Below are 72,089 nucleotides of genomic sequence, written 5' to 3'. Positions count from 1 at the left end.
GAAATACAAGAGCAGTACAAGACAAACAGTTGTGAAAGTAGCGTAAAGGAGATAGTATGACTAACTTAGAGAACACATCTTCAATTATTACTTCCTGACCAGATCCATTAACCAAAAGGCAAGGCAGAGGAAGAGCTACTCAGCTTATCAACAATGAACATCACAGTATGTCGCCCCAGGAATTTTAGGGACCAGGCTCCATCTGTCACTCTTCAACTTTGTGGCATGTCAGAACCTGGACCCTGGTAGACGGAGGTTTAGGACAGCCTTACACAACTGAGAAATTACTTATGATTATTCCTTGAGGTACAGAACCCCCAGATAGCTGGCATTGTCTGTCCCCTAGCTTAGCCTGGTCTCAGCAGGGAGAGGCCATGACAAGTCACACCTCCGATGCACATGTCGTCCTTCTATGACTGGCTTGTGAGTACCCATTGCCACTTCTGGTATGGTCCGCAATTATGGTGCTATCCTAACACTTAGCACCTTGTACTTCCAGTTGGCACTCTGCCTTTACTGATGGACTGGTTCCTCCCACACCACCTGCTCATTAGAGCAAGAGTACCTTGGGAGGGAATTTATTTCTTCACGAGTTCAGGGTACCTTTCACTCAGGTGTGCTTGAAATATGCATGAAACAATTTAATCTAAACTGATCTGTTGGGACCAAAAAATGAGGCCAGACTGGGCCTCGCTCGCCTAATTTGCGCATAATTATGACACTGTTTGATTTCTTGACTGATTGGTCATTACTTCTGTAATTGGCTGCGCATAATACTACTATCTATTGTTCACAGGCTCTCTTTTGTCAACTTATCGAAGCAAGAGTATGTTGCCTCAACAACCTCATGTCACCTTCCTCACCCTTTCAGTCACAAATGTCAATAGCTCTTTGATTGCAGTTTAGCCTTGCTCTGCAGTTTCTCTTTCTTAGTAAAACTAAACCACATTGTTTAACATAAGCTCACAATCTGCTTATACTACTTTTCATGTTTCTTTTTCACATAGCCACCGTCCAACTGGTAATGAGGATCAGTCTGGCTCCTTTACTCTAATTTTCTTCTGTATACCCAATGCAAAACTCCCCCTTTTAACATAATTGTCCCCATATTTGTGGAACTGTTCACTTCTCTGCCCCCTTCCTGGCATTCTCCTTTGTTTATGTGACAACCACGGTTCCCTGTAGAAGAACCTATTACCTCACCCTTCATCTTTCTTATTCCTTCTTGGACATCCCTCTTATTCTTCCCATGATCACTTTGCAGTTTTCAATTCTGGAATCCTTTTAACTAGACGTTTGTAACCTTTTAAACAGTCTTACAAAACCAGAACTTTCAGGGGATTCCATGGAAGCATCCAATGCTCACTGCGAGAAGTAAGCAAAGTATTTTATTGGCAAGATAGATAATATTTATGTGAATTTTACCTCAAATGCTATTGCCTTGAGGCCTGATGACGTTACTAGCACTGTCCCGCCCTTCCTTAGTTCTCTGTCTACTTTGTGTCTGTCCAAGTTTTGTACTATTTGTAGCCAAGTTAAATCAGGCTCACCTGCTGACCCTTGCAAGCCAGATGTTTTCCTTAAACTACAGGACTCTCTCCTTCCACCCTGCCTAGAATTGATTAATCTTTACTTGTCATCGACATCTGTATCAGATTTCTGGAAGCATGCCAAGGTTATCTCCCTCTGAAGAAACCGTCTTTGGGTGCTGCCTCTCCTGCCTTTTCTAGCTAAGGTAACAGAGAGACATGTCAGAGTCATCTTAACTAAGTTTCTAGAAGTGAGCCAGCTGTTGGACACCGCACGGAACAGCTCTGGGCCAGGACATAGCATGGAGTCTGCACTCCTTGCGGTTACTCAGCAACTCGGCTGCACTTTAGATGAAGGCAGACCTGCAGCTCTGATCCTGCTCGACTTAAGTGCCGCCTTTAATACGGTTTCTCATAAAATCCTGCTCCAGCACTTCCAGGACATTGTCATAGGTGGATCGGCACTGCCCTGGTTTGGTTTTTATTTCTCGAAGCAAACTTTTCCGGTCATCTCCCTACCTTACAGTTCCCAATTGCATACTCTGCACTACTGTGTTCCTCAAGGCTTTTTTTGAGCAAAACCTTGTTTAGTATTTACATTCAAACTTTGGCCCAAGGGGGCGCCGGAGAGCCCGATGGCAAGATGTTCGCCACTATGTGAGGCTCTGCTGGCAAGGGAGCTTCATCCTTAATTTATGCCCATCGGACAGGGCCATCAATGCCCGACCTGGGTGGTTAACCCATCCTGCAGTGCCCCTGACTGCAACGTGGTGTCCGGACCCAGTGTGCTCATATGGGAAAAGCTTAATTCCCCAGGAGAATCGCAGGCTGCGTGAAGGCAGATGGAGCGGCCTGCATGACGCTGGAGATTGCAATGGGGGCTGGGCCTCAGCACCCCACAAGATGTTGGAAGAGCATGGATGGAGCTGCACGGCATCTGTACTAAGATCCCGCAGAGAGCCGGGAGGTGGACAGAGGTGGCACAGCTGAGAGGAGCGCCGCTGGAACCTGAGGTGCGTGGGAGCCCTCGGCTCTGGACTGAGGATCCCAGCGAAAGACTTGCAGCCATCCGCGACTAAAGTGTGAACAGCTCAGGAACCATGTTGACCCTGCTTGCCTTGCTGCCTGTCCGCGCAGAGGCCGGGGTCTCTGTGCTGGGCCCGCTGGGTGGTGTGAGGGCCCAGAGAATTCCTGGCATGCTGACGGCCAGGGAGGTCTCGGCAGCCGATGAGCCTTGTGGGGTGGACTTCTTGCTGCATGGCTGAGACATATCGCTGGGCCCACTCCAGGGATTCCTTTCCTTGCCCACACCCTGTTGACGGCCTAGGCCAAGTCAGAGGGGGACCAGAACCCGAATGAGTAGAGCTGCCGGGTAGGCATCTTGGTGGTCAGATCGCCTGCTGTCTGAGGGGCAAGACTTCCTCCTGCATCATAAACAAGTAAGCACAGTGACGAAAAGTACTACTAAATGGGGGGAGATAGTTACCCACCACAGTCCTCTTGGTCAGTGATGGTGTCAGGAAAACTATTGCCAGCGTTAAGTTCTTCCCTCAGCAAAAATGATTCCCCTTTTCCTTGTACCCACGTTGGTTGCAGCAGCGTCCTCACTCCCGGTCGCTCTTGTGAAGGCTGTTCTTAGAACTAGCTTATTGAGGTTTAACTGCCACTCAAGATGGTGGCCGCAAATCCTTGTAAGGTCAGCGCTCTGGCGTTTCTACCTTAGTCTCGTGCTGAAGCTTCCTTCCAGCTGTTTCTCTCTGGGAGTGCTGCACTTCAACTGTCAGCCTGAGGAAAATGAGCAGTGTTCCTGAGGCGCTTTGTTTCATAGACAATTCTTCCAGTTTTTAGTAATTAATTATTTTTCTTGTTATGGTGTGCACACCAGCTAATTTTTCCCTTTTGAAGAAGCCAAATTCTTTCCTTTTTCCAACAACTGGCTATCGGCTTTCTGAGGAGAATTCGTTTTGGCTTAATAGAACTTCAATCAACTGCAGTAAGGAATTCTTTTGTGTGATTTCCAGACTTGCCAATATATATATGTACATATATATTCAAGAACTCTTTGCTTTGCAGTCTTGTCATTCTTAAAGACAAACCTCAGTGCTCTTACTTATTCCTAGAGACTGGGATTGAGAAACAGAACCTTGAGAAGGAGTTTTCATTTCCTGTTAAAGACATTAGTAGTTTGTATATTTGTGAACTTTTGAACTGTTCTCCAGAGAACCTTGGAAACCTCTGACCATTGGATAAAAGAAGATATGAAGTTTACATTGTTCTCTTAGAGAGAGATAGGCTAGTCTCTCAAAAGATCCAGGTTAGGAGAATGATAGAATTGGGTGAATGTGAATGGCTGAACAGTTGAATGTGCAGTAGGAATGGTCTTCTCTATGCTCTTATCACCGACTGCAGGTCCTTCCTTTAAAGAAATCCCAATAAGAAAGAAAGTTGCAGGTTTTCAGAGACACACAATGAATATCCTTTCTTCAAGTGGGAAACACAGGCTGGAACTGGATCTGGAGGCAGTCTCTCTTTTTCTATTCCCATTCCCCATTCCCCCTAGCGGATGCAGGGTTCAGATAATCAGTTAAAGTCTGAGCACGCATCTGTTGGCGGGAGTTAGGTGAGAGGTATCTGCTCCTGTGGAAGTTTGATTTTATGGGTAATCTTCTGACAGTAAGGCTCTGAGGTACATTGTGCCATTATGGGCCTGCTTGTGCCCCCGATGGGTTCTACCGGGGTATGGCAGGGCCCAGGGGAGGAGCGGGTCAGTTAGTGGCAGGCACCCCCACCCAGTGCCTGATGTTGGCTGCTGAGTGCAACGGTGTGTTGGATAAATGAGGGGATGCTGGAGGATAGCGCTGATGGCTGTGGTGGCCTGCCAAAGCCTTTGTACTGATGCTGTCTCCTGGGGAGTGCAAGACCGATCCTTCGGTTCCTTATACCTGGCTTCAAAGAGTGTATTCTGCACTTGCGCTGGACTGGTTATTTGACCTCCATGGGGAAAGCTGCCCATAAAAAATTTAAACTATCCTTCGACACCCGCAAGAAGTCTGGAACTCCAGGCAGGCCTACTGAGGACAGCGTTTTGAACCCCGCTAGAGGACCCTGTACAGTCATATTCCATTAAAGCCATTTAAACAAAGGCTCACAACCATCCACAATTGACCAGCTTATGGACCGCATTAACCAAAAGGTGGATGGTCATAATACCAGGCTCGACCAGTTGGAACACCGTACCTCGGATTTGGATGACAAGCAACACACATCCAGAAAACGGCTGCTGCAGATGGAAAAAAGTGTCTGAGGTCATCTGCAACAAAAATGAGGATTTGGAGGCACACTCACAGAGGAACAATACACGCTTTATGGGGGTCCCAGAGTCTACCTCCTTGGGATGTATGGAGGATTATGTGGAGGGCATGCTGAAGTCATGGTTCAATAAGGCTCTGTATGCGCTGCCGGTAGTAGAGCACCCCACTGCTCGTTGGGCCCATGACCCCCACTGGGCACCCAAGCCTATTATTCTTTGATATATCCAGCGAAACTGAGAATCAAACACTGAGGCAAACTTCACTTTTTCACGGATCTGAAAGCAGCTGCCAAATTTGTGAAAACGCTCTCCAAAACTGGTGGCATGTCCCCTTCTTCAGACAGTGCGGGCCTGCCGCTGAGCAGGGTGACAACTATTGAGGCTGGGGTCACCCGAGCCCCTTGCGGGCTTGGCTAGCCATCCCGTTCCAAAGCCTTTACCTTTAGTTGCTGTACCTGGCCGGCTTACTGGCCACTGACTCTTAACTCCCTGGCCACTCGGCCCATTCTACAGGTTGAGGTTTTCAGTCCTCCGGTTCCACCCACTGGGATGAGTCTGCTGTTGTTTGTGTACTCCCAAAGCTTGGGGGAGGCTCTAGGGTGTTTCTGGGATGGGTTTATGCTGGCTGACCTGATTTGGAGGGATGGAGTGGGTGGTGGGGGAAATTATGTGTACTTGTCTACCGTTGGTTGTTCTTGCGGCCTTCGCCGTGATTAATCCCCTTCTTTCCCTGATGCACTCGAACATTTCTTTAATGCATGGCACTGCAGCTCTGAGAACACCATTCTCACAGTTATATTTACACTGCTCCATTCTACCATTAACACATTAAAGAGGCTAATGTGGAATGTTTGCTGACTCAAAGATGTACATAAAATGTGCCAGGTTTCTGCCTATTTGCTGTGTCATGAGGTAGATATATGTGTGTTACAGGAATGACATCTCTCCACGGCTGCCAAATCGCAGCTGTGGGCTAGTTGGTTTGGGGAATGTCAGTTAGCACATTACTCATGTTATGCTCAGGGGTTGCAATAGTTATCCTAAAGGGCCTTCTCTGGCACACTAGGAGGGTACTCTGTGACCTGTCTGGCTGATACATGCTCCTGTCTAGAGGATTGTTTGATCGCCCCTTCGGACTACTGTCTATATACGGCCCAAACTCGGACAGCCCACGCTCTTTGCAGAGGTCTGGCATCTGACTGAATTGCTGGGTCCAAGCACACATCTGTGGAGAGTAGACTTCAATATTGTATTAGAGCCCAGTGCAGACTGCAGCAGCAATATGAGGCCACTGCACCCTGCTGCGGCAGGTGCGATGCGCTCAGTCACAGCAGAACACAGCTTGATAGATTTATGGCACACCAGACACAAACTTGACATGGAGGGTACACGGATGAATACCACACATAACAGCTGATACTGTATTGACATGTGGATCACAACTAGAGATGTTCATTCATGGACAACAGAGTGGAACACTGCCCTTGCACACTTTCAGACACTCCCTGAGGCTCCTGGAGTTGCACATCTGGGGTCAGGTGCAATGGGCGTTCACCTGGCGACTTCCTAGGGGTGCTGTCCGGGAGCCAGTCTTCAGAGACGAGGTCCGTGAGGCCATCATAGACTACTTTGATTGTAATAAAGGCTCCGTGCAATCCCCCACAGTGCTCTGCAAGGCATTTAAGGAAGTCATCAGGGGGGTCTGCATCGCTAAACAAAATGGAATCCTACGTACGCTACGGTGTGAGCTTTATGCGTTGAAGGAGGAGCTGGGGGATCTTGAGAGGAGCTACTATGCTTTGGGAGATGCCTTGATACGTGCCAAAGCCTGAACCAAGCTTACTCAATATGAAGAAGCTGTGTGAAATGAGATGTGCTACCCGTGGCGCGCGGCACTGGCCCGATGATATGGGAAAACGCTTGTGAATCTCCTGCGTAGGCCCTGGGCTAGTGACTACATTGTCGAGTTGGAGGACTGTCAGGCAAGCTTGCAGGTGGGCAATGTGGCAGTCCAGCAGACAATTATAGCAATCTATACCTTGCTATATTCTTCCACTCACACCCCGCACGCTGACACTTATGCTAATTACTTTGATACACTTCAACTCCTGTGGCTGGAAGACAGGCACAGGCGCTTCTTAGACTCCCCATTCACCGTTAAGGATATAGTTCAGGTTATCCGAGGGCTCCCTGGTGATAGAGCGCTGGGCCTAGATGGCCTGACAGCGATATTTTATAAGGAGTATGCGGACCTGTTGGCGTCTCACCTCCTTGAGATGTACCCTGAATTTATAAAGAGTGGCTTCCTACCACCCTCCTTGCGTGAGACGATGATCGTTACAATTCTGAAGCCTGGTAAAGACCCCATCAAGTGTGACTCTTATTACCCACTATCACTGATTAATATTGACAATAAAATACTAGCAAAATTGATAGCATCCCAGTTGCTCCCTCTCCTGCCGCTTATTGCTCGCCTGGACCAATATGCCTTGCAGGTCCACTACGCATAACTTGCGGACATAATTTGCTGTTGCACAATCGATTGAACCAGAAAGTAGCAGCAGTGTTCCTCAACGCCACTAAAGTGTTCATTCCTTGGAATGGCCCTATATTTTTTGCACTATTAGCCCACATGGGCGTAAGTCACAAATGTATCTGTCTAATAGGACTCCTCCATACTAATCCCTCTGCTAGACTGCATATCAAAGGGTCCATCACCAAGCCTTTCCCTATGTCCAGGGGCACCCACCAGGGATGGCCCCTCTAATCATTGCTGTTTGCAGTGGCAATGGAGCCACTAGCCGCACGCCTGCTGCAACATCACACCCACAGGGGCCTCGCCTTCACGCCGCAGGTAATTTTAGTATCAATGTATGCGGATGATGTTACGCTATATGCCTGGGACCAGCAAAAAAACATAGATGTCCTTATAGGAGAGCTTCTAAGCTTTGGTGACCTAAGTGGCTTCATGATCAGTTGAAAAAAATCTATAATATTTCCCCTGACGGGGGTTACCACACAACACGATTCAGAATTTCTGCTCTGTTGGGTGTCAGAATCTATGCCTTACCGGGGGTTTGGCTTAGCAGAGATCTAGGCGAATTGTGGACAGCCAACTACAGACGGGTGACATCTTGGCTGGAGGATAAAATAGAATGCTGGTGTACTTTGCCACAGTCACTTACAGGGCGGACTGCAATATCTAAGATGGTGGCCATCAACAAATTCCTCTATTTATATTCTGCTGCCCCTAACCTGTAGCTTTCAGACGAGGCTGTGATTGCTTCTCATTTCTCTAGTTGGGTGGGAAAACAGCTTCAGGTATAGTGGGAATTGTTTACCCTGCACCTGTGGTGCCGGATATAGATCTCTACTAAAAATGCGCCCAAGTGCAATTTGCGCACTTTTGAGTTCACCCAATACAGTGTCAGCCCCATACTGCCCCAGAGCACGATCAAGTGCAGCCACACCAGTTGTCGAGTGCACTCTATTTGTCCCTGAGACGCCCACATGCCCGGCTGGCTACTGTGGCCTGCACAGTATGGGCATGGAATGAACTCTGCCACCGAGCATGTGCAAACCCACTCTTTGCTCCCTCTGTGCCTATACTAGCATTGCCTATACTAGCATCCCCTTTCACTGGTGAGGCAGGCACACGCTCACGATTGCAAACTCTGCAGTTGGCTACCATGGGGACCCTTTACCCCAGGGCCAATTTGTCGAACTAGAGCGAGCATTGAAAGAACCATCCAACACCCTCTTACAGAGGTTGACCTATTTCCAATTGCGCACTGTGATTTGCTCTAAGCATAGTACCTTTTCGGATGCCCGGCCCACGCTACAGGCTCTAGAACTATTGCTTACCACTCCATCCCTGTGCCCTTTGATTACTAAACTATACCTTACAATGGAGGCCACAGCTCTGGTACTGACTCCCTGCATGTGGGTGCGTGGGAACAAGACCTGGGTATGCCCATTCCTGATGAGCACGGGAAATACTGCTGCACACACATCCACACACTCTCCCCAAGTTACTGCTTAAAATTGATTCATGTCGAGTTTCTACACCAAATGTGTTACACTCCTGCAGGCTTCATGACATGGGCCTCCGGGCTGATGGGCACTGTCAACGCTGCTCCTCTTCAGAGGCAGACTTCATTCACTCTGCCTGGTACTGCCCTGGAGTTCAGAGTTTCTGGCGAGAGGTGTTCGATGAGGTGGATGCCGTGGGGGGCATCGCGATTCCTCGTACCCCACTTATTGCTCTCTTTGGCTATGTGAAAGATGTCCAAAATATTGTATTAAAACTGGTGTGCATGCTGCTATTGCTAGCTGAGCTCAGAATTGTGATGGGCTGGGGTCATCAGGGTGTACCCAGAAAGTCTGACTAGTTGCAAGATGCTGCATATTGCCAAGAGCAATTACAAATCTACTGGGACCTGATGCCAGCCGGTTCACACCATCTGGATATCTGGTTCCCCCTTGTGTTCTACCTGGAGGCATGTGCCGTCAACCTGCCATGACCAGTCTAACACCTACTCAGAACTCCCCGGCTGGTGCTGATGCCACCACTGGAGCTGATTCAATGTGTCATGTATTGTCAGTCATAATACCTGTGACCTAATATGATGAGTGCCTTTCTTCTACTCCCACTATCCCCTCTTCTTCCTATTCTGACTTCCTCCATTCTCTTCCTGTGCCCACCCCCGCCGTTCCCAAACCTTTTTGTCTATTACGTCAAAAAAAGTTATGCAATTGTTATACAATATGAGAACCCAACTTGTTATGCACACAAATGTCTATACACCTGATTCTGCCCGGGAACATCTTCTGTTTTATACCAATGTGTTGTTGTGACAGTTGTAAAATGCATGAATAAAAAGGTTAAAAAAAAATCTTTGGCCCAGTTTGTGAAATCCTGGGGCATGCGCTGATGTCCTATGCAGACGACACTGAGCTCATGCTCTCATTTTCGGATAAAACCATGTCAGACCTGGCCAATTTTTACAGGGGAATGCTTGCTGTTGCAGAGTGGATGGATGCCAACTGTCTATGATTGAACATGAGCAAAACAGAAATTCCTTTAGGAAAGGACCCCTACTTTTGGGGTGACCACTGACAGCCCTCCTCTCTTGGGCCTCTCCCTTGACTCAAGACCACTATAAAAAATCTTGGCATATGGGTAGTCAGCACCTTATCCTTTGAAACACAGACAAAATCAGTGGCAGGCTTGTGATTAGGGCTCTTGCGAAGCCTCAAATCCATTCTTGGATTTTTTGACCTCTGCACTTGGCAGACCATTATTCAGGCAGCAATCGTATCCCATCTAGACTATTGTAACATCTTATACTTAGGAGCCAGTGATCTATAGACTGCAGTGGGTTCAAATAGCGGCGGCTAAGGTTGTCGTTTTTTAACCAAACTTCTGCCCTGCTTCCAGCCTTCTTTCCAAACTGCATTGGCTCCCTGTGGAGAAGCATATGCACTTTGTGTACCACCCATAAAATCCTACTCTCCTAGGCGGCCCCCATTCTGTATAGTTTGCTATCTTTGCATCAACTTTCAAGGCTGCTGCATTCACCCATCTTTAAGCTGGACACTGCTCCTTGTATTAAGAGAGTATGAGAGGGAGGCCACTCATTTCATGCAAAACCTACAGTTCTCTGGAATGCACCTCCCCTTCCATCAGGAACACCCAGAACCATTTGTCTTTTAGTAACATTTTGAAGACCTGGCTCTTTTCTTCTAAGGACTTTGTTTTGGGGCATTTTGCCCCCCTGGCCGCTGTTGTTGTGGGTTTATATTTTGGGACTAACCCTGGGAAGCCACGTTGCTGGGAAAGTTATGTGCTTTATAAAATGTATAACATAACATCTCTCTTATACAATGCAGACTACGTGCATCTTATCTTGTATTTTATTGTTATGTATGGCTGTCATAGAGAACCTTTATTGTTTATTTAAATTTCTAAATGTTATTACCTATTGCTATGACATAGCAACAGTTGATAAAAACAATGGTTGCCCATTGTTGTGATTTCATAAATGGCCAAGCTGATAGAGCTCCTGGAGAGCCTGTCATTGCAGGTTTGCTTGACTGAAAGCTAAACTCACAGCTAGAGGAGAGAGAAGGAAGGTGGGGAGGTGGTGGTGGTTAGTCAACGATGGCAGGCAAGTTTTTATTTGCCCTTTGGGACAAGGATAATTAACAGAGACCATGTGATATGTGGGTCACCCATTACTTCTTTCCCACTGCAAAGTAGTTGACAGCAGGAGCAGATGATTTTGGCGGCCATACATAACATAAAAATATAGATGGGTGAAAAGGTAATTACGGGAATGTTTACACCTCAGGGTTCTAAGTGACATCATAGACAACTCAACCTTAGCTCTCGTTGTCTATTTGATGTCAAATGGAACCCCTCCATAAAAAACATTCCCATGATTCACTGTTACCCAACTGTTACCCAACAGCAGTGAACTTTACATAGGAATCGCTGTACACCTCCTACAGAGACCTCAGACCAAACAGAACGTCACAGCCAGACTCATCCTTGACCTTCCCTGACACACCCAAATCACAGCTTACCTCAGGCAACTTCACTGGCTCCCTGTACAGAAGAGATGCCAATTCAAGCTACCGACCCACCCACACAATACGAAACACAACCAAAGACTTGTCTACATTAACCAGCACCTGAACTTCCACCAACTGCTTAGAAGACTAAGCTCCACCTCTCTTTCACTTGCCCACACTACCCACATGTATTGAAGCAGAAGTGGAGGTCTCTCCTTCTACCACATCATAGCAAAGACCTGGGACAGCCTCCCCAAGCACTTTGGACCATCACCTCACTTCCGGAATCCAGAAAAGCCCTCAAGACTTGGCTGTTGGAATGAGCCCCAGGACCTGCTAGAGCCTGGATAACCTATTGGATGATAAGCTGCGCTTTATAAATCTTGAATGATTGATTGATTGACTGATAATTCTATACAACACAGTTTCCTTTCTGTATTGCTTTACAATTTAGGCTGATCATCAACATCTCTCCCTTTCCTAATCTTCTCTGCTTTATCAATTGCTTCCACCTTCTTAGGATAGGATTAAAATCTGACTAACCCCCCAGCTCTTGTCTCTTATATTTTCTCACTACCTAGCTCATCTGTTTCCTTTTCTTCTCTTCCATCTTATTCTGCTTTTGCTTATCTTTCAGCTGCAATTTCATGTATTCTGTGCTCTCTCTCGCCATGCACTTTTTTAACCACCTCCTGTAGAATTCCTCAATGTTATTTCACTCCTGCTCTCTCATTTGTTCACAATAATCTATATAAAGCTGAGCGTAATGAGGGAGTCTTAACACTTCTGTAATCTTGATCTTCACTCCTCTTTTGACGCTACACTCCCCCTTGCCAAAGAAAAATACCACTAACACCTGATTACTTCTTTCTGCTCGCTTTTTAGTGCCTTGATGTATGCAAACAAATTCTGTTCGCCTGGTTTCTTGAACTGAGTGTGGGTGGGAAAGTTGTCCTCACAATCGAACTCTTAGGGGCATAGCTTCAGCGAGGGTGTTTGGGGTGATACACTCTCCTAATAAATTTAATCTCTAGTAAATAGTTAGGTACAACTGCTTTAAGCCAGGTATTGTGAGGTGTTTGTTGGATTTCACTTGAAATGTTTACCCATACACACAGACAAAAACACATACACACACACATCTATCTAACTCAGAGCTGGCTCTTTACACTGATGGAGCTGGAAGTGTGGGATTTAAGATATTCTAGGCAACAAATAGTGTATGCACCATTGACCCAACAATGCATACCACACAGCAACCAACAAGTAGGTTAAAAATGTAAATATTCTCTGCATTGCATTCTGCAGATGTCATAGATACACACTATCAGACATATCTTGTGTCAGAATTCCTTTCAGAGGGCCACTGGCACACAGGGGCTACTGACTACAACCGTGGTGGTTGAGGCCTTTTACTCATGATGCCCCGGAGTCCAACCTACTATGGACCCTCCTCAACTGGGCCACGTACCCCTTCTGCACTTGACTTTCAGTGGTAGTTGTGGTCGACCAATCAAGGCTCCCTCAGGGCGATGTTAATACAGGTCAGTGAACACGACTTGTAAATCAAAGTGCAGACAGTATTAACAATAAATCAATGTCCAGCCAAATATTAACTTTTCTAAGAAAAAAGAGTATTTGATTTCTAATACTACACATGCAAATCGATGTGACATTGAAATCAAATACAGTAACACAATCCCCCTTAAGGTCAGGGATCTAGTAGTTGTTCTGCTAATCCCTTTCCCACCCTCCTTCCTTTAACTTGTTCACGATTATTCCCCATTCACTGGTAGCCGCATCAGGGAATGTAAACAACTAGGTCATACTAAAGATTTTTGTTTTGGGTCTTTGGATTTTCAGTTTAAATGGCTATGGTACCACAGCACCTCCAGGAGTGAATCCCCCGGGGCCTCAAAGGTCCGGTGTGAGTCTTACCCACTCCAGTGGTGTGACAGTGCTCCGCGGTGCAGTGAGTGCACTCTCCTCAAGAGCTCTTAAGTCTGAATCCTGAATGGTGAAATTGAGCTGCAGGCGATGGATGCAGCAGCACCTGGTGGTGCGGGTTCTTCCTGTCTAGCAGTGCTGCCAGTCAGTTTCCAGTATCAGAGCTGCTCCCACTCTGAAGATGAGAAAGTAAGTTGAGCTTCCCCTAGCAAAAATGGATGGAAGGGAGTTCTTTAGCTCTCAACTGCAGCTCCAGCAAGAGCATGATTAACTCAGTGGCATCCTGCAATCTGCGAGGAAACAGCAAGGGCAGTTGGCAGGATAGATCTGCAAGTCACATCAGTAATTCTTTTGTCTGGGTCATGGCCCGAACAGTTAGCCACAGTTATATCAGTGCCTCTTCTGGCATATGGGGTTGCAGCCTGGCTGCCTATCGGGTGCAGACTCACCAGGACAGCCGCACTAAAGAAAGTCCCACACTCCATCCCAATTGAGTTCACTGGTGGTCTCTTCTGGCATGCGGGTAACCTCAGTACAGTAGTGTGGGCTTGATGTGGGCCAGGAATGATCACAGCAGCCCTCTCCTGACATTCAGGGAGGTCATTGGACTGTTCCTGTACATGGACAATGACCTGATCTGTGCACAGCCTCACTCCGCACACCTCATTCAAGGATCCCTCTTAGCAGGGCTCCCCACTGGACCTCACTCTCTCCAACACTGTTGTCTTCCTCACAGGGCATACTGGTATTGGCAAGCAGGCAGGTGATGGTGTTCCAAGCTCCAGGGCAGATGGCCTTGGTGTTATCCACCAGGGATACTAGCATGCCTTGGTCCACAGTCCTAATCACAGGCAGGAGTCCTATAGAGTTTTCTTTCCTCACACAACCCATCTGGCTGCTTGGTAGGTGACAAATCTTTGGGGACTCAACCCCTCCCCATTTTCTATAATCCTTTTTCTAGACACCAAATGTAATTTAGGGTCTGGGTCTTTGACGTTTTATGTTGGAAACTTCTCCTTTTCATCTTCCTCCATGAAAGAAATCTGTCACATTAGGCACAACTCTGACGCTGATTGTCTACAACATAATTAATTGATGTGGCTAGAGTTTACACCTGAATGCCAGCCACAGTAATATGTACATCAAAGGGTTAATCCTAGACCCTCAGCCCTTCTCATTATGATTCGCTCATTAGTCCCATCTTCCTTCCTGAGATGTGTCCAGGCACCCTCCTGGTGATCTATCACTAAATTATAGAGCAGTCTTTTGAGATATAAAGGAAGTCTGTTCCCTTTCTCCAGTATGTCCAGTTCAAAGCTGGAATGCAGCAATACACAAATCTGTCTAGGGAGATTCCTCTTCTCCTCACGTCTTCACCAGGCAGGCGTAGGTTTCCCAAAATGGAATCCAGGGTCCTCCATATACTGCACCATTGCAGGCACACTTACTCAGTGTACAGTCATAGTACACTTTGGGGGTCATTCCAAGCATGGCGGGTGGCGGGAGCCGCCCGCCAAGCGGGAACCGCCAGAAGACCGTACCGCGGTCAAAAGACCGTGGCGGTCATTCTGGGTTTCGCACTGGGCTGGTGGGCGACCGCCAAAAGCCCGCCCGCCAGCCCAGTGGGAAACACCCCTCCACGAGGAAGCCGGCTCCGAATGGAGCCGGCGGAGTGGAAGGTGTGCGACGGGTGCAGTAGCACCCGTCGCGAATTTCAGTGTCTGCTAAGCAGACACTGAAATTCAAAGTGGGGCCCTCTTACGGGGGCCCCTGCAGTGCCCATGCCATTGGCATGGGCACTGCAGGGGCCCCCAGGGGCCCCACGACACCCCTCACCGCCATCCTGTTCCTGGCAGTCGAAACCGCCAGGAACAGGATGGCGGTGAGGGGGTCAGAATCCCCATGGCGGCGCAGCAAGCTGCGCCGCCATGGAGGATTCCCCTGGGCAGCAGAAAGTCGGCGGTACACCGCTGACTTTCCGTTTCTGGCCGCGGCTGTACCGCCGCGGTCAGAATGCCCAAAGGAGCACCGCCAGCCTGTTGGCGGTGCTCCCGCGGACCCCGGCCCTGGCGGTAACCCCCTTTATGTTCGGCACTAATACCTCTATGCATTGTGCCCGCACATGTACACATGCATTCAGCACACACACTCAGTCTGCATACACAGTTCGCACTTACGCTTCTCTATCTTTAAAAAGGGTTTGATATTTCAAAACACACACACTGCCAGCGCACACATACCCAATGTGCAAGCTGTACAACTCTTCACCCTTCATATATTGTACTTCACACAGTCACACATACACCCAGCACATATGCTGCACAGCACTACATTTCACATGTAAGGTATTCCCCCCAGGCATACATACACTTGGTACATGTATTATTCACACTTGCCCTATAACTTACTGCTCTGTCCCTGTAGTGTACCCTTCTCAGGCACATATATACATCCAGCACAAAGTCACTATCCCTGCGCTATGCAGTACCATCCATCTACCTGATATAGGTCAAGGGTGAGCTAAGCACGCAGGAGATGTGAGTGACCCTGTAAGCCTCTCCCAAGGTGCACAAGGTAAAAAGGTCCTGTTCACTACCACTAATCACTACACAGTGTGGTGCCACCATTGTGCTTGTGCTGTTTACTCCTGTCGGAGGCAGTACCCTTCCACCACTACAAGGACAGCACTTTGGGCACCCCTCCCTGACCAACAAGTCCACAATCTGTGAGACAGGCCTATGTCATGGTGCACACGCATGATCTGTGTTCACCTATGACAAACAAATCAGCATTAGGGATCCAGTTGGGCACTCAAGGCAAGGGTACACGTCTCATATCATGCAGAGGACTTTTCCATCCCAACTGTCTGCTTCAGCTACCAACATTGAATTGTTTGCCAAGGATTGCGTTTATGTTTTTCATAGAGGGCATGATCTTTTCATTCAAACACTCTGGGGGCTGTTGCTATAAAAGTGAATTATTTGAAAAGGTGCCAGTGACCTTCTCGACTTCTGGACGAAAAATGCCACAAAATCATAGTTTCTAGAGAGCCATTTACTGTGGTATCACAACCCCTCTCCTTGAGAAGTTCTTGTCGGTGCAGGGCTAGTTAGAGTGGGTTCTAATCAGCTGGTAGCACATGTCTACTAGCCCAAACTTAGGTGTTCATGATATTTCTTGGAGCATGAGCAAGTTGCCTTAGAGAGCCCCGGCAGGGACAATATGCTACTAAGCGGTTCCCTCATGTTTGCCTTGTAAACGCAAAATGAGTTAGTCATCATAATGTGCCTGTTGGAAATTGCCCATTCTGCAGGGTCATCCCCAGGTTTTTTGCCTTCCTCATCCCAAACCTGTTTTTGTTGGTTTTAGGACTCTGGGCACTTTACCACTGATATCCAGTGCTAAGGTGTATGTGCTCTTTCTCTAAAACATGGTAACATTGGTGCCTCCATGATAGGCATATTTGATTTATTGGAAAGTCCTTAGTAGAGTGCACTATACGTATCCAAGGCCTGTAGGTCAAATGCTACTAGTGGGCCTGCAGCACTAAATGTACTACCCACTACAGTAGCCTTTCAAACATGTCTCAGGCCTGCCATTGCGGAGCCTGTGTGTGCAGTTTAAACTGCCATTTCGACTTGGGAAGTGTACCCACTTGAAAGGCCCAAACCTTTCTTTATTACATGTAAGTCACCCCTAAGGTAGGCCCTGGTTATTGCCAAGGCCAAGGTGCAGTATATTTAAAAAGCTGGACATCTACTTTCAAGTTTAACATGTTCAGGCAGTAAAAACCCTAACACTGTTGAGGACTATCTCTCGCATATGTTAATGCTGGGGTAACCTTGGAACATCTTTTAAGTGTATTTTTCAATTGGGAAAAGAAAGAAAAATGGAGCTTGGTGTCTCTGGACTCGCAGTTTAAAAATACATATTTTGCTAAAGTTGTTTTTTAAATTTCAGGTCTGAAAATGCCACTTTTAGGAAGATGGCACTTTCTTACTTTAACCATTCTGTGCCTTTGCCTGTTTCTGAATACACGTCTGGGTTTAGGTGACAGCTATATTTGTGCATTCTCCCCACACAACCACAAACAGGAAGGGCTGGGTGTGACAGGAGATACATTTGCATACTGAAAGTCACCCTGGGCAGGGAGAGGGAGAGGCAGTTCACACTCATATCTCAATAGGCTGTGTCCTGCCCTCACACAAAGGGCTGGTTACCCTCTACTGGTAGCCTGGAGCCGGGACTGGGTCAAAAGGGAACCTTGTGCACATCAGAGCATTCTTTTGAAGTTACCCCTACATTAAAGGCCATTTTGGACATAAGTACTGGGCCTATGACACCACTTACTCAGAACACTTCTGGACTGAGAACATTCTACCAGGAAGAAGGACTGCTCTTCAGTCAGGCGGGACTGCCACTATACTGTTTGCTCTGCTGTGTTGGCCTGCTGCTTGCTATTTCTTGCCTGGGAGTGAGAGGATTGGATCTAACTCTCTACATCATGCAATCTAAAAGTTCTCCAAGGGCCTGACTGAGCTTGCCTCCTGTCTCCTGCCCATTCAACATAAATGTCCATTTACTCTGAAACAAAAACACATGCCTGCACTCACTCGCACCCACAAATAAAGTGTCAGTGCACGATTTAGGCCTGTATATACAAAGCTTCCCCACATGTAGTGCATCTAAAGCTAATTTCCCTTACATTTTAATCGCACTGTAACCATAATCATTCTTGTAAGTCCTGTTCTCTAAGCCTTTTTCTAACTTCTCCTTCAGCTCTTTTCTTCTGTCATCTGTATGATCTAAGAAGCTCTTCTCTAAAGGTATAGGCAAGCATGTTAAATTATTCTTATGCACATAGGCTGTGCCAAAAGTTAACGTAGGTTCAAAGAATCCTCTAACTAATACTATATCATTATCCTTAGCTATTTTACTCAAATATCCAATTATAGGAACAAACGAAAACACAAGATCATGATTAGAGCAGAAGTACTGAATATACTCCTGGTTATAAAACCTTGTTAGTAACAGACTACAGCTTATTCCATAAGTTAAGGGCAAACTATGATAGGTGACTCCTTCCTCAACTGATGAAGGGATCTGCGTACACACAAGACAATTCTTTGCATCCATCGTCTCAACATACTCACTCAATAAGCAATAGAAACCATTAGAGAAAAGTTCTCCCTGCACATTAGTTTAGTCATGCAAATATTTCTCATCTAACTTAAACTTCTCTAATGTCGTTAGTGCAGTAGTCGTCTCAGAAGCAGAAGTATGGTTGGCTCCTTTCACATCAAGAACAGACATACCCACAATCAATATCATAAACAATATCCCACACATAATTGCCAAACCAAAGCTCATTTATTTACAGCACCTAGAATCTCTACCCTGTTTATTAAAGTCAGCCATGATCTGTAAAGAATCAGAAAGAAGAAAGAAATACAAACTTACAGCAAAAAATCAAAAATAGAAATTCTTCTTTCAGCAGTTCAGTTTCACCTCCAGGAACCCTTCTTCCTTGTCAAAATCATTTAGCAGCTTTGTCAAATCAGGTTTAAAAAAGTCAAATCAGGTTATCAATGTCCTTTCCAGTTTTTTTCAATAGTCTCCTTCTCAAAAATACTTCTCTCAGATTGTTTCAACAGTTCAGTTCATCAATCTTCTCTCACATCACCTCAAAATATTGACTTGGAACTTCCCTATCAAAACAAAAAGACATAAACTCATGTTGCCATTCGTTTGTAGTTGCATACGTCCATTCAGGACCTGCGTATCTTCAACTTGCTATTCTCTTTCTCTTCAACTTTCGATCACCATTCAACTCTCCTTTGCTTAATTCTTCTTTTGTTGTAGTATCTACCTCTTCCTCTATTGTTGGTACGACAACCACCTCTTCCTTTTCTCCACTTGCGATTTCGGCCACTTATCTCCTTTCAGTGAGCCTTCTGTCAGTATTCTCTTTATGATGGAACTCGAACCTCTTTCTTTTTCTGTGGTGTTTTCTCTTGATGGACCTGCAACCGGTTCAGGAGGAGCCAGATCACTTTGACTTTGATCCACCTCAACTCCTTCCCCTCATCGGTCTGGCAATTGCTCTGTTTGTCTCTCTGAATCGTCTGCTTCTGGGAGAGCCCTCTCTTGACTAGGTTCTCCTGTTGCTTCAGTTGAGATAGGTTTTCCGATACTCTCCTGGAGGTCTCCACCCTCGTCTCTCACAGGAGTGACTGAACCGTCCTCAACGAGCTCAGATCCGGTCTCAGTTCCTATTCGTTCTCCTTTTGGCTCTGAGACTTGCTTCAGTGCTGTTGGTACTCTCAAGGCTTCTCCATGATCCAGTGGACATGCCACTTTCTTCGTGTGACTTGCATGAATCCAGTTCGGGATCCCAGCACACTTCACAGCTGTCATAGTTGTCAGGACCACTTGGTACGGTCCCTTCCAACGAGGCTCCAAGCACATCTTTCTCACATGCTTTCGGATAACAATCCAGTCTCCAGCTCTCAGGTTGTGCCCTGGGTCATGGATCGGTGGCAGTGTGGTGGCCTCCACCTGCTGAGAAAAAGAGTGGACTACATCAGCAAGACCCTTGCAGTAATCCAACACCATATAATTTGTAATGTTGACAAGTGCATTTGCTGGCACTGCTGGCAATCTCATTGCTCTACCCATGAGAATCTCGTGAGGTGACAGTCCTGTCTTCCTGTCAGGTGTGTTTCTCATTGACATCAACACCAAAGGCAATGCATCAGGTGACTTCAAATTCATAGCTGCACACATCTTTGCAATTCTTGACTTCAAAGTAGCATTCATCTGCTCCACTAGTCCTTAGGCTTCAGGGTGGTAACTACAATGCAACATCTGCTCAATGTTCAGTCCTGCACACAGTAATTTAATCACCTCGTTTTTTAAGTGACTTCCCCTATCTGATTCTAAAGCGATAGGAAACCCGAAACGGGGAATCAGTGTCCTTAGCAGCTGTTTCGCTACTATGGGACTATCATTTCTTTGTGTAGGGTATGCTTCAATCCAGTGACTAAAGATGCAAACAATCACCAGCACATATCTCAAACCTCCACACACAGGCATCTCAATAAAATCCATCTGCATTCTGCTCAATGGATCTCCTGCTCTTCCAGTGTGGCTCAAATTAACCACTGTCCCTTTCCCCGAATTTAACTGCTGACAAATGACACAACGATGGCAAACTGCTTCAGCAACTTGTCTAAACTTAGGGTTAAACCAATCAATTTTGAACAGACGAACCATGGGATCCCTCCCACGGTGTGCCTGTCCATGACAGTATCTTGCCATTTGAGACAACAGGCTATTTGGCAAAACCAATTGACCCTCCTCAGAAACCCATAATTCATCTTGCATTTGAACACATTTCATTTAACTCCATGAATGTTTCTCCCCTTTGTTGACATTACTCTGTAAAGATTTTAATTCTTCCAAAGTGTCAATTACTTTCAATGCATAACTTGTACATGTTGTATCTTCTTCGGGTAACAGTTTCCCCTTGTCCTTGAACGATATACAGTTCAATGCGCAAAACCTTGCAACTTGATCCACATATCTATTTCCCAGTGACACATAGTCCTGCAGCTTTAGATGTGCACTGCATTTCACCACGGCAATCTTTTCAGGCAATTGAATTGCATATAACAACTCCTTTATTCTCTCACCATTTCTCACTGGTGAACCAGAAGAGGTCAGGAAACGTCTCTGCGACCACAATTGACCAAAGTCATGAACTATTCCGAATCCATATTGGCTATCCTTATAGATAGTAACTCTTAGCTGAGCAGAAACATGGCACGCCCTAGTAAGAGCGACCAATTCCGCTACCTGGGCAGAATACACTCCTCGAAGCCAGGAGGCTTCCAAGGTACCTGTAATCGTGCACACAGCATATCCTGCTCTCAGTGTCCCTGTGTTGTCTCTCAGACAAGAACCATCGACAAAAATATTTTGGTCATTTTCTTCCAATCGGGTATCTCTAATGGCAGGTCTCGGTTTTATGTACAACTCAGTTACTTCAAGACAATCATGTTCAACATCCTCCTCCTTTTCAATTTCAGTATTTTCACTCGGAAGTAAAGTTGCCGGGTTCAGCACTGTACATCTTTTCAGTGTCACGTTTGGTGCACCCAAAATACTTGTTTCATACCTAGTCAACCTAGCACCAGTCAAGTATTGGGTTTTCGTGCTTGTCAGTAAACTCTCAATCGAATGAGGGACCATTACAGTCAGGGGATATCCCATCGCCATACCTTCACACTCTGGAAGACTCTGACCAACTGTGGCCACTGCACGCAAGCACCCTGGTAAGGCAGCTGCAACTGGGTCCAAAGTAGCTGAAAAATATACTACCTGGTGAGCGCCTCCATGGACCTGAGTCAAGACAGACAATAAACATGCATCACGCTCATGACAAAAAACAATGTGAAAGGCTTTGTGTGGTCAGGCATTCCCAACGCTGGAGCTCTGCACAAACTCTCTCTCAACTCTGTGAACGCTCTCATCTCATCCTGATCTAGTACTATGGGATCTGTGACTTCCTTATGGGTCAGCTTCTGCAATGGTCTTGAAGTTTATGAAAAATTTGGGATCCATTGGCGACAATAACCCACCATTCCTAGGAACATCCTGATATCTCTCTGTGTAGTCAGGGGACTTATTTGCAGTATCATTGTAATCCTCTCCCTGCATATTTTCCTCAATTCTTTTTCAGTCTGGTGACCCAAATACTTTACTACCTTCTGGCAGTACTGCAATTTCAGCAGTGACACTTTATGACCATATTTTCCCAAATGGTTCAACAGGGCAATCAAGTCATACTTTCACTTGTCCCTTGTCTTGGACACAATCAATAAGTCATCAATGTACTGCACCAAAGTTGATTGGAAAGGCAATTCTAATGACTCCAAATTCTTTTTCAAGATCTGGTTGAACAGAGAAGGTGACTTCGTATACCCTTGAGAAAGTCTACATCCACAATAGACTGGATCCAGGAATTTGAAACAAAAGAGAAATTGGCTATCTTCATGAAGAGGCATAGAAAAGAACGCTTGTGACAAGTCAATGACCGTAAACCACTCTGCATCACATGGAATTGGGAACATTATCACAACTGGATTTGGCACTACGGGACATCACTTGACCACAATCTCATTTATTTTTCTCAAATCCTGAACAATCCGAACCTTCCTACATGGCTTCTTCAAACCCATTATAATTATATGGACTGCTCAACACTTCTTTCAGAACTCTCTGCTTCACAAAATCTGTAATTATCCGAGCCACTTTCATCAGGAAATCTTTAGTCATGTTGTACTGTGGAAGTTGAGGAAAAACTGCATTCGGCTTTAAGGTAACCTTGACTGGCTCCACTCCTTTAGTCAAACCCACTTCTTTTCCTATCAAATTCAACACGTTCTCTTGTACTGTTCCCTGCAAATCAGAATGGAGCTCTTTCACTGTGAACCTCAGGAAAAACTCAATCAAGGAGTACTCCTCATTTGTAGTTTTACACTCAGTTTCTGGGACTTGGTCTTCCTCATCATCACTATTTGTCTGAATCTCAATTCCATCATTTGAGCAAGTAATCAAACACTTCAACTTATACAACAAGTCCCTTCCCAGTAGGGATACCGGACTCAAATCGCAGACTACAAATTTATGCAGTCCCTGGAAACTGCCAATATCAACTTGCACTGGATCTGTGATCAGGTTTGTCAGATATTGGTTCGCTACCCCCACTACCTGCACTGTTCTACCTGAAAGGGGCAAATTCAGGACTTCTGTGCTTCTTACTGTAGAGCGTGTAGCACCTGTGTCCACCATGAATGAAATTTGTGACCCATAACCTTTCCCCTCACATACGGTCCTCTCTGATCTACTTCTAAAGAAGTCGCAAGCACACAAGGCTCCTCATCTGAACTGTCACTCGTCCATTCACCATTTATTTCATTCTCACTGTGTAACGGGAATTGGTGCACTGTGTTATTACTACTGTCTAGTCTCTGACTTGTGACCTGTTGAGAAAGCATCATCTGTTGCTGCTCCATCGGTGCTTGAGGTATCTGCATTTGCTGTCTAGGTACCATAGGAACCTGCTGCTGCGTCGGCTGCAATTGCGACACTTGTGCACAAGGCATTTGCACCTGCTGCAAGGGTTGAAAATTCTGCATCTGATTTGCATTATTCAGAAAATTTGCATTAGGACCTCTTAGTCCCGGTCCTCTCACATTCTGAAATATATTTATGTCATTACCTTGCTGAACAACACCCTCCTGCACCATCATCGGACACTCCCCCTTCCAATGTCCCACGGCTCCGCAAATGTGACACAGCAATAGTTTCTTCAACCCCTGCACATCATTCTGAACCACTACAGTACTCAAATCTGGACCACGATTCATATTACCTCCACGACCTCTACCTCTCAATGCCGCTGAAAAATGACATTTCCCTGCTGCTGCAGCATCTTCTGTACAAAATTCCCTTGCACCCCTGTTTGAGCTGCGTTAATCTGCATCACCATTGCCTTCTCCTTTCAACTCAATCTCATCACTACAGTATTTCGCATACTGCAACACCCCATCAATCGGCTTTGCTTGCCAGCAAATCAAATGACTTAGGTGGTCATTACAACCCTGGCGGACGGTGTTAAAGCGGCGGTAAGACCGCAAACAGGCCGGCGGAAAAAAAATGAAATTACGACTGTGGCGGAAACCGCCAACAAAGACAGCCACTTTAACATTCCGACCGCCACGGCGGTACAAACAGCATGGCGGTCACTGCCAACAGACAGGCGGAGGACAATGTACCGCCCACAGTATCACAACCTACCAATCCGCCACCTTTTCCGGGGCGGATTCACCTCGAACAAAAACACGGCGGAAACAGGACTTCGAAGGGAAAACGCTCACCTCTACACAGCCCACGAGGAACCAGAACGCCATGGAACCAGAGCTGCACATTTTCCCTGCCCTTATCTTCTTCCTCCTCTACCAGGAGCACGAACGCCGGCGGCGAAGACCACGGTGAGTACTGCACCTACGACACAGGGGAGGGGGGAGGGAAAAAACAAGGACACACACGCAACATCCCCACCCCCATCCTCACCCACTACAACACACACACTAATACAGCTTGATACATTACAGTTACACCCCCCAAACCCCTCCGGAAGAATGCAAAGACAAAAGGAAATGAGTGTAACCATTGTAATATATTAAAATCCAGTACGCAAAAATATATATACACCATTAACAAATATATACACCAAGAATAGCAGTCCAGGTATTGCTCCATTGAAGTCCGTGGAACAATGGGCCCACACGGCATGGGCGAGGCCCACACTCAATACTCGAACATGATGGAGAGAACACTGCAGGGGCATCAGATAGCAAAAAAATAGGCACCTCAGGAGGAAGGTAAAGGGGGGCACCTCAGCCGGTTGAGTTCACGACGCCAAATCCACGAGGGGGCCCCATGCCCTGGGTGGTTTGCCCACTGTTCAATCCTGGGGAGTGCAAAGCCACAGTCTCTCAAGTCTCTACAGTGGGTGGTTTGCCCACTGTTCAATCCTGGGGACTGCAAAGCCACAGTCTCTCAAGTCTCTACAGTGGGTGGGTTGCCCACTGTTCAATCCTGGGGAGTGCAAAGCCACAGTCTCTTAAGTGGATAACAGTCTCCACTGGTTCTGGAGGGGGCTTTGTGCCCAGAGTGCTTCATCCTGCCAAGGACTGAGGTAGTGGATGTAAATCTCCACTGGTTCTGGAGGGGGCTTTGTGCCCAGAGTGCTTCATCCTGCCAAGGACAGAGGTAGTGGATGCCTTTCTCCACTGGTTCTGGTGGGGGCTTTGTGCCCAGAGTGCTTCATCCTGCCTGTGGCGGACACAGTAGCGTCAGTGCCCTGGGCGCTCATGGGCCAGCGGTGCTTGTGGCGGCGATGTCCTGTTCAGCGGTGCTTGTGGCGGCGGTGTCCTGTTCAGCAGTGCTTGTTGCGGCGCGGTCCTTGGCAGGGACTTAGCTGCTGGCGGTCCTGTCTGGCCCAGCAGGGCTGGTGCTGGCGGTCCTTTCTGGCCCAGCAGGGCCGATGGCGGTGGCCTCCTGGGCAGCAGGGCTGATGGAGGGGCCTCCTGGGCAGCGGGGCTGATGGTGGTGGCCTCCTGGGCAGCGGGGCTGATGGCGGTGGCCTCCTGGGCAGCGGGGATGATGGCGGTTGCCTCCTGGGCAGCGGGGCTGATGGCGGTCTTCTCCGCCGTGCTGCTCTTCTCAGACTTGCTGAGTTTCTTGTGCCCCTTCCCCACCTTGGAAGGTGTCGCAGCTCACTCCACACACCCACCTGTACCCCTGGGATCGGCTTTGGTGGCTGGAGTCTTTCCCCTCTCCCGCTGGGCACTGGCCAACTTTTGATGCTTGACAGGTGGGGGACTGTCCGTGCTGTGGCTCCTTGCCACACCGGCTGCCCTGCTGCCTGGTGCACTCCAGAATCCGGTGACTACTGGCACCACTGGTCCCGGAGATGTTGTGGCTGAGGGGCTAGGTTGGGACCTGGAGAGTCGGGCACTAGGAGACTGACGGGGTGGGGGAGGTGAGGGAAAGAGGTCAAGGTGGACAGGAATAGTTTCTTGGGAACACTGGGACGGGTAGCTGGAGGGGCTTTGGGAGTGGAGGAAGAGGTTGTGGTTGTAGGAGGTGTTCGTTTGGTGACATTGGGTGAAGGTGCATGCGCTGGAGGCTGTCGTGAGGTGGATGGCTGTTGGGTGGGTGTGTGCCTGCATTTGTGTATCTTGGGAGGTGGCGTCACAGACACACTGGGAGAGGACACGGGAGGTGTGAATGGTAGTGGGGGTGGTGACTGTACGTGAGAAGGGTGTGGTGGTGTGTGTGCTGGTGATGGAAGTAGTGGCTGTAGATGTAGTGCATGCAGGTGTGAGTGGAGACGAGACTGGGAGGGAGGAGGGAGACGAGGAGGAAGGGGACACAGTGGAGGCAGTGGATGTTGGTGTGTCTGCATGTGTGTGATGCTTGGGTGAGTGCCTGTGGGATGTGTGGTGCTTATGTTTGCCAGAGCTTCCCTTCTGTGCTGATGTGTGTGCATGCTGGTCTGATGGTGTGCTTGGGGTAGGCTGAGGTACAGGGGTGTGGGTCTGGGTGAAGGAAGTTGGAGGGGGGAGGCTAGAGACAGGGACAATAGCTGCCATCAGTGCTGAGGCCAGAGTCTGAAAAGCTTGCTGAAGGGCTGCCTGACCAGAATGAATGCCCTCCAGGAATGCATTTCTTTGTTGCAACTGCCTCTCTACACCCTGGATGGCATTCAAAATGGTAGACTGCCCAACAGTGAGGGACCTGAGGAGGTCAATGGCCTCCTCACTGAGGGCAGCAGGGGTGACTGGGGCAGGGCCTGAGGTGCCTGGGGCGAATGTGATGCCCACCCTCCCGGGTGAGTGGGCACGGGGCAAAGGCTGAAGGGCTGCTGGGAGGGCGGTGCTGGTAGGGGGGATGGCGGCTGTACCTGTAGATGCGGGGGGCACAGATGTGGCCGCCACCACAACGGAGCTCCCATCAGAGGACGAGTCTGTATCACTGGTCTCAGCTCCTGTCCCTGCCGTGGAGTTCCCCTCGCCCTCGGTCCCACTGGTGAATTCCGAGTCCGTAGTCTCGCCCTCCAGGGCCATGTGGGATGCAGCTCCCTCCTGCTCCGGTGCCACTGCTCCTCCGCCTGAAGATGCTAATGCACACAAGAACAGGGAGACCACAAAAAGGGGGAGGACGACAGAAGAAAGACATGTTGAGTGCATGCATTACCGCTACTGTTGGCGGACACGACAGACACAGAAGACCTCTGCACTACGCCGCGCACTTGGGGTCCACTGTTCAATCCCTGGGACATGGCCTACAAGGCTGTGGCCGACATCTGCACACATGGATGTCACAGGAGCCTGACTAGGGGTAGTTGGCACTGTACACAGGTGGGGTGGGGTGGCACAGGGTCTGCCAGAAGAAGGGGACCTAACTAGCACACGCGCCCTGGCCTAGGGAAACCCACAGCCCACCTCCCCCACCCAGACACCTCCACTGCGCATTGAATCAGCTGAATGAGAGTGTACTCACCCCCTTGTGGCTGCTGTGATGCCCTCAAGCGCCCATCCAACTCCGGGTAAGCCACCGCCAGGATCCTGAACATCAGGGGGGTCATGGTGCGACGGGCACACCTCCCACGTTGGGAGGCCATCCCCAGCTGGGCCTCCACCGTCTTCTTGCTCCAGCGGCGAATGTCCTCCCATCTCTTACGGCAGTGGGTGCTCCGTCTGTGATAGACCCCCAGGGTCCGGACGTCCTTGGCGATGGCACGCCAAACATCCTTCTTCTGGTGGGCGCTGACCTACAGGAATTGTACAGGGGAAAAAGAAAAGTTATTACCAACTGCACCGTCATAGGCCCCTATCCCTACCCTTGCCATGTGGCACATGCACTTACCGTCGTTTCATGCACGCCTCACTCTCCCCCCCCTCATCTTTTATCCACCCCACTCCACACAGGCATAGCCCATACAGCATGCTCCCCGTGTACATACCTGTTTGTCTGGAGGACAGTAGAGTAGCGTGTACTGGGGAGGACCCCATCCACGAGTTTCTCCAACTCCTCTGATGTGAAGGCAGGGGCCCTTTCCCCAGACGCACGAGCCATTGTCTCTTCCAGACTGAGGTCACAGCAGAACTTGCAGTGTAGGTCCTCTCCTGTCGAAGATCAGGTATCGAGTGATTGAACAGATAGAAAATGGCGGTCACGTCTGCGGCGGTGCGTACCATCACCGCCGGCGTACATCGTCATTGGCTCCTAGGACCCATAGGGTCCAATGTTAACCAATGCAGAATTGCGCCGCTGTCTTCGGCCTGTGTACAATGCCAGCGCAGTTACCTCACATCCCATTGTCCCACTTTACAGGTCAGGCAGCCGCCATTTCAGGGGCCCACATGGCTTAATTTTTAACTGCGTCACACATACCTAGGCCTTGCCTCAACACTCATACATGCAAATTTCGGATTATGAATCGTGTTCTGTGTAAGCTGTGGGTACGTACCTCTGAGTTGGTTGACTCTGTGCTCGCTGTTGTCCTTCATAGGCACCGTCCGCTGGGACATGTGAGGAGATGGCGGCATCCTCCGGTGTACAGACCGCTGGTGGACCTGTTGACAATGGAGGAAAGACATGTGATCATCACCTACAGGCTTGATCGTGCCACAATCCTGGAACTGTGTGCCCCATTGAAGCCAGACCTGATGTCAGTTATCCGCCATCCCACAGGAATCCCCCCTCTACTGCAGGTGCTGTCAGTACTCCATTTCCTTGCAAGTGGGTCATTTCAAACAACAGTGGCCATAGCATCAGGGATGTCCCAGCCTATGTTTTCCAACGTGATGTCCAGAGTGTTGTCTGCCCTGCTGAAACACATGCGGAGCTACATCGTTTCCCTCAGGTGGAGGATTTGCCTACAGTGAAAGGTGATTTCTATGCCCTGGGACATATCCCCAACATCATAGGTGCCATTGATGGGACACATGTGGCTTTGGTACCCCCCCGCAGGAGTGAACAGGTGTAGAGAAACCGGAAGAGTTATCATTCGATGAATGTGCAGATGGTGTGTTTGGCCGACCAGTACATCTCCCATGTTAATGCCAAATTCCCTGGCTCAGTGCATGACGCTTACATCCTGCGGAATAGCAGCATCCCTTATGTGATGGGGCAACTCCAGAGGCACCGTGTGTGGCTATTAGGTGAGGGCCTGGAAGCAAGTCAGTGGGAATGGTTGTCTGGGGATATCCCTACAGGTTAGTGTGTGTCTAACAGTTGTCCCTCGCCATTTGCAGGTGACTCTGGTTACCCCAACCTGTCATGGCTACTGACCCCAGTGAGGAATCCCAGGACAAGAGCAGAGGAACGCTACAATGAGGCCCATGGACGAACTCGGAGGATTATAGAGCTGAAGGCCAGGTTCAGGTGCCTCCCTATGACAGATGGATCCCTATTCTACTCACCAAAGAAGGTGTGCCAGACCATCGTGGCCTGCTGTATGCTTCACAACTTAGCTTTGCGATGACAGGTGCCTTTTCTGCAGGAGAATGGTCCAGATGGAGGTGTTGTGGCAGCAGTGGAGCCTGTGGACAGTGAAGACGAGGAAGCAGAGGAAGAGGACATCGACAACAGGAACTCAGTGATCCTGCAATACTTCCAGTGAGACACAGGTAAGAATACAAACCTGCCTACTACATGTACTTTAACACTACTACCTCTCTACTGTCTGTCGTTTTCACCCAATGTATGGCCACTGAGTTGTCACTTTCCCTTACGATTTCACAGATGTGGGTCCCACTGTGTGACATCTGCTTTGTTTCCTCATGGACTAGAGCTGTGTGACATAGGTATGTTGACATTACAATTGAAAGAGCATTTTGACATTGTAATTGCTAATACACTATTTTGAAATCACAGACAGACTACAGATTGTTTTGTGCTTTAAGGGTGTTTATTTAGGTGCTCAATATTGGAGGGTGCTGTAAAATGGTGAGGGGTGATGGTGGAGGAATGTCCATGGCAGAGTCCAGTCTATTAGTCTCACAGGTGCATTGCCCAAATGGGCATAGGAAGTGGAGCTGGGGCAGTTTGAGGATGGACAGGGTGACAAAGTGGGACAGAAGGATGACATTCAGGGTGGTCTCATTTCTTGGCGGGGGTCTTGGCATCGTTCTCTGTCTTTGTCCTGGATCTCAGGGACCGTTTGCGGGGTGGTTCTCCCTCTGCAGGGGGTGAGGTGCTGGTGTGGTGGTCCTGTGGCGGTGCCTCCTGTCCACTAGCGCTGGTGGATGTGGTGGGCAGTTCATCGTCCAGGCTAGTGTCAGGGGCCCCTTGTAGTGCCACAGTGTCCCTCCTGGTGTTGAGGACTTCCTTCAGCACCCCTACGATGGTGCCCAGGGTGGAATTGATGGATCTGAGTTCCTCCCTGAAGCCCAAATACTGTTCCTCCTGCAGCCGCTGGGTCTCCTAAAACTTGGCCAGTACTGTTGCCATCGTCTCCTGGGAATGGTGGTAGGCTCCGATGATGTTGGAGAGGGCCTCGTGGATAGTGGGTTCCCTGGGCCTGTCCTCCCCCTGTCGCACAGCAGCCCTCCCAGTTCCCCTGTTTCCCTGGGCCTCTGTCCCTTGGTCCGTGTGCCCACTGCCACTGCCCCCAGGTCCCTGTTGTTGTTGGGGTGGTGGATTAGCCTGGGTTCCCTGTAGTGGTGGACACACTGCTGATTGACGTGTCCTGGGGACAGAGGTATGGGCCTGCTGGGTGGGTGCTGTGCTGGTGTTTCCAGAGGGGGGAAGCTCTGTGGTGGCCTGTGCCAGTCTGAGGGGAACCGGCTGTCCCGAGGTCCCAGATGGACCGGGCTGGTCATCTAGATCCAGTTGGACAGAGCTGCTGTCATCACAGTGGGCCTCTTCTGTTGGTGGTGTGGACATGTGTGGACCCTACTGTCCGGGGCTATTGGGTAGGGGTCCTGCAGGGGTATAAAAGGATGTTTATTGTATCTGTGTGTGCCATGGTGTGCAATGGGTGGGTGACCGTGTACCCCAGTGCTTGCATTCCTGTGTGGGACCTTGTGTGATGTGGTTTAGGGGGATGTAGGTGTATGTGCAGCGGCCATGCTTTGGTGATGGGTGTCCATGCTTTGTTGTTGCATGCAGGGCTTGGTGTTGGGATGTGTGGTTTGTGATATTGGGACATTTGTGAGGAGTTGGAGTGATGGGGGTGAGGGCGAGGGTGGGGGTATGTGATGGCATGCAGGTAGGGTGGGAGATATAGTAGCCTTACCAGAGTCCATTCCTCCATCTACTCCTTCGAGGCCCTCAGGATGCAGAATCACCAAGACTTGCTCTTCCCATGTTGTTAGTTGTGGGGTAGGAGGTGGGGGTCCGCCGCCAGTCCGCTGAACCGCAAGGTGGTGTCTTGAGACCACGGAACTCACCTTCCCCCGTAGGTCGTTCCACCTCTTCCTGATGTCATCCCTATTTCTTGGGTGCTGTCCCACTTCGTTAACCCTGTCCACTATTCTTCGCCATAGCTCCATCTACCTAGCTATGGAGGTGTGCTGCACCTGTGATCCGAATAGCTGTGGCTCTATCCTGATGATTTCCTCCACCATGACCCTGAGCTCCTCCTCAGAGAACCTAGGGTGTCTTCGCCGTGCCATGGGGTGGTGTGGGTGATGTGTGAGGTGGTGTGTGTAGTGATAAGTGGGGTGATATTTAGTGGTGTGTTGTGTGAGGTGCGTGGAAGTTATGTGGGTGATGGTATTGTGTGCCTGTGGATGCTTGGGAGTAGTTTGTAGTGTCTCTCTCTGGCCTTCTTTCGGTATTTTGGACATAGGGGTTTGTGGGTGATGTGGGTGTGAGTTTTATATCGTAATGGGTGTGTGGGAGTGGTGTGTGTATGTGTATCAGGTGTGTGTATTTCGAATTGTCCAATGTGGCAGTGTTTTGTCAATGTGTGTGTATTTTGAGCGCGACGGTGTGTACCGCCAATGGAATACCGCGGTTGAAAGACATCTGTGTGGATTCGTGGGTCGTGATAGTGTGGGCGTATTTCTGTTGCCGTGATGGTGGAGGTTTTGTTTTCGCCAGTTTATCACTGACCTTTGGTGTGGCAGACTTGTGTGGGTGTCTCAATTTTGGCGGATTTCGAGCAGTGGGTCGTAATAGCTGTGGCGGAATTCCGCGACGGTGTGTTGGTGGTCTTCTGCACGGCGGTAAGCGGCTTTTACCGCCAATGTTGTAATGAGGGCCTTAATCATCTAGCCAGTCTCAGGTCTCAATCCTTCCACAAATCTGAACACAAAATGCAGTATGTCCTTCGGCTCAACTGCTTCTCTACCACTGAATTCCTTGAATTCCTTCAACAATCTCTCATAGCACGCATGTATCGACTCCTTCGCATCTTGCACTGTCCTGTCAATCCTCTACCAATCAATATTTTGGAGCGAAGTCCTCGTTTTCAGAAATTCAATCACCTTATAGTAATATTTCATTACCTCAGGAGACGGTGCACCTGTATTCTTACCTCTCTCCAGTTCACTCGTTGGCCAGTCTACAGTCCTCTTACACTCAACCCATAAGTCAGCTGGAACCACTATCTCCAGAAATGTGTTCAAGTCCTCCCATAAACACTTCGCAAGTTTCACAAACCTGTCTGTCTGCTGATACCGCTCTACTGGCTTCTCTCTCAATTTTGGATAATCATTCATAAATTATAGAATGTCACTCCTACTCCAAGGGGAATGAACAAAATTTCCCCCTGGAATTTTCCTCACTGGTAAATCTTCACTGAATCCTTATCCTGCTGTACAATCTCAGTCAGCTCCAAGGAATCTCTTTTCTTCTTGTCTCTTTTCTTTATCCATGTGCCTTCCTATTTCTCTAATGCTCCCCAAACCTGAGCACTCTGCAGCAATTCTTTAAGGTGTGCCTTCATTCCGGCTGACCTCATGTGTTCAAAATCTTTTGCCTCAAAATCTAACCTGTTCAAATGTTTCATTTTCTCAAGTTCTATGCCATGTTTCTCTGCTAAATCTGCTAATATCTGATGCACTTTGCTCACCTTTCTCGCAATCCTTGAGCACAAGTATCTCAACTCTGTCTCTGTGTAAGACTCTAATCTATTCACCCCCATTGTTCCCACAACTAGTTCACCTGCTTCCATGCTTAATCTGGCACAATTCAATTGCTTCTCGCCTTTAGAGGCATTCTGTGGGGTATTCAGCTTGTCTAACCTTTCAGTTAACTGCTGAGCTGTCAGTCCCTGTAACAAAATGTTACTTGCTTGGACCAGTGGTACATGGTGCACCACTGCACTCTGAGTCTGCGGTATCAATAATTTCATGCCCTGACCTGCATTTGGTCCAGTCACAGCATTTGAATATGCAACAAGTGGACTGAGATCTAACAATGATCTTGATCCGTCAAAAGTCTGACCCACTCACAATCGGGTTCTTTTGTGCAAATAACGGTGCCTCTGGACCAACAGTAATCAGCAGCGATATTGCATCCGGCGCAGCTCTGGCACCTACACTCAGTGGGAGAGTAACTCTCATTCTCTAATTCATTACTGGAGTTAAGTTTGACTGCGTTCCTGTCATTGATGTAAATCTTGCCATTACCTGCGGCTGCACTTGAGGAAACAAAATCGGAGTCGGATCAGTCCGGACCCAAAATTGGCCTCTGACCCACCTGCTCTGTGGGCACCACTAAGTTTGAAGTTGTCTCTAAGATAGGCATGTTAGGATAAATTATCTGTATCTGTGGTGGCTGCATCTGTGTCTGCGCTACAGGAGTAGTCTGTACATTAGAACTACTTTGCACCACATTCGGTGTCAGGCTAGCATTAACCTGTACTGGACTCACTGTCCCTGTTACCTGTGCCAGGGCTGCTGGGTCAGCACTAGTATTCGGACCACTCTCATGTACTGTATATGGTGGTGGTCGATCTCTCAATATCTGTGTGACAAGATCTTCAGCATCTGATTCCTCCTCTACTATGGAAGACCTTCTGGCTTCCTTACTCCCAGACGGACTTTTATTGGTCTTTCTAGTCGCTTTATTTCTTTCCGTCTCATCCTCCTGCGTAATAGTTGGAAACAACTTAACTCCCTGCAACGTCTCGCACAGCAGCCCTCCCAGTTCCCCTGTTTCCCTGGGCCTCTGTCCCTTGGTCCGTGTGCCCACTGCCACTGCCCCCAGGTCCCTGTTGTTGTTGGGGTGGTGGATTAGCCTGGGTTCCCTGTAGTGGTGGACTCACTGCTGATTGACGTGTCCTGGGGACAGAGGTATGGGCCTGCTGGGTGGGTGCTGTGCTGGTGTTTCCAGAGGGGGGAAGCTCTGTGGTGGCCTGTGCCAGTCTGAGGGGAACCGGCTGTCCCGAGGTCCCAGATGGACCGGGCTGGTCATCTAGATCCAGTTGGACAGAGCTGCTGTCATCACTGTGGGCCTCTTCTGTTGGTGGTGTGGACATGTGTGGACCCTACTGTCCGGGGACATTGGGTAGGGGTCCTGCAGGGGTATAAAAGGATGTTTATTGTATCTGTGTGTGCCATGGTGTGCAATGGGTGGGTGACCGTGAACCCCAGTGCTTGCATTCCTTTGTGGGACCTTGTGTGATGTGGTTTAGGGGGGTGTATGGGTATGTGCAGCGGCCATGCTTTGGTGATGGGTGTCCATGCTTTGTTGTTGCATGCAGGGCTTGGTGTTGGGATGTGTGGTTTGTGATATTGGGACATTTGTGAGGAGTTGGAGTGATGGGGGTGAGGGCAAGGGTGGGGGTATGTGATGGCATGCAGGTAGGGTGGGGGATATAGTAGCCTTACCAGAGTCCATTCCTCCATCTACTCCTGCGAGGCCCTCAGGATGCAGAATCACCAAGACTTGCTCCTCCCATGGTGTTAGTTGTGGGGTAGGAGGTGGGGGTCCGCCGCCAGTCCGCTGAACCGCAAGGTGGTGTCTTGAGACCACGGAACGCACCTTCCCCCGTAGGTCGTTCCACCTCTTCCTGATGTCATCCCTATTTCTTGGGTGCTGTCCCACTGCGTTAACCCTGTCCACTATTCTTCGCCATAGCTCCATCTACCTACCTATGGAGGTGTGCTGCACATGTGATCCGAATAGCTGTGGCTCTATCCTGATGATTTCCTCCACCATGACCCTGAGCTCCTCCTCAGAGAACCTAGGGTGTCTTTGCCGTGCCATGGGGTGGTGTGGGTGATGTGTGAGGTGGTGTGTGTAGTGATAAGTGGGGTGATATTTAGTGGTGTGTTGTGTGAGGTGCGTGGAAGTTATGTGGGTGATGGTATTGTGTGCCTGTGGATGCTTGGGAGTAGTTTGTAGTGTCTCTCTCTGGCCTTCTTTCGGTATTTTGGACATAGGGGTTTGTGGGTGATGTGGGTGTGAGTTTTATATCGTAATGGGTGTGTGGGAGTGGTGTGTGTATGTGTATCAGGTGTGTGTATTTCGAATTGTCCAATGTGGCAGAGTTTTGTCAATGTGTGTGTATTTTGAGCGCGGCGGTGTGTACGCCAATGGAATACTGCGGTTGAAAGACATCTGTGTGGATTCGTGGGTCGTGATAGTGTGGGCGTATTTCTGTTGCCGTGATGGTGGAGGTTTTGTTTTCGCCAGTTTATCACTGACCTTTGGTGTGGCAGACTTGTGTGGGTGTCTCAATTTTGGCAGATTTCGAGCAGTGGGTCGTAATAGCTGTGGTGGAATTCCGCGGCGGTGTGTTGGCGGTCTTCTGCACGGCGGTAAGAGGCTTTTACCGCCAATGTTGTAATGAGGGCCTTAATCATCTAGCCAGTCTCAGGTCTCAATCCTTCCACAAATCTGCACACAAAATGCAGTATGTCCTTCGGCTCAACTGCTTCTCTACCACTGAATTCCTTGAATTCCTTCAACAATCTCTCATAGCACGCATGTATCGACTCCTTCGCATCTTGCACTGTCCTGTCAATCCTCTGACAATCAATACTTTGGAGCGAAGTCCTCGTTTTCAGAAATTCAATCACCTTATAGTAATATTTCATTACCTCAGGAGACGGTGCACCTGTATTCTTACCTCTCTCCAGTTCACTTGTTGGCCAGTCTACAGTCCTCTTACACTCAACCCATAAGTCAGTTGGAACCACTATCTCCAGAAATGTGTTCAAGTCCTCCCATAAACACTTCGCAAGTTTCACAAACCTGTCTGTCTGCTGATACCGCTCTACTGGCTTCTCTCTCAATTTTGGATAATCATTCATAAATGATAGAACGTCACTCCTACTCCAAGGGGCATGAACAAAATTTCCCCCTGGAATTTCCCTCACTGGTAAATCTTCACTGGATCCTTATCCTGCTGTACAATCTCAGTCAGCTCCAAGGAATCTCTTTTCTTCTTGTCTCTTTTCTTTATCCATGTGCCTTCCTATTTCTCTAATGCTCCCCAAACCTGAGCACTCTGCAGCAATTCTTTAAGGTGTGCCTTCATTCCGACTGACCTCATGTGTTCAAAATCTTTTGCCTCAAAATCTAACCTGTTCAAATGTTTCATTTTCTCAAGTTCTATGCCATGTTTCTCTGCTAAATCTGCTAATCTCTGATGCACTTTGCTCACCTTTCTCGCAATCCTTGAGCACAAGTATCTCAACTCTGTCTCTGTGTAAGACTCTAATCTATTCACCCCCATTGTTCCCACAACTAGTTCACCTGCTTCCATGCTTAATCTGGCACAATTCAATTGCTTCTCGCCTTTAGAGGCATTCTGTGGGGTATTCAGCTTGTCTAACCTTTCAGTTAACTGCTGAGCTGTCAGTCCCTGTAACAAAATGTTACTTGCTTGGACCAGTGGTACATGGTGCACCACTGCACTCGGAGTCTGCGGTATCAATAATTTCATGCCCTGACCTGCATTTGGTCCAGTCACAGCATTTGAATGTGCAACAAGTGGACTGAGATCTAACAATGATCTTGATCCGTCAAAAGTCTGACCCACTCACAATCGGGTTCTTTTGTGCAAATAACGGTGCCACTCGACCAACAGTAATCGGCAGCGATATTGCATCCGGCGCAGCTCTGGCACCTACACTCAGTGGGAGAGTAACTCTCATTCTCTAATTCATTACTGGAGTTAAGTTTGACTGCGTTCCTGTCATTGATGTAAATCTTGCCATTACCTGCGGCTGCACTTGAGGAAACAAAATCGGAGTCGGATCAGTCCGGACCCAAAATTGGCCTTTGACCCACCTGCTCTGTAGGCACCACTAAGTTTGAAGTTGTCTCTAAGATAGGCATGTTAGGATAAATTATCTGTATCTGTGGTGGCTGCATCTGTGTCTGCGCTACAGGAGTAGTCTGTACATTAGAACTACTTTGCACCACATTCGGTGTCAGGCTAGCATTAACCTGTACCGGACTCACTGTCCCTGTTACCTGTGCCAGGGCTGCTGGGTCAGCACTAGTACTCGGACCACTCTCATGTACTGTATATGGTGGTGGTCGATCTCTCAATATCTGTGTGACAAGATCTTCAGCATCTGATTCCTCCTCTACTATGGAAGACCTTCTGACCTTCTGGCTTCCTTACTCCCGACGGACTTTTATTGGTCTTTCTAGTCGCTTTCTTTCTTTCCGTCTCATCCTCCTGCGTAATAGTTGGAAACAACTTAACTCCCTGCAACGTCTCGCACAGCAGCCCTCCCAGTTCCCCTGTTTCCCTGGGCCTCTGTCCCTTGGTCCGTGTGCCCACTGCCACTGCCCCCAGGTCCCTGTTGTTGTTGGGGTGGTGGATTAGCCTGGGTTCCCTGTAGTGGTGGACACACTGCTGATTGACGTGTCCTGGGGACAGAGGTATGGGCCTGCTGGGTGGGTGCTGTGCTGGTGTTTCCAGAGGGGGGAAGCTCTGTGGTGGCCTGTGCCATTCTGAGGGGAACCGGCTGACCCGAGGTCCCAGATGGACCGGGCTGGTCATCTAGATCCAGTTGGACAGAGCTGCTGTCATCACTGTGGGCCTCTTCTGTTGGTGGTGTGGACATGTGTGGACCCTACTGTCCGGGCACATTGGGTAGGGGTCCTGCAGGGGTATAAAAGGATGTTTATTGTATCTGTGTGTGCCATGGTGTGCAATGGGTGGGTGACCGTGTACCCCAGTGCTTGCATTCCTGTGTGGGACCTTGTGTGATGTGGTTTAGGGGGGTGTATGGGTATGTGCAGCGGCCATGCCTTGGTGATGGGTGTCCATGCTTTGTTGTTGCATGCAGGGCTTGGTGTTGGGATGTGTGGTTTGTGATATTGGGACATTTGTGAGGAGTTGGAGTGATGGGGGTGAGGGCGAGGGTGGGGATATGTGATGGCATGCAGGTAGGGTGGGGGATATAGTAGCCTTACCAGAGTCCATTCCTCCATCTACTCCTGCAAGGCCCTCAGGATGCAGAATCACCAAGACTTGCTCCTCCCATGTTGTTAGTTGTGGGGTAGGAGGTGGGGGTCCGCCGCCAGTCCGCTGAACCGCAAGGTGGTGTCTTGAGACCATGGAACGCACCTTCCCCCGTAGGTCGTTCCACCTCTTCCTGATGTCATCCCTATTTCTTGGGTGCTGTCCCACTGCGTTAACCCTGTCCACTATTCTTCGCCATAGCTCCATCTACCTAGCTATGGAGGTGTGCTGCACCTGTGATCCGAATAGCTGTGGCTCTATCCTGATGATTTCCTCCACCATGACCCTGAGCTCCTCCTCAGAGAACCTAGGGTGTCTTTGCCGTGCCATGGGGTGGTGTGGGTGATGTGTGAGGTGGTGTGTGTAGTGATAAGTGGGGTGATATTTAGTGGTGTGTTGTGTGAGGTGCGTGGAAGTTATGTGGGTGATGGTATTGTGTGCCTGTGGATGCTTGGGAGTAGTTTGTAGTGTCCCTCTCTGGCCTTCTTTCGGTATTTTGGACATAGGGGTTTGTGGGTGATGTGGGTGTGAGTTTTATATCGTAATGGGTGTGTGGGAGTGGTGTGTGTATGTTTATCAGGTGTGTGTATTTCGAATTGTCCAAAATGGCAGTGTTTTGTTAATGTGTGTGTATTTTGAGCGCGGCAGTGTGTACCGCCAATGGAATACCGCGGTTGAAAGACATCTGTGTGGATTCGTGGGTCGTGATAGTGTGGGCGTATTTCTGTTGCCGTGATGGTGGAGGTTTTGTTTTCGCCAGTTTATCACTGACCTTTGGTGTGGCAGACTTGTGTGGGTGTCTCAATTTTGGCGGATTTCGAGCAGTGGGTCGTAATAGCTGTGGCGGAATTCCGCGGCGGTGTGTTGGCGGTCTTCTGCACGGCGGTAAGCAGCTTTTACCGCCGATGTTGTAATGAGGGCCTTAATCATCTAGCCAGTCTCAGGTCTCAATCCTTCCACAAATCTGAACACAAAATGCAGTATGTCCTTCGGCTCAACTGCTTCTCTACCACTGAATTCCTTGAATTCCTTCAACAATCTCTCATAGCACGCATGTATCGACTCCTTCGCATCTTGAACTGTCCTGTCAATCCTCTTCCAATCAATATTTTGGAGCGAAGTCCTCGTTTTCAGAAATTCAATCACCTTATAGTAATATTTCATTACCTCAGGAGACGGTGCACCTGTATTCTTACCTCTCTCCGGTTCACTTGTTGGCCAGTCTACAGTCCTCTTACACTCAACCCATATGTCAGCTGGAACCACTATCTCCAGAAATGTGTTCAAGTCCTCCCATAAACACTTCGCAAGTTTCACAAACCTGTCTATCTGCTGATACCGCTCTACTGGCTTCTCTCTCAATTTTGGATAATCATTCATAAATGATAGAATGTCACTCCTACTCCAAGGGGCATGAACAAAATTTCCCCCTGGAATTTCCCTCACTGGTAAATCTTCACTGGATCCTTATCCTGCTGTACAATCTCAGTCAGCTCCAAGGAATCTCTTTTCTTCTTGTCTCTTTTCTTTATCCATGTGCCTTCCTATTTCTCTAATGCTCCCCAAACCTGAGCACTCTGCAGCAATTCTTTAAGGTGTGCCTTCATTCCGGCTGACCTCATGTGTTCAAAATCTTTTGCCTCAAAATCTAACCTGTTCAAATGTTTCATTTTCTCAAGTTCTATGCCATGTTTCTCTGCTAAATCTGCTAATCTCTGATGCACTTTGCTCACCTTTCTCGCAATCCTTGAGCACAAGTATCTCAACTCTGTCTCTGTGTAAGACTCTAATCTATTCACCCCATTGTTCCCACAACTAGTTCACCTGCTTCCATGCTTAATCTGGCACAATTCAATTGCTTCTCGCCTTTAGAGGCATTCTGTGGGGTATTCAGCTTGTCTAACCTTTCAGTTAACTGCTGAGCTGTCAGTCCCTGTAACAAAATGTTACTTGCTTGGACCAGTGGTACATGGTGCACCACTGCACTCGGAGTCTGCGGTATCAATAATTTCATGCCCTGACCTGCATTTGGTCCAGTCACAGCATTTGAATGTGCAACAAGTGGACTGAGATCTAACAATGATCTTGATCCGTCAAAAGTCTGACCCACTCACAATCGGGTTCTTTTGTGCAAATAACGGTGCCACTGGACCAACAGTAATCGGCAGCGATATTGCATCCGGCGCAGCTCTGGCACCTACACTCAGTGGGAGAGTAACTCACATTCTCTAATTCATTACTGGAGTTAAGTTTGACTGCGTTCCTGTCATTGATGTAAATCTTGCCATTACCTGCGGCTGCACTTGAGGAAACAAAATCGGAGTCGGATCAGTCCGGACCCAAAATTGGCCTTTGACCCACCTGCTCTGTGGGCACCACTAAGTTTGAAGTTGTCTCTAAGATAGGCATGTTAGGATAAATTATCTGTATCTGTGGTGGCTGCATCTGTGTCTGCGCTACAGGAGTAGTCTGTACATTAGAACTACTTTGCACCACATTCGGTGTCAGGCTAGCATTAACCTGTACCGGACTCACTGTCCCTGTTACCTGTGCCAGGGCTGCTGGGTCAGCACTAGTACTCGGACCACTCTCATGTACTGTATATGGTGGTGGTCGATCTCTCAATATCTGTGTGACAAGATCTTCAGCATCTGATTCCTCCTCTACTATGGAAGACCTTCTGACCTTCTGGCTTCCTTACTCCCAGACGGACTTTTATTGGTCTTTCTAGTCGCTTTCTTTCTTTCCGTCTCATCCTCCTGCGTAATAGTTGGAAACAACTTAACTCCCTGCAACGTCTCGCACAGCAGCCCTCCCAGTTCCCCTGTTTCCCTGGGCCTCTGTCCCTTGGTCCGTGTGCCCACTGCCCCCAGGTCCCTGTTGTTGTTGGGGTGGTGGATTAGCCTGGGTTCCCTGCAGTGGTGGACACACTGCTGATTGACGTGTCCTGGGGACAGAGGTATGGGCCTGCTGGGTGGGTGCTGTGCTGGTGTTTCCAGAGGGGGGAAGCTCTGTGGTGGCCTGTGCCAGTCTGAGGGGAACCGGCTGTCCCGAGGTCCCAGATGGACCGGGCTGGTCATCTAGATCCAGTTGGACAGAGCTGCTGTCATCACTGTGGGCCTCTTCTGTTGGTGGTGTGGACATGTGTGGACCCTACTGTCCGGGGACATTGGGTAGGGGTCCTGCAGGGGTATAAAAGGATGTTTATTGTATCTGTGTGTGCCATGGTGTGCAATGGGTGGGTGACCGTGTACCCCAGTGCTTGCATTCCTGTGTGGGACCTTGTGTGATGTGGTTTAGGGGGGTGTATGGGTATGTGCAGCGGCCATGCTTTGGTGATGGGTGTCCATGCTTTGTTGTTGCATGCAGGGCTTGGTGTTGGGATGTGTGGTTTGTGATATTGGGACATTTGTGAGGAGTTGGAGTGATGGGGGTGAGGGCGAGGGTGGGGGTATGTGATGGCATGCAGGTAGGGTGGGGGATATAGTAGCCTTACCAGAGTCCATTCCTCCATCTACTCCTGCGAGGCCCTCAGGATGCAGAATCACCAAGACTTGCTCCTCCCATGTTGTTAGTTGTGGGGTAGGAGGTGGGGGTCCGCCGCCAGTCCGCTGAACCGCAAGGTGGTGTCTTGAGACCACGGAACGCACCTTCCCCCGTAGGTCGTTCCACCTCTTCCTGATGTCATCCCTATTTCTTGGGTGCTGTCCCACTGCGTTAACCCTGTCCACTATTCTTCGCCATAGCTCCATCTACCTAGCTATGGAGGTGTGCTGCACCTGTGATCCGAATAGCTGTGGCTCTATCCTGATGATTTCCTCCACCATGACCCTGAGCTCCTCCTCAGAGAACCTAGGGTGTCTTTGCCGTGCCATGGGGTGGTGTGGGTGATGTGTGAGGTGGTGTGTGTAGTGATAAGTGGGGTGATATTTAGTGGTGTGTTGTGTGAGGTGCGTGGAAGTTATGTGGGTGATGGTATTGTGTGCCTGTGGATGCTTGGGAGTAGTTTGTAGTGTCTCTCTCTGGCCTTCTTTCGGTATTTTGGACATAGGGGTTTGTGGGTGATGTGGGTGTGAGTTTTATATCGTAATGGGTGTGTGGGAGTGGTGTGTGTATGTGTATCAGGTGTGTGTATTTCGAATTGTCCAAAATGGCAGTGTTTTGTCAATGTGTGTGTATTTTGAGCGCGGCGGTGTGTACCGCCAATGGAATACCGCGGTTGAAAGACATCTGTGTGGATTTGTGGGTTGTGATAGTGTGGGCGTATTTCTGTTGCCGTGATGTTGGAGGTTTTGTTTTCGCCAGTTTATCACTGACCTTTGGTGTGGCAGATTTGTGTGGGTGTCTCAATTTTGGCGGATTTCGAGCAGTGGGTCGTAATAGCTGTGGCGGAATTCCGCGGCGGTGTGTTGGCGGTCTTCTGCACGGCGGTAAGCAGCTTTTACCGCCGATGTTGTAATGAGGGCCTTAATCATCTAGCCAGTCTCAGGTCTCAATCCTTCCACAAATCTGAACACAAAATGCAGTATGTCCTTCGGCTCAACTGCTTCTCTACCACTGAATTCCTTGAATTCCTTCAACAATCTCTCATAGCACGCATCTTGCACTGTCCTGTCAATCCTCTGCCAATCAATATTTTGGAGCGAAGTCCTCGTTTTCAGAAATTCAATCACCTTATAGTAATATTTCATTACCTCAGGAGACGGTGCACCTGTATTCTTACCTCTCTCCAGTTCACTTGTTGGCCAGTCTACAGTCCTCTTACACTCAACCCATAAGTCAGCTGGAACCACTATCTCCAGAAATGTGTTCAAGTCCTCCCATAAACACTTCGCAAGTTTCACAAACCTGTCTGTCTGCTGATACCGCTCTACTGGCTTCTCTCTCAATTTTGGATAATCATTCATAAATGATAGAATGTCACTCCTACTCCAAGGGGCATGAACAACATTTCCCCCTGGAATTTCCCTCACTGGTAAATCTTCACTGGATCCTTATCCTGCTGTACAATCTCAGTCAGCTCCAAGGAATCTCTTTTCTTCTTGTCTCTTTTCTTTATCCATGTGCCTTCCTATTTCTCTAATGCTCCCCAAACCTGAGCACTCTGCAGCAATTCTTTAAGGTGTGCCTTCATTCCGGCTGACCTCATGTGTTCAAAATCTTTTGCCTCAAAATCTAACCTGTTCAAATGTTTCATTTTCTCAAGTTCTATGCCATGTTTCTCTGCTAAATCTGCTAATCTCTGATGCACTTTGCTCACCTTTCTCGCAATCCTTGAGCACAAGTATCTCAACTCTGTCTCTGTGTAAGACTCTAATCTATTCACCCCCATTGTTCCCACAACTAGTTCACCTGCTTCCATGCTTAATCTGGCACAATTCAATTGCTTCTCACCTTTAAAGGCATTCTGTGGGGTATTCAGCTTGTCTAACCTTTCAGTTAACTGCTGAGCTGTCAGTCCCTGTAACAAAATGTTACTTGCTTGGACCAGTGGTACATGGTGCACCACTGCACTCAGAGTCTGCGGTATCAATAATTTCATGCCCTGACCTGCATTTGGTCCAGTCACAGCATTTGAATGTGCAACAAGTGGACTGAGATCTAACAATGATCTTGATCCGTCAAAAGTCTGACCCACTCACAATCGGGTTCTTTTGTGCAAATAACGGTGCCACTGGACCAACAGTAATCGGCAGCGATATTGCATCCGGCGCAGCTCTGGCACCTACACTCAGTGGGAGAGTAACTCTCATTCTCTAATTCATTACTGGAGTTAAGTTTGACTGCGTTCCTGTCATTGATGTAAATCTTGCCATTACCTGCGGCTGCACTTGAGGAAACAAAATCGGAGTCGGATCAGTCCGGACCCAAAATTGGCCTCTGACCCACCTGCTCTGTGGGCACCACTAAGTTTGAAGTTGTCTCTAAGATAGGCATGTTAGGATAAATTATCTGTATCTGTGGTGGCTGCATCTGTGTCTGCGCTACAGGAGTAGTCTGTACATTAGAACTACTTTGCACCACATTCGGTGTCAGGCTAGCATTAACCTGTATTGGACTCACTGTTCCTGTTACCTGTGCCAGGGCTGCTGGGTCAGCACTAGTACTCGGACCACTCTCATGTACTGTATATGGTGGTGGTCGATCTCTCAATATCTGTGTGACAAGATCTTCAGCATCTGATTCCTCCTCTACTATGGAAGACCTTCTGGCTTCCTTACTCCCAGACGGACTTTTATTGGTCTTTCTAGTCGCTTTCTTTCTTTCCGTCTCATCCTCCTGCGTAATAGTTGGAAACAACTTAACTCCCTGCAACGTCTCTGCTCTCCATTTCTTCTGTTCCCAACCCCATCTTGCTTCCGCTAAAGTCTTTTCTACCCTTCTTATTCTTTTCTCAAATTTCAATTGCTTCTGCTGCCTAGCTACCAGCTCCCAAACTGCTAACGCCTCAAACTGTGCTGGTCTTGGAAGGGGCTTCGATTCATATAGCCCATCCGTAACTGCTCCAAAATCCTCAAATTAAATGTCCCATTTTCAGCAAACACTAAGCTCCCATTCTTCTCTGTCAATTTGCACCATTGCTTTAGCCAAAGACATGGTGTGACACCTCTCTCTTCCATTACAATGTAAGCTGGTGTATTCTCTTGCGGGGTAGGTTCTCCTACGCTTGCTCTAATGTACGTACCTCCCCTTAGGGCACTTCTCAAAGCCTTGAAAAACGTCATCTTTTCTACCTTTTTGTTTACTCAAATCAAATCAGGAAATTACTTTTTTATCCCAAGATTCCTTTCACCCACGTTCTCAACCAATTGCCTCTCACAGACTGTCAACATCAGGACAGTGCGCGCTGTAAGGGCGACGTAATACAAAAAGCCAATCCTTATGTAATGTAATAATTCATGCATTAAGTGTTAATGCAGTATGTTAACGTTTTGCATTGCAGAGATTCATATTGAAACGCCATTAATGCTGTTTGCAATGTATTGCTCATTTTCAAAACTTTGATGCAGAATTACAGGGTGTGGTTAGGGTGTGGTCCCTATTCTAAGCCTTTCTAGAATCCTTTCCTGCAGCCTGACTGGGTGTGGCACGTGGGCGGGGCCTGGGTCTATTTAAGGGACCCAGCCCAGCTCCACGTGCTCACTATTCAGAGGTCCCAGGGCAGAGCAGCAGCATTTCCTGAACTCCTGTTCCGGAGGCCTACCTAGGATTTCCAGGCCCTGTCCTCATTTTCCTTGGTGATTTTCAAGTAGGGCGGTAAGGCGGAGGTTGGGTTAGGCCCCGGACTCCGTTTTCAGAAATACTCGAGTTTTGGGCCTTTTGGTTAAATCGCGTGTGCAATGTTTTTCTTGGCATTTAACTCTTGCAGTTCAGATTGGCAGTGTGCGCAATCGTATCTTGGCATTTGGACCTTGATGGTTGAATCGGCAACAGTGTGCTCAATTCATTCTAGGCATTTAACTCTTACAGTTCAGATCGGCAGTGTGCACAATTGTATCTTGGCATTTAGACCTTGATGGTTGAATCGGCAACAGTGTGCTCAATTCATTCTTGGTATTTAACTCTTGCAGTTCAGATCGGCACTGTGCGCGATTGTATCTTGGCATTTAGACCTTGATGGTTGAATCGGCAACAGTGTGCTCGATTCATTCTTGGCATTTAACTCTTACAGTTCAGATAGGCAGTGTGCGCAATTGTATCTTGGCATTTAAACTTTGATGGTTGAATCGACATTTGATGGTTGAATCAACAGCAGGGTGCACGATTCATTCTTGGCATTTTATCTCTTGCAGTTCAGATCGGCAGTGAGCGCAATCGTATCTTGGCATTTAGACCTTGATGGTTGAATCGGCAACAGTGTGCTCAATTAATTATTGGCATTTAACTCTTGCAGTTCAGATCGGCAGTGTGCGCGATCATATCTTGGCATTTAAACCTTGATGGTTGAATTGGCAGCAGTGTGCACGATTCCTTCTTGGCAATTAAAACTTGCAACTCAGATCGGCAGAGTACGCGATCGTATTTTGACATTTAAATCCTGATGGTTGAATTATTAACAGAGTGCGTGATTCATTCTTGGCATTTAACCCTTGTGTTTCAGATCGGCAGATTGCGCGATCATTTCTAGGCATTGAAATCTCGATGCACAGTTTGATATTAAAGTGTATAATAATTTCTAAGCAATTGAATTTTGAAAGTCAAGACAGAGGGGGTCATTCTGACCCTGGCGGTCAGTGTTAAAGCGGCGGCTAACCCACCAACAGGCTGGCGGTCAAAAAAATGGAATTCTGACCCTGCCGGGAACCGCCAACACAGGCAGCCACTTTAACACTCCGCCCGCCACGGCGGGACAGACAAACAGCGCGGCGGTCACCGCCAACAGCCAGGCGGCAGACAATGTACCGCCCACCCTATCACAACTCACCAATCCGCCACCTTTTCCGGGGCGGGAGCCCCTCCGATAAAAACACGGCGGAAACAGACTACGAACGGGAAAACGCTCACCTATACACACTCCACGAGGAAGGAGGACAGCATGGAGCCCGAATTACACATCCTACCGGCTATTGTCTACCTGCTCATCTAACACGAGTACGAACGCCAGCGCAGACGACAGCGGTGAGTACTGCACCTACGACACAGGGGAGGGGGGAGGAGGAAAGCTTACGGGCACACACATATGCGACCCCCCCCCAACTATCTACACACCAATGCAGAGCACCAAGTCACAGTGACACCACCCAAACCCCCCGTAATAATGCAAAGACATAATTAAAGTGAGAAACAACATTTATGTATATAAGAGGTTCTTTGAAGTCATGGTAAAATAGCAATATGAATAGTAAAAAAACAAGTAAGAAAATAACGAAACCGATAAACATAGGCAATAAGTCCTGCACACTCACCTAAATTTCCACTGTCCGTGGGCCAAAGTGGATCAACACATGGGCAAAGCCCACACAGGAGACCTGAGTCCGTTGGAGAGAACACTGCTGGGGCATCAGATGACAAAACTACAGGCACCTCAGGGGGAAGGGAAGGGGGGGCATCTCAGCCACATGAGTCCACGACACCAGATCCACGAAGGGTCCACCATGCCCACTGTGCCATCCTGGGGAGTGCAAAGCCACAGTCTCACAAGTCTCTACAGTGGGTGGGTTGCCCACCTTGCCATCCTGGGGAGTGCAAAGCCACAGTCTCACAAGTCTCTACAGTGGGTGGGTTGCCCACCGTGCCATCCTGGGGAGTGCAAAGCCACAGTCTCACAAGTCTCTACAGTGGGTGGGTTGCCCACCGTGCCATCCTGGGGAGTGCAAAGCCACAGTCTCACAAGTCTCTACAGTGGGTGGATTGCCCACTGTTACATCCTGGGGAGTGCAAAGCCACAGTCCATCAGGTGGATTACAGAGACCACTGGTCATGGAGGAGGCATGGTGGGCAGAGTGCGTCGTGAAGGCCTGCCCGACACAGAACCGGGACTGCCAATGGGCCAGCGGTGCTTGACAGGAAGGGCCCAGCGGAGCGGTGCTTGAGACGGCGGGACCCAGCGGAGCGGTGCTTGACAGGAAGGGCCCAGCGGAGCGGTGCTTGAGACGGCGGGGCCCAGCGGAGCGGTGCTTGACAGGAAGGGCCCAGCAGAGCGGTGCTTAACAGGAAGGGCCCAGCGGAGCGGTGCTTGAGATGGCGGGGCCCAGCGGAGCGGTGCTTGACAGGAAGGGCCCAGCGGAGCGGTGCTTGAGACGGCGGGGCCCAGCGGAGCGGTGCTTGACAGGAAGGGCCCAGCGGAGCGGTTCTTGACAGGAAGGGCCCAGCGGAGCGGTGCTTGAGACGGCGGGGCCCAGCGGAGCGGTGCTTGACAGGAAAGGCCCAGCAGAGCGGTGCTTGACAGGAAGGGCCCAGCGGAGCGGTGCTTGAGACGGCGGGGCCCAGCGGAGCGATGCTTGACAGGAAGGGCCCAGCGGAGCGGTGCTTGAGACGGCGGGGCCCAGCGGAGCGGTGCTTGAGACGGCGGGGCCCAGCGGAGCGGTGCTTGAGACGGCGGGGCCCAGCGGAGCGGTGCTTGACAGGAAGTGCCCAGTGGAGCGGTGCTTGAGACGGCGGGGCCCAGCAGAGCAGTGCTTGACAGGAAGGGCCCAGCGGAGTGGTGCTTGAGACGGCGGGGCCCTCTTCAGCGGTGTCTTTCTGCACGGCGGGGCCCTCTTCAGCGGTGTCTTTCTGCACGGCGGGGCCCTCTTCAGCGGTGTCTTTCTGCACGGCGGGGCCCTCTTCAGCGGTGTCTTTCTGCACGGCGGGGCCCTCTTCAGCGGTGCCTCTCTGCACGGCGGGGCCCTCTTCAGCGGTGCCTCTCTGCACGGCGGGGCCCTCTTCAGCAGTGTCTTTCTGCACGGCGGGCCCTCTTCAGCGGTATCTTTCTGCACGGCGGGGCCCTCTTCAGCGGTGCTTGTCCAGTCATCCAAGGGAGCCAGACCTGGCCAGGACTCCCTGCTTAGTCGCCCTCTGACCGTGCAGTTGCTGGACCCTTCTGTGACGGAGTCCTGGGCCCGTGGGTGTCCTCCCTCACACCCGGGATGGGGCTTGTGGGGCCCTCCTGGTCCGCGCCCCTGCTGGCTGACTTCTCCGCCCTGCTGCCCTTGCCCTCCTTCGATGAGGCTCTCTGGCCCTTGCCTCCCCTGGATGTTGTGGCAGGTGAGGGCCCAGGACTTCGCTCCTTGGGGGCAGCCGTGTCAGTCTTCTTGCGGCGGCCCCTGATTTTACGGGTCCTCTTCCCAGGGGGGGGGGGCTGGCTGTTCCCTTGCTGCTGGCCGATGTATCTGTGCTGGGAAAGGGTGGACTCCAAAACCCCTGCACAATGGTGACACTTGAAGCAGGGCTGGTGGTGGCTGAGGTGCTCTTGGGACTCTTAGCAGATGGAGGGGGTGGGTCAGGTGGGGCAAAGAGGTTAAGTTTGGAGAGGTAAAGTTTTTTAGGCCCAATGTAAAGGGTAGGTGTAGTGGGTATGGGAGTGGAGGAAGAGGATGTGGTTGTAGGAGAGTCAGGTGTGCTGTCTTTGGGTGCAGGTGCTTGTGACGTAGGCTATCGTGAGGTGGTTGGCTGTTGGGTGGGTGGCTGCCTGCGTTTGTGTGTCTTGGAAGAGGGGGTGACAGACACAGTGGGAGAGGACACAGGGGACGTGTAAATGGCAGTGGGGGTGGTGACTGCACGTGTGCGGACTGTACTGGAGGGTGTGCTGGTGATGGAAGTACTGGCTGATGGTGGTGTGCATGCAGGTGTGAGTGGAGACGTCACAGGGAGGGAGGAGGGAGACGAGGAGGTGGGGGACCCAGGGGTGGTAGTGACTGTTGGCATGTCTGCATCTGGGTGTTGCTTGGGTGAATGCTTGTGTGATCTGTGGTGCTTATGTCTGGATGAGCTGCCCTTGGGTGTTGAGGTGTGTGCAGGCTGGTCTGATGGTGTGGATGGGATAGGCTGAGGAACAGGAGACAGAGACAGGGTGGAGGCAGATAGAAGAGGGAGACTGGAAACAGGGACAATGGCTGCCGTCAGTGCTGAGGCCAGAGCATTGAACGATCGTTGATGGGCAGCCTGACCCGAATGAATGCCCTCCAGGTATGCATTGCTACGATGCACCTCCCTCTCTACCCCCTGGATGGCATTCAAAAGGGTAGACTGCCCAACAATGATGGTCTGTAGGAGGTCAATGACCTCCGCACTGAGGGCAGCAGGGGTAACAGGGGCAGGGCCTGAGGTGCCTGGGGCGAAGGAGATGCCCGCCTTCTTGGGCAAGCGGGCACGGAGCGAAGGCTGAGGGGCTGCTGGGAGGGCGGAGCTGGTGCGCTGGGTGGCGGCTGTACCTGTAGAGGCGGGGGCCCGGATGTTGCCGCCACCGCTAGGGAGCTCCCTTCTGAGGACGTGTCGGTGTCGCTGGTGTCACCAGGGGTCCCCGTTGTGGTGCTCCCCTCGCCCTCCGTATCACTGGTGACCTCGATGTCTGTAGCATGGCCCACCAGGGCCTTGTGAGTTGCAGCTCCCTCGTGCTCCGATGCCAATTCTCCTCCGCCTGATGATGCTAATGCACACATGCACAAGAAGACAAAGAAAAAGGGTGGGGGGAGAAATAAAAACAGGTTGAGTGCATGCATTGTCAACACCGTTGGCGGAGAGGACAGACACAGGAGCCTCATGCACTACGCCGCGCAATCGGGGTACACTACTCGGTACTTGTGACTAGGCCAACAGGTCTATGGACAACATATGCGCACAGGGGTGATGCAGGACCATGGATTGCTGTACTTGGCACCCTACAGAGGTGGGGGGCGGTGGCACAGGGCCATGCCTAAAGAAGGGGACTACACTACAGAAAGCACCGTGGCCTAATGTCACCCACAGCCCTCCTCCCCCACCCAGGCACCTCCACTGCGCGTAAAGATAGCAGTATGTGCTGGTACTCACCCCCTTGTGTCTGCTGTGATGTCCTCACGCGCCCATCCAATTCGGGGTAGGCCACCGCCAGGATCCGGGACATCAGGGGGGTCAAGGTACGACTGGCACCCCTCCTACGTTGGGAGGCCATCCCCAGCAGTGACTCGGCGGTCTTCCTGGTCCCGCGGCGGATGTCCTCCCACCTCTTTCGGCAGTGGGTGCCCCGTCTTGAGTGGACCCCCAGGGCCCGGACTTCCTTGGCGATGGCACGCCAAATGTCAACTTTCTGATGGGCGCTGACCTATTTGACATGTACAGGGTGGGAAAGGAAATTTCAACATTTTTCTGCATGTTAGATGTGATTGCCCCCCCCTCCCCAACCCTGCCATGTGGCACATGCTCTCATCTGTCGTGCCTTGCACTCCTCATTCGCTCCCCACCCCACCATCTTACATCCACCATACACAACCCAGGCATAGCCCATTCAGCGTGCAGCCAGTGTACTTACCTGTTGGTCTGGAGGACCGTAGAGTAGCGCATACTGGGGTAGGACCCCATCCACAAGTTTCTCCAACTCTTCTGAAGTGAAGGCAGGGGCCCTTTCCCCAGTCGCAGCAGCCATTGTCTCTTCCAGACCGAGGTCACAGCAGCACTTGCAGTATAGGTCCTCTCCTGTGGATGATCAGGTCTCGAGTGATTAAGCAGATAGAAAATGGCGGTCACGCCCGCGGCGGTGCGTACCGCGGCGGTGCGTACCGCGACCGCCGGCGCACATCGTCATTGGCTCCTGAGACCCATAGGGTTCAATGTTAACCAATGCTGCTGTGCGCCACGGTCTTCGACCGCCTACCGCCACGGTGAGCCACGCCAGCGCAGTGACCTCACATCCCACTGTCACACTTCACAGGTCAGGCAGCCGCCATTTCAAGGGCCCACATGGCCTGATTTCTACTGCGTCACACAGGCCTAGGCCTTGCATTGCCACTCATACAAGCCATTCAATGCATAGCGAATCGTGTAATGTGCAAGCTGTGGGAACGAACCTGAGGGTTGCTTGACTCTGTGCTCCATGTTGTCCTTCCTAGGCACCGTCCGCTGGGACTTGCGAGGAGAAGGATGAATCCTCCCGCGTACCGACCGCTGGTGGACCTGTCGACAATGGAAGAACGACATATTATACTTCGATACCGACTTGACAGAGCCACTATACATGAACTGTGTGCCCAGCTGGAGCCAGACCTGATGTCCCCCATCCGCCAACCCACAGGGATTCCCCCTCTGGTGCAGGTGCTGTCAGTACTCCATTTTTTGGCAAGTGGGTCTTTTCAGACAACAGTGGCCATGTCATCAGGGATGTCTCAGCCTATGTTTTCTAAGGTTTTGTCCAGAGTGTTGTCTGCCCTGATGAAATACATGCAGAGATACATTGTTTTCCCTGAGGAGGGTGATTTGGCCACTGTGAAGGGTGATTTCTATGCCCTTGGACCTATCCCCAACATCATTGGTGCCATTGATGGGACCCATGTGGCTTTAGTACCCCCAAAAGACAATGAGCAGGTGTACAGAAATAGAAAAAGTTACCATTCGATGAATGTCCAGGTGGTCTGTTTGGCTGACCAGTACATCTCCCATCTAAATGCCTGGTTCCCTGGGTCAGTGCATGACGCGTATGTCATGCGAAATAGCAGCATCCCTTATGTGATGGAACAGCTACAGAGACAGAGTGTGTGGCTAATAGGTGACTCTGGTTACCCCAACCTGCCTTGGCTATTGACCCAAGTGAGGAATCCCCGGACCAGGGCAGAGGAACGGTACAATGAGGCCCATGGGCGAACTAGGAGGATTATAGAACGGACCCTCGTGGTCCTGAAGGCCAGGTTTAGGTGCCTGCATATGACAGGGGGATCCCTCATGTACTCACCAAAGAAGGTGTGTCATTTCATCGTGGCCTGCTGTATGCTTCACAACCTGGCTTTGCGACGCCAGGTGGCTTTCCTGCAGGAGGATGGTCCAGATGGTGGTGTTGTAGCAGCTGTGGAGCCTGTGGAGAGTGAAGAGGAGGAAGACGACGGGGACGACACGGACAACAGGGACACAGTTATACAACAGTATTTTCAGTAGCACCCAGGTAAGAATCACCCACGCCATTTTACATTTACTTCTGGCCTCCTGCATCTCTACTTTCTGTGTTTCCCCCCAGTTCCTTTTCACTGATTTTTGACTTTCCCTTCCCTTTTCAGAGCTGTATGACCCACAGCGTGACTTCTGCTTTGTTTGCCCATGGACTAATGCTTATTGACACTGGTTTGTTGTCATTACAATGTAAATGAACATTATTGCACCGTTATGTGTAATACATTTGTAAAGAATACAAGCAGACTCCTGACATTTGAAGTGCAATTGGTGATTTATTTAAAGTGCTGCGTATAGGTCCGTGATAGTAAAACAGTGATGGGTGGGGGTGGAGTAATGTCCATGGCAGAGTCCAGTTCTCAGTAGCACAGGTGCAATGTCCATATGCCTGTGGAAGGATGGAGCAGGGGCAGTTCAAGGTTGGACAGGGTGACAATGTGGGACAGTGGGATGACATCAGGGGGTATCTTAGGCTGGCGGGGGTCTTGGCATCCTACTCTGTCTTCTTGTGTGATCTCAGGTTCCGCTTGCGGGGTGGTTGATCTTCAGCAGGAGGTGGGGTTCTGGTGGCCTGTCGGGGTGTGGGGGCCTCCTGTCCACTTGCGCCGGCGGAGGTGGTAGGCTGTTCGTCGTCCGGGCTGGTGACAGGGGCCCTTTGGGGTGCCACATGGTCCAGCAATGTGGTGACTATCTGGTTGAGGGCCAGGACGATGGTCCCCATTGCGGTCCCGATGTGCCGGAGTTCGTCTCTGAACCCCATGTACCGTTCCTCCTGCTGTGCCTGGATCTCCTGGAACCTGGCCAGTACCGTCGCCATCGTCTCCTGGGAGCGGTGGTATGCTCCCATGATGGTGGTGAGGGCCTCTTGGAGAGTGGGTTCCCTGGGCCGGTCAACCCCCTCTGGCACCGCAGCCCTCCCAGTTGCCCTGTTTCGCCGGGCCTCTGTCCCCTGGACGGTGTGCCCACTACCACTGCCCCCAGGTCCCTGTTGTTGTTGGGGTGGTGGGTCAGCCTGGGTGCCCTGTAGTGGTGGACACACCGCTGATTGACGCGTCCTGGAGACAGTGGCATGGGCCCGCTGGGTGGGAGCTGTGCTGGTATTCCCAGAGGGGGTTGGGTCTGCTGCGGCCTGTGTCTGTATGTGGGGAACCGACTGTCCAGAGGTCCCCGATGGTCCGGGCTGGTCATCAGGTTCCAGGTCGACAGAGCTGCTGTCATCACTGGGGGCCTGTTCTGGGGGCGGGATGGACAAATCTGGACCCTCCTGGCCGGTGTGTTGGCGTTCGGGCCCTGCAGGGGTAAAAGAGTATGGTTATTGCTTCTGTGTGTGCCATGGCGTGCGATTTGTGGGTGCCCTTGTCCCCCAGTGCTGGCATTCCCTTGTGGGAGGAGTTGTGAGGGTGGTTTGGGGGGGGGTTGGGTATGTGCAGTGGTCATGCTTGGGTGATGGGTGTCCATGGTTTGTGTTGGCATTCAGGGATTGGTGTTGTGTTGGGTGGGTTGTGCTGGTGAGACATTGGCAGGGAGGAAGTGTGCTGGGGGGTTGGGGGTGAGGGTGGGGGTGCGGGTTGGCATGCTGGTGGTTGGGGGGTGAAGTATTTGGGATTAGACTTACCAGAGTCCATTCCTCCGCCTACTCCAGCGAGGCCCGCAGGATGCAGGATGTTCAAGACCTCTTGCTCCCATGATGTGAATTAGGGTGGAGTGGGTGGGGGTCTGCCGCCAGTCTTCTGCACAGCGATGTTGTGTCTTGACACCATCGACCGCACCTTCCCCCGTAGGTCGTTCCACCGCTTTCGGATGTCTTCCCGGTTTCTGGGATGCTGTCCCACAGCGTTGACCCTGTCGACGATCCTTTGCATTAGCTCCACCTTCCTGGCTATTGTGGTGTGCTGCACCTGTGTGCCGAATAGCTGGGGCTCTACCCTGATTATTTCCTCCACCATTACCCTGAGTTCTTGGTCCGAGAACCTGGGGTGTCTTTGGGGTGCCATGGGGTGGTGTTTGTGGTGATGAGTGTGGTGTGTGTGGTGGTGTGTGGTGTTTTGTGCGTGGATGTGGTGTGGGTGATGATGTTGTGTTCCTCTGTGTGTTGGGGTTTGCGATAGCTGTGCTCTCTCTCTCTCTCTCTCTCTCTCTCGCCTTCTCTCCGAATTTCTAGTAGTGGGGGTTTGTGGGTGATGTGGGTGTGTGTTTTATAGTTGATTGGATGTGTGGGTGTGGTGTGTGTATGTGTATCAGGTGTGTGTTTTTCGAATTGTCCAATGTGGCTGTGTTTTGTAAAGGTGTGTGTATTTTGACCGCGGCGGTGTGTACCGCCAATGGAATACCGCGGTTGAAAGACCGCCACGTGGATTCGTGGGTCGTAATGGCATGGGCGTGTTCCTGTTGGCGTGACGGTGGAGGTTTGGTCATCTCCAGTTTATCGCTGACCGCTGATGAGGCGGCCTTCCGTGGATGTCGGGTTTTTGGCGGTTTGGAAGTTGTGGGTCAGAATGACCGTGGCGGTTTGCCGCGGCCGCGGCGGTAGAATGGCGGACTTCTGACCGGCGGTAAGAGCCTTTTACCGCCGAGGTCAGAATGACCCCCAGAGTGTGTCCTTACAGTATCATTCATGAGTCTAGCGCAGGTTATTCCTGAAAATTAATGTATTCATTGATTACTGTTATAGTGTTTCCTTACAGTATCATTCATGAGTCTAACACAGTTCATTCCTAAAAAGTAATGTGTTTATTGATTACTGTTATCATGTAATTGCTATTCCAAGAAACAACTTGAGTCAGTTCAAGGTTCAGAGCATAAGAGTTTATTCTACAAAAAGCTCATATGAAAGTTTGCATAATCCTTCTTTATTTTCCAGGTATCCAGAGCTAATAAGGTCATGATATAGGAAAGCTCTTGATCATTCATGTTATCAACATATAGATATTAGGAACAAAGCTTATGAAAGTCAATGTAAATAATCTTGCTATTGTGTTCTGAACTTTTGCTTCTAAAGATCTCCATCCCCACTGTTCCCAACCTAAAACCCCATCCCCCACTTGGCCATTCTTTAACTCTGTCCTATAATGGCTAGTAGAGTTTGGAGCTGCCAAGAGGTGGACATATTGGGAAAAGGAGCAAACCCAGAGGATCCGGACTCCTTGACAGAATAGTGAGCCCACTAATTTTGAATCCTCCTGGTTTGCGCTAGGTTGTCAATATGGCCACATTGGATGAGTTAGTTAAAGTAATTACGCAGCTCCACTCGGATGTAGTAGCATCTAAAGATATAGCAACCAGTCTAGCAGAGAGAGTGAGTCAGTTGCAAGACAGAGTAGAAAAGAAGGAGCAAGGTCCTCTGGGTGTGGGTTGGTTTGGTCCTCCTTCTCAAGGTTCAGGAGGTAATCCTCCTACTAACATTTCCCTCACAGTTCCCTCAGCCATTCCTTTGGGTCCTCCTGAAAGGTTTTCAAGTGATCCTCAGAAAGCACAATCCTTTTTGACTCAAGTAGAAATACATTTCACCTGTCGAACAAACACCTTCCCTGATGCCCAATCCAGGGTGGCCTTCCTGCTATCCTATTTGACTGGAGACGTGGCCACTTGGGCAATTCCTCTTGTGCGTAAAGACAGCCCACTGCTCTATAATTGGAGAAACTTTATCTGAGAATTCGAAAGAGTGTTTGATCGAAGAACAGTCACTTTATCCGCAGACCGAGAACTGCTAGAATTGCGACAAGGCAACAAAGACTTAGGCCCTCATTACAACCCTGGCGGTCGGTGTTAGAGCGGCGGTAATACCACAAACAGGCAGGCGAAAAAAAAAATGGGATTACGACCGTGGAGGAAACCGCCAACATAGACAGCCACCTTAACACTCCGACCGCCTCGGCGGTAGAAACAAATAGCACGGCGGACACCGCCAACAGACAGGCGGGAGACAAAGTACCGCCCACTGTATTACAAGAGGCCTATCCACCACCTTTTCCCAGATGGAACCAACGCGACCAAAAGCACGGCGGAAACAGTACACAGAAGGGAAAACACTCACCTCTCGACACCCAACGAGGAACCAGGACGTCATGGAGCCCGAACTTCACGTCCTGCCCATGTTGGTTTACCTCCTCTTCTACCAGGAGTACGCACGGCGGCGGCGGTGACCACGGTGAGTACTGCACCTACAACACAGGGGAGGGAGGGAGGAAAGAGAGTGACACACACACGTAACATGCAACACCCCCACCCTCACCCTCACACACAACAGCATACACACAAATACATGCAGCAACATTACATATACACCCCCCACCCCCTGGAAGAACTCAAGGACAAAAGGAAATTATTGTATCAATTGTAATCATGAAAAATCCATTAGTCAAAACTCCAAATTCAGTATATACAAATATGTACACCAACTACACAAGTCCGGATAGTGTACTAATCATTGTCCATGGACCACTGGGTCCAAAATGCATGGGTGAGGCCCACACATGATACCTGACTGGAAACGGAGAGAACACTGCAGGGGCATCCGATCGAAAATATACAGGCACCTCAGGGGGGGCTCCTCAGCCTGCTGAACGCACGACGCCACTGCTGCACGAGGGGGCTCCATGCTCATTGATGTATCCTGGGGAGTGCAAAGCCACAGTCTCTCAAGTCTCTCAAGTGGGTGGTTTGCCCACTGCTTTATCCTGGGGAGTGCAAAGCCACAGTCTTTCAAGTCTCTCAAGTGAGTGGTTTGCCCACTGCTTTATCCTGGGGAGTGCAAAGCCACAGTCTCTCAGTTCTCGCCACAGTCTCTCAAGTCTCTCCAGTGGGTGGTTTGCCCACTGCTTTATTCTGGGGAGTGCAAAGCCACAGTCTCTCAAGTCTCTCAAGTGGGTGGTTTGCCCACTGCTTTATCCTGGGGAGTGCAAAGCCACAGTCTCTCAAGTCTCTCAAGTGGGTGGTTTGCCTACTGCTTAATCCTGGGGAGTGGAAAGCCACAGTCTCTCAAGTGGATAACAGTCTCCACTGGTTCTGGAGGGGGCTTTGTGCCCAGAGTGCTTCATCCTGACATGGACAGAGGTAGTGGATGTGATACTCCACTGGTTCTGGAGGGGGCATGGTGCCCAGAGTGCTTCATCCTGCCAAGGACAGATGTAGTGGATGTGATACTGCACTGGTTCTGGAGGGGGCTTTGTGCCCAGAGTGCTTCATCCTGCAAAGGATAGAAGTAGTGGATGTGATATTCCACTGGTTCTGGAGGGGGGCATGGTGCCCGGAGTGCTTCATCCTGCCAAGGACAGAGGTAGTGGATGTGATACTCCACTGGTTCTGGAGGGGGCTTTGTGCCCAGAGTGCTTCATCCTGCCAAGGACAGAGGTAGTGGATGTGATACTCCACTGGTTCTGGGGGCGGCATGGTGCACAGAGTGCTCCACGTGCAGTGTGGCCGGTACAATTCCCTCACCTGGGTGTGCGTGCCATGAGATTTGCGAGGTTCAGGTAGCGTGATACGCCATGGAGGCAGCGACATACCCCCACACTGCTGCAGGTGCAAACAGTGATGGAAGAAATGCCTCATGGAAGCTGCCCAGGGTCCAGGAACCTTCCTCCAGCCTCAAGCGACTGACCACTGGGGATGGTAGCCATGTCAGCGGTGATGCCTGTGTCCGAGGACGCCGCAGAGCCGGTGGCGGTCTTTGCGGCGGTGTCTGTTGCAGCGGTGCTGGCGGCGGTGCTGGCAGCAGTGCATGGCTCAGCACCTGCTGAGGGACACAGCAGGACGTCTCCTGCAGCCTCGGACGGCTGCCCACTGGGCAAGAGGCTGGGGTCTGTCGTTGAGGCTGTAGACGTGCCAGTGGTGGTGCAGGTGGCGGTGCAGGTGGCGGTTGTGGTGGCGGGGCAGCTAGCGGTGTTCGCGGCCATACAGGTTGGCGTGGTCGTGGACAGAAAGTGTGACACTGGTCCCTCAGTCGGTGCCACCATGCCCTCTCCTGACCTGCTCTTCAGCTTTTGGCCCTTCCCCAGCTTTGATGGTGCTGCAGTTGTCTTGCCACCATCCCCTTTGATTTTTGCTGAGCCCTTGGTGGCTGGTACTTTCGGCTTCTCACTCTGGGATGTGGGCACCTTTTGCACCTTGGCAGGTGGCGGAATGTCCTTGCCCTCGCTACGTGGCACACTGGCAGCCCTTATGGGTGGCGCACTCAATGACCTGCAGTTGCTGGCACCACTGTGCCTGGGGATTTGGTGGCTGAGGTGCTGGGCTGGGACCTGGAAAGCCTGGCCCTAGGGGAAGGACGGGGGGGTGAAGGGAAGAGGTCAAGGTTTGCCAGGGAAAGATTTTTAGACACACTGGGACAGGAAGATGGAGGGGGTTTGGGAGTGGAGGTAGAGGTAGAGGTAGTGGTTGTAGGAGGTGTACGTCTGCTGAATTTGGTTGAAGGTGCATGGGCTGGAGGCTGTTGTGAGGTGGAAGATTGTTGGGTGGGTGTGTGCCTGTGTTTGTGTACTTTGGGAGGAGGGCTCACTGACACACTGGGAGAGGACACTGGGGATGTGTGAATGGTAGTTGGGGTGGTGAGTGCATGTGAGCGGTGTGTGGTGATGGGCATGCTGGTGATGGAGGCAGTGGCTGAGGATGTAGTTCATGCAGGTGTGAGTGGAGACGAGACAGGGAGGGAGGAGGAGGATGTGGAGGAGGGGGACACAGTGGAGGCAGTGGATGTTGGTGTGTCTGCATGGGGATGGTGCTTGTGTGAATGCCTGTGGGATATGTGGTGCTTATGTTTGCCTGAGCCACTCTTGTGTGTTGATGAGTGTGCATGCTGGTCTGATGGTGTGCTTGGGATAGGCTGGGGTACAGGGGATTGGGTCTGGGTGGAGGAAGTTGGACGGGGGAGGCTGGATACAGGGACCATGGCTGCCATCAGTGATGAGGCCAGAGCCTCAAATGCTCTCTGTTGGGCTGCCTGCCCAGAATGAATTCCCTCCAGGTATGCATTTGTTTGTTGCAAATGCCTCTCTACACCCTGGATGGCATTCACAATGGTAGATTGCCCAACAGTGAGGGATCTCAGGAGGTCAATAGCCTCCTCACTGAGGGCAGCAGGGTTGACTGGGGCAGGGCCTGTGGTGCCTGGGGCACAGGAGATGCCCACCCTCCTGGGTGAGCGGGCACAGGACACACGTTGAGGGGCTGCTGGAAGGGTGGTGCTGGTTGGAGGGGTGGAGGCTGTACCTGTTGATGCGGTGGGCACAGAGGTGCCCGCCACCGCAAAGGAGCTCCCATCAGAGGAGGAGTCGCTGTCACTGCTGTCTGCTCCTGTCCCCGCCGTAAAGCTCTCCTCGCCCTCCGTCCCACTGGGGGCTTCAGACTCCGTTGTTTCGCACTCCAGGGCCAAGTGGGTTGCAGCTCCCTCCTGCTCCGGTGCCAATGCTCCTCCGTCTGATGATGCTATTGCACACAAGAACAGGGAGACTACAAAAATGGTTGGGAAAGTCAGAAGAAAGACATGTTCAGTGCATGCAACACCACTACCGTTGGCGGACACAACACACAGGGAGCAGCCCTCAGCACTACGCCATGCACTGACAGTTCCTAGAAATTTCCGCTGACCATGGGGTACGAGGCCTAAGACCAATTGCAGCACACCTGGAAGTCACAGGAGCCTGACTAGGTGTAGATGGCTATTACCACTGCTGGGTTTCGGGTGCCACATGGCCTGCCTCACAAGGAACTTTGCCTACCAAGTTCGCCCTGGCCTAGGGGAACCCACTGCCCACCTCCCCCACCCAGACACCTCGTAATGCGTGCAGAGTCAGCTGAATGAGAGTGTACTCACCCCCTTGTGGCTGCTGTCATGACCTCAAGCGCCCATCCAACTCCGGATACACCACCTCTAGGATCCCGAACATCAGGGGGGTCATGGTGCGACGGGCACCCCTCCCACGTTGGGAGGCCATCCCCAGCTGGGCCTCCGCCATCTTCTTGCTCCAGCGGCGCAGGTCCTCCCATCTTTTCCGGCAGTGGGTGCTCCGTCTGTGGTAGACCCCCAGGGTCCTAACGTCCTTGGCGATGGCACGCCAAATACCCTTCTTCTGGTGGGCGCTGACCTAGAGGAATGGTTCAAGGGGAAAGGAAATTACTTACCTGTCAGGACCGTCATACTCATTGCCCCCCAGTTCCCACTCTTGCCCTGTCGCACAGACACTCCCCATCCGCACATGCAGGCCTCAGCCCCCCCCATGTATCTTCCATCCACACCACTCAAAACAGGCATTGCCCATGCAGCATGCTCATAGTGTACTCGCCTGTTTGTCTGGAGGACCGTACAGTTGCGTGTACTGGGGGAGGACCCCATCCACTAGTTTCACCAACTCCTACAAAGTGAAGGCAGGGGCCCTTTCCCCAGACCCTGTAGCCATCGTCGCTTCCAAACACAGGTCACAGCAGCACTTGCAGTGTAGGTCCTCTCCTGTTGAAGGTCAGGTATCAAGTGAGTGAACAGACAGAAAATGGCGGTCACGTCCGCGGCGGTGCATACCGTCACCGTCACCATACATCGTCATTGGCTCCTGGGACCCATAGGGCCCAATGTTTACCAATGCAGAACTGCGCTGCGGTCTTCGACCGCCCACCGCGACGGTGTACAACGCCAGCACAGTTACCTCACATCCCCTTCTCCCACCTTACAGGTAAGGCAGCCGCCATTTCAGTAGGCCACATGGGATGGATGTTACCTGCGTCACACCTATCTAGGCCGGGAATATAGACAGATACCGGCACATTGCAGATTAATAACGTATCTGCAAATAACACATTGTGATACTTCAGTGTTGGATGACTCTCTGCGCGCTGTTCTCCTCCACAGGGCACGTCCGCTGGGGCAGGTGATGAAATGGTGGCATCCTCTGGTGCACAGACCCCTGGTGGACCTGTCGACAATGGAAGAGAGACACATCCCAGTCACCTACAGACTTGATTGTGCATCAATCCTGGAAGTGTGTGCCCAGTTGGAGCCGGACCTGATGTCAGCTCTCCGCCATCCCACAGGAATCCCCCCTCTAGTGCAGGTCCTGTCTGTACTCCATTTCCTGGCCAGTGGGTCTTTTCAAACAACAGTGGCCATGGCATCAGGGATGTCCCGCCAATGTTCTCTAACGTGTTGTCCAGAGTGTTGTATGCCCTGCTGAAACACATGCGCAGCTACATCGTGTTCCCTCAGGTGGAGGGTTTGCCCACAGTGAAAGGTGACTTTTATGGCCTGGGACATATCCCCAACATCATTGGTGCCATTGATGGTACACATGTGGCATTTGTACCCCCCGCAGGAATGAACAGGTGTACAGAAACCGGAAGAGCTACTATTCTATGAATGTGCAGATGGTGTGTTTGGCAGACCAGTACATCTCCCATGTGAATGCCAAGTATCCTGGCTCAGCCCATGACACTTACATTTTGAGGAATAGCAATCCCTTATGTGATGGGGCAACTCCAGAGGCACCGTGTGTGGCTAATAGGTGAGCCTAAAGTCCCCACACAGTTTCATTTTCTGTCTGAGTATGGGGCTGTCCCTAAGGGTTAGTGTGTGTCTAACAGTTGTCCCACGACATTTGCAGGTGACTCTGGTTACCCCAACCCGTCATGGCTACTGGCCCCAGTGAGGAATCCCAGGACAAGGGCAGAGGAACGCTACAATGAGGCACATGGGCGAACTAGGAGGGTGATCGAACGCACCTTTGGCCTCCTGAAGGCCAGATTCCGGTGCCTCCATCTGACAGGTGGCTCCCTATACTACTCACTGCAGAAGGTGTACCAGATAATCGTGGCCTGCTGTATGCTGCACAACCTGGCTTTGCAACGCCAGGTGCCCTTTCTGCAGGAGGATGGGCCAGATGGTGTTCTTGTGGCAGCTAGGAAGCCTGTGGACAGTGAAGAAGAGGAGGCAGAAGAAGAGGATATCGACAATCGAAACAACATCATCATGCAATACTTCCAGTGAGACACAGGTAAGAAGATGCCACTGCTTCCCACATCTCATTTTATTGTTGGAACTAGCATAAGTCTGTCATTTTCATTTAGTGTATGGACTCTGACTTGTCAGTTTGACTTTCCATTTCACAGATCTGGGTCCCACTTTGTGCCCTCTGCTATGTTTACTGCTGGTCTACAGCTGCATTACATTGGTATGTGAACAAGTAAATTGACATTGCTATATTCCATAGTTATTGCAAATACACATTTGTGAAAGCACAGACTGACTCCAGATTGTTTTGTGATTGAAGTGTGTTTATCCCTGTGCTAATAAGTGTAGGGGGGTTAAAATGGGCTGGGGGGATGGTGGAGGAATGTCCATGGCAGAGTCCAGTCTATTTGTTTCACAGGTGCATTGTCCAAAGGGCATAGGAAGTGGAGCAATGGCAGTTTAAGTATGGACAGGGTGACATAGTGGGACAGAAGGGTGACATTCAGGGGGTTCTCATTTCCTGGCGGGGGTCTTGGAAATGTTCTCTGTCTTGTTCCTGGATCTCAGGGACCATTTGCGTGGTGGTTCTCCATCTGCCGGGTGCTGGTGTCCTGTTGTTCCTGTGGCAGTGCCTCCTGTCCACTAGCGCCAGCGGAGGTGGAGGGCTGTTCATCATCCAGGCTAGTGTCAGGGGCCCCTTGTTGTGCCACTGTGTCCCTCCTGGTGTTGACAAGGTCTGCCAGCACCCCTGCAATGGTGACCAGGGTGGTGTTAATGGACTTTAAGTCCTCCCTCATCCCAAGGTAGTGTATCTCCTGCAGCCGCTGGGTCTCCTGAAACTGGGCCAGTACTGTTGCCATCGTCTCCTGGGAATGATAGTAGGCTCCCATGATGTTGGAGAAGGCCTCATGGAGAGTGGGTTCCCTGGGCCTGTCCTCCCCATGTCACACAGCAGCCCTCCCAGTTCCCCTGTTTCCCTGGGCCTCTATCCCCTGAACGGTGTGCCCACTGCCACTGCCCCCAGGTCCCTGTTGTTGTTGGGGTGGTGGGTTAGCCTGGGTTCCCTGTAGTGGTGGACACTCTGCTGATTGACGTGTCCTGGGGACAGAGGTATGGGCCCGCTGGGTGGGTGCTGTGCTGGTGTTTCCAGAGGGGGGAAGCTCTGTGGGGGCCTGTGACTGTGTGAGGGGAACTGACTGTCCCGAGGTCCCAGATGGGCAGGGCTGGTCGTCTAGATCCAGTTGGACAGAGCTGCTGTCATCACTGTGGGCCTCTTCTGTGGGTGGTGTGGACATGTCTGGACCCTCCTGTCCGGTGACGTTGGGTAGGGGTCCTGCAGGGGTGTAAAAGCATGATTATTGCATCTGTGTGTGCCATCATGTGCAATGGGTGGTTAACCCTCTACTCCAGTGCTTGCATTATTGGCTTGGTCCTTGTGTGATTGGTGATTTTGGGGCATGAGTGAGTCTCTGTAGTGGACATGCTTGGGTGATGGGTGTCCATGCATTGGTGTTACATGCAGGGCTTGGTTTTGGGATGTGTGGGTTGTGTTGGTGGGGTATATGTGGGTTGTTGGGGTGATGGGTATGAGGGTAAGGGTGGGAGTATGTGATAGCATGCAGGTGGGGTGGGGGGGATAAGGTAGTAAAGATTTGACTTACCAGAGTCCATTCCTCCAGCTACTCCTGCGAGGCCCTCAGGATGCAGTATAGCCAAGACCTGCTCCTCCTATGTTGTTAGTTGTGGGGGAGGAAGTGGGGGTCCGCCGCCAGTCCTCTGTACCGCAATGTGGTGTCTTGAGACCACGGAACGCACCTTTCCCGTAGGTCGTTCCACCTCTTCATGATGTCATTCCTATTTCTTGGGTGCTGTCCCACTGTGTTGACCCTGTCCACGATTCTTCGCCATAGCTCCATCTTCCTAGCTATGGAGGTGTGCTACACCTGTGATCCGAATAGCTGTGGCTCTACCCGGATGATTTCCTCCACCATGACCCTGATCTCCTCTTCAGAGAACCTGGGGTGTCTTTGCCATGCCATGGGGTGGTGTGGGGTGATGTGTGGGTTGGTGTGTGTTGTGATGTGTCGGGTGATATTTAGTGGTGTGTTGTGTGAGGTGCGTGGATGTTATGTGGGTGATGGTGTTGAGTGCCTGTGGATGCTCGTTTGTAGATGGTGGTGTCTCTCTGTGGCCTTCAGTCGCAGTTGTTGTTGTAGGGGTTTGTGGGTGATGTGGGTGTGTTTTTTATATTGTATTGGGTGTGTGGGAGTGGTGTGTGTATGTGTATCAGGGGTGTGTATTTGGAATTGTCCAATGTGGATGTATTTTCTAAGAGTGTGTGTATTTTGAGCGCGGCGGTGTGTACCGCCAATGGAATACCGCGGTTCAAAGACCGCCACGTGGATTCGTGGGTCGTGATAGTGTGGGCGTATTCCTGTTGGCGTGACGGTGGAGGTTTTGTTTTCGCCAGTTCATTACTGACCTTTGGTGTGGCGGACTTGTGTGGGTGTCTAAATTTTGGCAGATTCCGACCTGTGGGTCATAATGACCGTGGCGGAATTCCGCGGCTGCGGCGGTGTGTTGGCGGTCTACTGCACGGCGGTAAGCAGCTTTTACCGTCAATGCTGTAATGACCCCCAAAATCCTTTGTATAATCAAAACAGAAGACTTTTTTGAAGAGATCTGTAATTCTTTCACCATTGAAAAATGTCAGAAATGGGCTCAAACAGATCCCAAAAGATCAATCAAACAAGGCCTACCTTTTTATGATGCATGTTTATTTGTTCCAACTACCAAGTTGCGCAAACTAGTGTTTCATTGGTTACATGTTATACCTACGGCAGGTCATCCAGGTATTCCTAAGGCTCTTGAACTAATACAACGATACTTTTGGTGGCCTACTTTGACAAAAGATGTCAAACAAATGGTAGATAACTGCGAAGTTTGTGCTCGCATCAAGACAATTCATTCAAAACCAAAAGGGCTGTTACATCCTCTACTAACTCCACTCCGACCTTGGGAACACATATCATTAGACTTTATTACAGGATTGCCAGTTGTTCAATCTCACTCAGTAATTCTTGTGGTAGCAGATAGTCTCACTAAATATGCACATTTCATTGCTTGCAGGAAATTGCCTACTTCCAGTGAATTGGCAACAATACTTTTAAATCTGGAGTTCCGTTATCACGGATTACCAAAAGTGATCCTCTCCGATCGAAGATCACAATTTGCCTCTAACTTCTGGAAGACGTGGTGCAAAACACTACAAGTTACATCTACACTATCTACCAGTCATCATCCTCAAAAGGATGGTCAAACTGAGAGACTCAATCAGACATTGAAACAATATCTACGTGCTTACGCTGAGAAAGCACTTCATTCTTGGAAATCAATGCTTTGGTTAGCTGAACTGGCCTACAATAACTCTTATCATACTTCCACTGGTGCAACGCCCTTTTTTGGTCTATTTGGCTACCATCTTGTTACTTTGGCAATCACAATTCCACAAGAAAGTTCACTTACACCAGCGGTGTCAGAAACAATACAACAACTCCACCAAACCCAGAAACAAATCCAACAACACCTAGAGAAAGCAAAACAAACGTATAAAAAATATTATGACAAAAAACATTGTGAAGGACTACAATATAAGCCAGGAGACAGAGTGTGGCTTTCCACACGCCATATTGATTTCAAGAAAAAACATATGTTTAATCCCAAATATATAGGTCTTTACACAGTCCTTCAGCAGATCAATCCAGTAACCTATAAACTGCAGTTACCAAAATCACTATGTATTCATCCAGTATTTCATACTTCTCTCCTTAAAAGAGCAGTCCAAAAAAAACGCTCACAAGCAGCACCAGTTCTAGTACAGGGAGAATTGGAATATGAAGTAAAACAGGTTCTGGATTCAAAATTTAGAGGTTGTAATCTCTGGTATCTAATATCTTGGAAAGGTTACTGTCCAGAGGACAACTCCTGGGTCTCTGCATCTGACATTCATGCTCTACGACTAGTGCAGCGTTTTTATCGCCTAAACCCAGACAAACCAGGCCCTAGAGTGCGTTCGGGAGGGGGTAGTACTATCAACATCAGGATAGTGCGTGCTCTACGGGCGACGTAATACAAAAAGCCAATCCTTATGTAATGAAATAATTCATACATTAAGTGTTAATGCATTATGTTAACCTTTTGCATTGCAGAGATTCATATTGAAACGCCATTAATGCTGTTTGCAATGTATTGCTCATTTTCAAAACTGTGATGTAGGATTACAGGGTGTGGTCCCTATTCTAAGCCTTTCTAGAATCCTTTCCTGCAGCCTGACTGGGTGTGGCGAGTGGGCGGGGCCTGGGTCTATTTAAGGGACCCAGCCCAGCTCCACGTGCTCACTATTCAGAGGTCCTGGTGCAGAGCAGAAGCATTTTCCTGAACTCCTGTTCCGGAGGCCTACCTAGGATTTCCAGGCCCTGTCCTCATTTTCCTTGGTGATTTTCAAGCAGGGCGGTAAGGCGGAGGTTGGGTTAGGCCCCGACTCCGTTTTCAGAAATACTTGAGTTTTGGGCCTTTTGGTTAAATCGCATGTCGATGTTTTTCTTGGCATTTAACCCTTGCAGTTCAGATCGGCAGTGTGCGCGATCATATCTTGGCATTTAGGCCTTGATGTTTGAATCGGCAACAGTGTGTGCGATTCATTCTTGGCATTTAACTCTTACAGTTCAGATCAGCAGTGAGCGCGATCGTATCTTGGCATTTAGACCTTGATGGTTGAATCGGCAACAGTGTGCTCGATTCATTATTGGCATTTAACTCTTGCAGTTCAGATCGGCAGTGTGCGAAATCGTATCTTGGCATTTAGACCTTGATGGTTGAATCGGCAACAGTGTGCGCGATTCATTCTTGGCATTTAACTCTTGCAGTTCAGATCGGCAGTGTGCGAGATCGTATCTTGGCATTTAAACCTTGATGGTTGAATTGGCAGCAGTGTGCATGATTCCTTCTTGGCAATTAAAACTTGCAACCCAGATCGGCAGAGTACGCAATCGTATTTTGACATTTAAATCCTGATGGTTGAATTATTAACAGAGTGCGTGATTCATTCTTGGCATTTAACCCTTATGTTTCAGATCGGCAGATTGCGCAATCATTTCTAGGCATTGAAATCTTGATGCACAGTTTGATATTAAAGTGTATAATAATTTCTAAGCAATTGAATCTTGAAAGTCAAGACAGAGGGGGTCATTCTGACCTCGGCGGTAAAAGGCTCTTACCGCCGGTCAGAAGTCCGCCATTCTACCGCCGCGGCAAACCGCCACGGTCATTCTGACCCACAACTTCCAAACCGCCAAAAACCCGACATCCACGGAAGGCCGCCTCATCAGCGGACAGCGATAAACTGGAGATGACCAAACCTCCACCGTCACGCCAACACGAACACGCCCATGCCATTACGACCCACGAATCCACGCGGCGGTCTTTCAACCGCGGTATTCCATTGGCGGTACACACCGCCGCAGTCAAAATACACACACCTTTACAAAACACAGCCACATTGGACAATTCGAAATACACACACCTGATACACATACACACACCACACCCACACATCCAATCAACTATAAAACACACACCCACATCACCCACAAACCCCCACTACTAGAAATTCGGAGAGAAGGCGAGAGAGAGAGAGAGAGAGAGAGAGAGAGAGAGAGAGAGCACAGCTATCGCAAACCCCAACACACAGAGGAACACAACATCATCACCCACACCACATCCACGCACAAAACACCACACACCACCACACACACCACACTCATCACCACAAACACCACCCCACACCACCCCATGGCACCCCAAAGACACCCCAGGTTCTCGGACCAAGAACTCAGGGTAATGGTGGAGGAAATAATCAGGGTAGAGCCCCAGCTATTCGGCACACAGGTGCAGCACACCACAATAGCCAGGAAGGCGGAGCTATGGCAAAGGATCATCGACAGGGTCAACGCTGTGGGACAGCATCCCAGAAACCGGGAAGACATCCGAAAGCGGTGGAACGACCTACGGGGGAAGGTGCGGTCGATGGTGTCAAGACACAACATCGCTGTGCAGAAGACTGGCAGCGGACCCCCACCCACTCCACCCGAATTCACATCATGGGAGCAAGAGGTCTTGAACATCCTGCATCCTGCGGGCCTCGCTGGAGTAGGCGGAGGAATGGACTCTGGTAAGTCTAATCCCAAATACTTCACCCCCCCAACCACCAGCATGCCAACCCGCACCCCCACCCTCACCCCAAACCCCCCAGCACACTTCCTCCCTGCCAATGTCTCACCAGCACAACCCACCCAACACAACACCAATCCCTGAATGCCAACACAAACCATGGACACCCATCACCCAAGCATTACCACTGCACATACCCCCCCCCCCCAAACCACCCTCACAACTCCTCCCACAAGGGAATGCCAGCACTGGGGGACAAGGGCACCCACAAATCGCACGCCATGACACACACAGAAGCAATAACCATACTCTTTTACCCCTGCAGGGCCCGAACGCCAACACACCGGCCAGGAGGGTCCAGATTTGTCCATCCCGCCCCAAGAACAGGCCCCCAGTGATGACAGCAGCTCTGTCGACCTGGAACCTGATGACCAGCCCGGACCATCGGGGACCTCTGGACAGTCGGTTCCCCACACACAGACACAGGCCGCAGCAGACCCAACCCCATCTGGGAATACCAGCACAGCTCCCACCCAGCGGGCCCATGCCACTGTCTCCAGGACGCGTCAATCAGCGGTGTGTCTGCCACTACAGGGCACCCAGGCTGACCCAGCACCCCAACAACAACAGGGACCTGGGGGCAGTGGTAGTGGGCACACCGTCCAGGGGACAGAGGCCCGGGGAAACAGGGCAACTGGGAGGGCTGCTGTGCCAGAGGGGGTTGACCGGCCCAGGGAACCCACTCTCCAAGAGGCCCTCACCACCATCATGGGAGCATACCACCGCTCCCAGGAGACGATGGCGACGGTACTGGCCAGGTTCCAGGAGATCCAGGCACAGCAGGAGGAACGGTACATGGGGTTCAGAGACGAACTCCGGCACATCGGGACCGCAATGGGGACCATCGTCCTGTCCCTCAACCAGATAGTCACCACATTGCGGGACCATGTGGCACCCCAAAGGGCCCCTGTCACCAGCCCGGACGACGAACAGCCTACCACCTCCGCCGGCGCAAGTGGACAGGAGGCCCCCACACCCCGACAGGCCACCAGAACCCCACCTCCTGCTGAAGATCAACCACCCCGCAAGCGGAACCTGAGATCACACAAGAAGACAGAGTAGGATGCCAAGACCCCCGCCAGCCTAAGATACCCACTGATGTCATCCCACTGTCCCACATTGTCACCCTGTCCAACCTTGAACTGCCCCTGCTCCATCCTTCCACAGGCATATGGACATTGCACCTGTGCTACTGAGAACTGGACTCTGCCATGGACATTACTCCACCCCCACCCATCACCGTTTTACTATCACTGACCTATACGCAGCACTTTAAATAAATCACCAATTGCACTTCAAATGTCAGGAGTCTGCTTGTATTCTTTACAAATGTATTACACATAACGGTGCAATAATGTTCATTTACATTGTGATGACAACATACCAGTGTCAATAAGCATTAGTCCATGGGCAAACAAAGCAGAAGTCACGCTGTGGGTCATACAGCTCTGAAAAGGGAATGGAAAGTCAAAAATCAGTGAAAAGGAACTGGGGGAAACACAGAAAGTAGAGATGCAGGAGGCCAGAAGTAAATGTAACATGGCGTGGGTGATTCTTACCTGGGTGCTACTGAAAATACTGTTGTATAACTGTGTCCCTGTTGTCCGTGTCGTCCCCGTCGTCTTCCTCCTCTTCACTCTCCACAGGCTCCACAGCTGCTACAACACCACCATCTGGACCATCCTCCTGCAGGAAAGGCACCTGGCGTCGCAAAGCCAGGTTGTGAAGCATACAGCAGGCCACGATGATATGACACACCTTCTTTGGTGAGTACATGAGGGATCCCCCTGTCATATGCAGGCACCTAAACCTGGCCTTCAGGACCCCGAGGGTCCGTTCTATAATCCTCCTAGTTCGCCCATGGGCCTCATTGTACCGTTCCTCTGCCCTGGTCCGGGGATTCCTCACTGGGGTCAATAGCCAAGGCAGGTTGGGGTAACCAGAGTCACCTATTAGCCACACACGGTGTCTCTGTAGCTGTTCCATCACATAAGGGATGCTGCTATTTCGCATGACATACGCGTCATGCACTGACCCAGGGAACTTGGCATTTAGATGGGAGATGTACTGGTCAGCCAAACAGACCACCTGGACATTCATCGAATGGTAACTTTTTCTATTTCTGTAAACCTGTTAATTGTCTTTTGGGGGTACTAAAGCCACATGGGTCCCATCAATGGCACCAATGATGTTGGGGATATGTCCAAGGGCATAGAAATCAACCTTCACAGTGGCCAAATCACCCTCCTCAGGGAAAACAATGTATCTCTGCATGTATTTCATCAGGGCAGACAACACTCTGGACAAAACCTTAGAAAACATAGGCTGAGACATCCCTGATGACATGGCCACTGTTGTCTGAAAAGACCCACTTGCCAAAAAATGGAGTACTGACAGCACCTGCACCAGAGGGGGAATCCCTGTGGGTTGGCGGATGGGGGACATCAGGTCTGGCTCCAGCTGGGCACACAGTTCATGTATAGTGGCTCTGTCAAGTCGGTATCGAAGTATAATATGTCGTTCTTCCATTGTCGACAGGTCCACCAGCGGTCGGTACACGGGAGGATTCATCCTTCTCCTCGCAAGTCCCAGCGGACGGTGCCTAGGAAGGACAACAAGGAGCACAGAGTCAAGCAACCCTCAGGTTCGTTCCCACAGCTTGCACATTACACGATTCGCTATGCATTGAATGGCTTGTATGAGTGGCAATGCAAGGCCTAGGCCTGTGTGACGCAGTAGAAATCAGGCCATGTGGGCCCTTGAAATGGCGGCTGCCTGACCTGTGAAGTGTGACAGTGGGATGTGAGGTCACTGCGCTGGCGTGGCTCACCGTGGCGGTAGGCGGTCAAAGACCGCGGCGCAAAGCAGCATTGGATAACATTGAACCCTATGGGTCTCAGGAGCCAATGACGATGTGCGCCGGCGGTCGCG

Source organism: Pleurodeles waltl, chromosome 3_1 (genome assembly GCF_031143425.1).
Source record: "Pleurodeles waltl isolate 20211129_DDA chromosome 3_1, aPleWal1.hap1.20221129, whole genome shotgun sequence".
Lineage (NCBI taxonomy): Eukaryota > Metazoa > Chordata > Amphibia > Caudata > Salamandridae > Pleurodeles > Pleurodeles waltl.
Note: the sequence above shows the minus strand (reverse complement) of the source record.